Below are 60,948 nucleotides of genomic sequence, written 5' to 3'. Positions count from 1 at the left end.
GGATTTTCATCCTGGTCACTGGCTCTTCAAAATACTCCACAGCAAAGGTCCTTCTGCTCCAGCCAGACTTTTCTGTTCTCCTCACATGTCCTTCAATCTCTGTACTCTTCTAAGATGTTCATAGATAATACAATATCTAGATGTAGTGCTGTGGTTAACAGCATGGTCTCCGGGGTCAAACAGTCTATGGACTCCTGGATCCACCACTTATCATCTACTAATACCGGGAAAGTCATGAAATTCTAATGCTATATTTTCTCATCTGTAATATAGAGATAACATGTACACTTCTCAGGATTTATTACAAGGAATTAAATAATATATGTAAGGTACATACCAAACTCTTGGCACATATTAAGTGTTCAATAAATAGTTGCTACTACAAATGCATTAAAACTTTATATAGCTCTGGGGGGAAGGGTCTTCCTGGCCCAGGGCAAATCCCCCATGAAACTGGTGAAACTGAAATAAGTCAAGGGAAAGGATAGGTTGGGAGAAACCATTTTTTATTGCTCACAGCTTGCTCGAATTTGCTAGCTAGGCCCAGCCCCATCCATCTCCTCCGGCTGCTGCTCATGCTTTACCACCTTGATGCACTCTCTCCTTTCTCCCTGGTCCCCACTAGCCAAGACTGCTTGGTGCTCTGCATCTGGGCAGCTACCACACGCTCTCACTTCTCTGCCCACCCCTTCCGGGAGGAACCCTGTGGGGTGAGTTCCCAGTGACTGGCAGGTGCCAGACCAATTACACACCAGGAACAGAGGGGAGGAGAGAAGAGCTGTCCTTTCTCCACCCCTTCCCTGGGAGGCTGTGGGAGGTTGCAGCCATAAACACCTGTAGATATGTAAATGGCTAAGGCTAGGTGGCAAATTCTGGGAATTCTGCAATTTACCCCATAATTTACTATTAATATCTGTGAGAGCTTGTCCAGTTACCCCCTCCACCACTACCCCCAAACTCAGGCAGCCTTTGCATTCTAACAACAATCTTATAAGGGAGGATCTCTGGGGAAACCTTCCATTTTTTGTACTGCAACCAAAACAATCTTTTTTTTTAAAGGGACTTTCTCCCCTTTAATTTCAAGAATATATTTGAATGAGATCTTCAACTTCTACCTTCCATATTTTGACAGTGATCCTTTTCACCTTTGCTTAAAAAATATAGAATGTTTTTTAGAGCAGTTTCAGGTTCACAGCAAATTTGAGTGGAAGATACAGAGATTTCCCATCTGTCGCTACACTTGCATGGCCTCCCCCTATTATCCACATCCCTTACCAAAGTGGGCTATTTGTTACAACTGATATACCTACACTGCCACAGAATAATCATCCAGAGTCCATAGTTTCCCTTAGGATTCATTCTTGGTATTAGATATCCTACAGGTTTGGACAAATGTATAATGACATGTATCTACTATTATATTATCATACAGAGGAACTTCCTTGCCCCCAAAATCCTCTGTGCTCTACTTATTCATCCTTCCCTCCCCACTAACTTCTAGCAACCATTGATCTTTTTATTGTCTCTATGGTTTTGCCTTTTCTAGAATATCATGTCATTGGAATTTACAGTATGGATCCTCTGAATTGGCTTTCACTTAGTAACATGCATTTACAAAATATAAATTGGGCCAGTTTCTTGCTCTGCTTAAACTGTTTCCCCCTTGCTTATAGGACAAAACCCTAAGTCCTTAAATGGGCAACAAGTCCTTTCATTCAGTGATTCTTAAGTGACGGTGTTTAGAAATTGATTGTCATAAATACCAAGGGGAGTTTGACATTTAGTGTGCAGGGACCAGAGAGGCTAAACTTCCTGCAACCTTGCATATGCAAACTAACACCCTCCACTCCCATGCCCTTGCCCCAACACCAATGGCACCTCCATGGAGAAATACTTTCATTGAACTCTCCAGCTTATCTCCCACCACTCCCCTATGCTCTGGACCTCAGCCACCCTGGCCTTATTTCTAGTCCTCCACAGCACCTTGGACCTGCTATTCATTATGCTTGGAATACAACTGTTTTTTCTAGTCAGTCACTTAATCCTACTAACCCTTCAACTCTCAGCTTAAGCTGTATTTCTTCCTGAAGGCCTTCATCAACTCCCTGGTATAGTGTGCAGTTCTTAGAACTGTGCTTCTTTCCTCCCAGAATATTTATCTTAGTTTATAATTATATACTCATTTGTGTGATTATTTGATTAATGCCTATCTCAACCATGAGATCAGAAACTCCAAGAAAGCAGGCATCACATCTGTTTTTGCTCACCATTTTATACCCAGTACCTAGCCCAGAGCTTGGCTAGTAGTAGGCACTAACTCTCTGAAATGAATGCTCACATAATTAGCCCCTAGTCTTACTCAAGTCCTAAGGAGAGGGGACAGTTCTCAATATGTTCTGCTTTCAGAGATCTTAGAACAACTGGATCCCTCTGACCTCTTTGAGGTAGAAGGAGGAACTGTAAAGCGTAGAAAGGATCTCTTTAATTATTCTGCTTGCCTTTAAGCTTATTAGAATGGAATCACAATGGTTATGTTTCCAATTTCTTCCTGATTCCAAATTGCTGCATGTAGACATTCTGATTGATTGCCTGCTCCCAAAACTAATTATATTAAAACACACAAAGGAGTGTTTAAAGCATGTTGTCTATTCACTTTCTGATGCTTTTAAGACATGCAGGGTACTTGTCCAATGTTTGGAAAATTTGAAAAAACCACCTGTCAAGAATCTAACAGTCTTACAACATGGTCCTGCAAGTGGTGGAGCTACTTACACCTCAACTCGCTAGTGAGCTCTGCACTGAAAATGCAAACAACAAGCTGCTTCTGCTCTAAGTGGTTTGGAGTGGGGTTGTCCTTTTCATGCGATAGTCTAGGCAATCAGAAAGAAAGAGAAAATCGAAGAGCAGGTGCAGTGTGGGGAAGGAGCTGCTGAGAAGAGCAGAAACACATTTCATAGGCACTGGACCCAGGGGACAGCAGTGCCAGTTAGTGGAGAAAGTGGTGACACAGGGCACAGAGGTCTGAAGCTGACTGTCTGGGTGCAGGGAGGCTGCATTGCATTATGGTGTCACTGTTGGGATGTCTGCTATTTGGGGATATTTCCCAGACCTGCAGGAAGTAGCATTCAGCTGAGGTCAGGGTTAAAAAATTTGGTTCCCAATTGCTTTCCCCTCCTCACCCCAAGCCTGAGCTGACTGCCTTGCTCTTCCTTCCCAGTCCTTACATCACAGCTGGGGCTAGAACCAGAGGCAGGACACCATGACCTGAATCGTTCGCTCAGGCAGCTTAGCACTGTTGCCCACTGCTATCCAGTGTGTGCAAAACTGCAAGAATTGCTGCTGCTCAGAGAGTTCTGGTGGATGTGTGCTTTGTAAAAGTAGCTTTCCCCCCTCAAAACCAAAAAGGTCATTGTGACTCATCTGATTATATGAATCTAACAAAGGTGGGAAAACTACAGAGTTTTCATAATTTTGAAATCTCCTCCATCTAGAGCATAAATTCACATCCCCAAGCAAAGATCTGTAAATCAAACATTCTATTAGAAGCTGCACGTTCAGAAATTTAAATAATCCAAAGCTTCAATAACATTAATAGTTTTAAGGATTTTTATTTTCCTACACACTTGTCCACTCAAAAGTTTCGTAAAGTTCGAATGTTATTTTTTAAATAGAAGGAATTGCCATCAACTGTTATTTTCCAAGGTTTTACTCCCAAAAGGAAATAAAATCAGAATAGAGAAGCCATTCTTACTTCATGTAAAAACAAAATAATAACACAAAATTATATACAAGTCAGTCTACTTTTCCCCTCCCTTGCTCCCACTCTCCTCCACCAAGAAAATACATTTCCCAGAAGACACTGTTAACAGACTGAATCTTTTGAAAGATGTTATTTTATAAAAACAATAGAACAGACTCTTCAGAGCTGGCCCTCAGTGTTCACTGCCTCGGCTGGCAAGGTTTCAGCCAGGCCCATAGCATGGAGGAGTGATACCACACAGTAAGGCTATTGTCCCTCCACATTTTCATCCCCAAGGGCTTTTGTTAATATTTTCCTCCACGAACCCCAGGTTTTCCTATATTTTGTCTATCAAACTGATTTTATCAAGGAAAAAATGCATTTTTTCCCCACTCTTCAGTCACCAAAGCCAAATACGGCTGGCCCTGGAATAAGGTTATCCTGGAATACAAGCTGTTCCGAGGAGTAAGAAGACACTGATGAGGGACACTACCTTTTTAAGACCAGGTATTCATTCCTTCAACAAATAGTTACTGAAGAGTCAAACCATTCCAGGTACTCTTCTAGGGACTGGGGATACAGCCGTGGACAAAGCCACCACAGTCCCTGCCTCGGTGAAGATGACATTTTTGTGAGGTGAGACAGATAATAAGTAATAAACAAGCAAGAGATATTTCAGGTGGTGACAATTGCTGCAGTGAAAACGGAAGCAGAGCAAGATGGTTAGGAAATGCCAGGAATTGAGGTACTGTTTTATAGGCTGATTAGGAATGGGCTAACAGCAATATTTAAGCAGAGATCCAAAGGAAGTGAGGAAGTGAAATCAGGGCATATTTGGGAAAAGAGCATTCCTGGCAGAAGGAACAGCAAGTACAAAGATCCTGAGACAGAAGTTTGTGTTTGGTTATTTCAAAGAAATGCTACTCTATTCCACTGTGACTGGGTCACCATAGATTCTGGGTAGAAAGCAGGGAGGCAGTTTTTGGGGGGTGAAGGAAAGAAATAGCAAGGCCAGTTAGGATGCTGCTGTGATCATTCATACAAAAGGAGATGGAGACTATTAACCAGATGGTAGCAGAGAAGGTGGTGAAAACTGGTCAGATTTTAGATGTATTTTGAAAATAGAACTGATGGATTGAATATGAGGTATGAAAATGATAAATTAAGGATTCATTCATGTACTTAACAGGTATTTACTGGGCTCCTTCTATGTTATGTACCAGGTGCTGTTCTGTGTGCTTAGGACATGGCAGTGAACAAAGCCCACAAATATCCCCACCTTTGTGGAGCTTACTTGCTAATGCACAGTAACAGCTGATATTAAGCACTTCCTGTGTTCTAAGCTTGTTGCTTTCTTATTTCATTTAATCCTCACCACAACCCAATATGGTAGGTATGTGAACATGGTATTACCTCCATTTTGCTAATGATCACCCTCACAGAGAGGGTGGTTAAATCCTTTGAAGTCTCAGAGCTGGTGAGTAGCAAAACCTTGCTTCAAACTCAGGAAGTTCTTGAGACTGAATTCAAACCTATGTACTGCACAGCGCCTCCACCAGGACAGCATTCTCACACCAAGGGTCAAAGCTGGACCACCTTGGTGTAAGCCGGGAATCCTGTGACTTTTTATTAATCCACCTGTGTCTCAGTTTCCCATCTGAAAAATAGAGAAAATAGAGGTTGTAATGACAGCCCCTAATTCATACTTTCAGGGTTAAATGAGATGATACATGGAAACCACTTAGCACAGCATCTGGCACTAATTAAGCCATAAGAAAATGGCAGCTATGATTTGGCCTGCAAGTGTGATATTAATCTTGTCTTGGGTGAAAGCATACAGAACCACGAGCACATTCCTAAAGCAGTTTATTGATTGCAGTCAATCAGCTGCCTTTATTAGATGCTCACTTGTGGGCAGATGCCCCATAACTGAACTGCTGGGAAGCAAAAGGAGGCACAAGTCAGAGCTCCTGACAGTGAGCTGATGAAATGAATTTAACCACTAGATGGCTCAAAGTCCTTTGGCCTGAAAAACTGCAAGAATGCACTTGCTATTGATTGTGAACATAAATTAGTAGCCTGGTGCTATTGACTGAATTGTTTCTCACACAAATTCATATATTGAAACCCAAACTCACAATGTGATGCTATTTGGAGATGGGGTCTTTGGCAGGTTATGAGGGTGGAGGCCTCATGATGGCGCTAGTGTCCTGATAAGAAAAGGCACCAGAGAGCTTGCTTCCTCTTTCCACCAGGAAAGGACACAGCAAATACGGAGGTTTCTGCAAATTTGGAAAAGGGCCCACACCAGGAATGGAATCAGCTGGCACCCTGATCTTGGACTTCTAGTCTCCATTACTGTGAGGAATAAATTTCTATTGTTTAAGCAACCCTGTCTATGGTATTTTGTTATGGCAGCCGGTACTGACAAACACACCTAGGCACAGAAAGATTTGGGCCAGTGAATACTCTAAAATGTCCTGTATTGTGTAACACAAATGTTGTGTCATAGGCCCATGTAAGTATCAGCTCTAATTATCCACTAGAATGGCTACACGGAATTCAAAAGGGAAGAAGTCACCAGGCCTGCTGAGTACCTGACACACTGCCAGGCAAATCGGGAGGCTTCGGTCAGTGAAACTGCACTAGGATTCTTCTCCCATCAATATGGTAGAAAGAAACGTGTGGGAACAAAAGTGAAAAAGAACTCTTGAGGTTTGGAGATGGGATGACGGAAATTGCTTGCGTTTTTGTTGAATGCTAACTAGATTGTAGGCTCCATGCTAAGTGCTGAAAATGCACTCCCTCATCTAATCTTCATGACAACCCTAGGTAGCTCTAAGTCACCTGTAGCTGTAATCTCTAGGCATTCGCATCTCTATGTATGAAACTGTGGCTCAGAAGGGCTCAGTGACCAGGCTTTCCCAGCTTCTAGTGTGGGGGTGGAACTCAAACCCCCATCTGTTTGACTAAAAACCCTCACTGGCCCCCAGGAGGTTAAACTCTCCCCCTGCACTTCCCAGGGAGCCCCTGCCCAGATTGTCTATGTATTACTTGTATTGCTTCTACTAAACTTAAATCAGAACTGCTTTGCATATTTCTATACATGCTTTGGCACAATCTCATTCAAACATGTGTTCCATCTCTTCCATTCATTTCATCAGCTCACTGTCAGAGGCTCTGATTAGTGCCCCTCTTTACTTCCCAGAAGTTTCAGTTATGGGAAGTGAGTATCTAATAAAGGTAGCTGATTGACTGCAATCAATAAAATGATTTAGGAATCAGCGAGTGAATCTGTATGCTTTCACCCATGACTGGCCTAATATTACACGTGCAGGTCAAATCATAGCTGCCATTTCTTTATGGCTTAATTAGTGCTAGATTCTGTTTTAAGTGGTTTCCATGTATTATCTCATTTAACCCTGAAAGTATAAATTAGGGGCTATCAATACAACCTCTACTTTTTAGATGGGAGACTGAGACTCAGGTTAAAAAAAAACACATCCAAGGTCACTAAGCTAGTAAATGACAAAGCCGCAGGTCTATATAACTCTAAAGCCAGTTTTCTTAATCACTGGGGTTAAGGTGGAAATTATGCCCTACAAGAATTTGTCTCAGTGATGTAATGCAATTTTTAAGAATGTACATCTTTGAATTATTTTTAACAGCTTTATGAGGTCTAATTAAAATACAATATAATCCACATATTTAAAGTGTACAACTTGATTAGTTTTGATGTATGTATGCATATGTGAAACCATTACCACAATCAAGATAATGAACATGTCCATCACCCCCCAAAAAATGTTTCTATGCCTTTTTAAAAGGCCTCATTCCAACCGCTCTCCCCACCTTGCCAACAAGCACAAATTATTTTTTGAATACACAAGGCAGTAACTTGAGCCTCTGCTTGCCCGAGGGTCATATCAGCTCTGTTCCTAATAAACTGGGTTCATTTGATTACCGTCACAGTTTACTGATCTGTGACTTGGGATTCTCAGTGCCAAACTTCAACTTCAGGCTGACATCCTGGCTAACTACAGTAAGAAGAGTAATGATAAATTGCCTCTGACTTAGAAAGCTAATCTAAGAAATCAGCTGTGCTGATTGATTTCTTCTTTTTAGAAACAAAAGATGCAGATTATTTATCAGATAGACTGAAACCCTAGGGGTCCTTGTGGGCATCTGTGTATTAGGAAAAATGGGTTTGATTATTTATAAAGCTTGTAAAAACTCTCTGATTTACAGGAAAGAGTTTCTACAAAAGTAGCAGAGCCAGTCAGAACCTAAACTCATCTTTTTTTAAATTTTTAATTAAGGTATTATTAGTATACATTCTTATGAAGGTTTCACAAGAAAAAACAATGTAGTTACTACACTTACCCACATTACCAGGTCCCCCCCGCCATACTCCAATGCAGTCACTGTCCTTCAGTGAAATAAGATGCCACAGATTCACTGTTGGCCTTCTCTGTACTACACTGTTTTCCCTGTGACCCCACACACCACGTGTACTAAACACAATACCCCTCAATCCCCATCTCCCCCGCTCCTGCCCTACCCTCCCACACCCCTCCCCTTTGGTAACCACTAGTCCCTTGGAGTCTCTGAGTCTGCTGCTATTTTGTTCCTTCAGTTTTGCTTCATTGTTATACTCCACAAATGAAGGGAATCATTTGGCATTGGCATTTCTCTGCCTGGATTATTTCACTGAGCATAATGTCCTCCAGCTCCATCCATGTTGTTGCAAATGGTAGGATTTGTTTCTTTCTTATGGCCAAATAGAATTCCATTGTGTATATGTACCACTTCTTCTTTATCCATTCATCTACTGATGGACATGTAGGTTGTTTCCATATCTTGGCTATTGTAAAAAGTGCTGTGGTAAACATAGGGGTGCATATGTCTTTTTGAATCTGAGAAGTTGTTTTCTTTGGGTAAATTCTAAGGAGTGGGATTCCTGGGTCAAATGGTATTTCTATTTTTAGTTTTTTGAGGAACCTCCATATTGCTTTCCACAATGGTTGAACTAGTTTACATTCCCACAAGCAGTGTAGGAGGGTACTCCTTTCTCCACATCCTTGCCAGCATTTGATGTTTAGTCTTTTTGATACTTGCCATCCTTACTGGTGTGAGATGATATCTCATTGTGGTTTTAATTTGCATTTCCCTGATGATTAGTGATGTGGAGCATCTTCTCATGTGTCTGTTGGCCGTCTGAAATTCTTCTTTGGAGAATTGTCTCTTCATATCGTCAGCCCATATTTTAATTGGGTTATTTGCTTTTGGGTGTTGAGGTGTGTGAGTTCTTTATATATTTTGGATGTTACCCCCTTGTAAGATATGTCATTTACTAATATATTCTCCCATACTGTAGGATGCCTTTCTGTTCTGTTGATGGTGTCCTTTTCTGTACAGAAACTTTTTAGTTTGATGTAGTCCCATGTGTTCATTTTTGCTTTTGTTTCCCTTGCTTGGAGAGATGCATTCAGGAAGAAGTTGTTCATGTTTATATTCAGGAGATTTTTGCCTATGTTGTCTTCTAAGAGTTTTATGGTATCATGACTTACATTTGGGTCTTTCATCCATTTCGAGTTTACTTTTGTGTATGGGGTTAAACAATAACCCAGTTTTATTCTCTTGTGTGTAGCTGTCCAGTTTTGCCAACACTAATTGTTGAAAAAGCTGCCATTTCCCCATTGTACGTCCATGGCTCATTTATTGTATATTAATTGACCATATATGGTTGGGTTTATATCAGGGCTCTCTAGTCTGTTCCATTGGTCTATGGTTCTGTTCTTGTGCCAGTACCAAATTGTCTTGATTACTGTGGCTTTGAAGTAGAGCTTGAAGTTGGGGAGCATAATCACCCCAGCTTTGTTCTTCCTTCTCAGGATTGCTTTGGCTATTTGGGGTCTTTTGTGGTTCCTTATGAATTTTAGAATGATTTGCTCTAGCTCATTGAAGTATGCTGTTCATATTTTGATAGGAATTGCATTGAATCTCTAGATTACTTTAAGCAGGATGGCCATTTTGACAATATTAATTCTTCCTATCCATGAGCACAGGATGTGTTTCCATTTATTGGTATCTTCTTTAATTTCTCTCATGAGTGAGTGTCTTGTAGTTTTCAGAGTATAGGTCTTTTACTTCCTTGGTTAGGTTTATTCCCAGGTATTTTATTCTTTTTGATGCAATTGTGAATGGAATTGTTTTCCTGATTTCTCTTTCTGTTAGTTTGTCATCAGTGTATAGGAAAGGAACAGATTTCTGTGTATTAATTTTGTATCCTGCAACTTTGCTGAATTCAGATATTACATCTAATAGTTTTGGAGTGGATTCTTTAGGGTTTTTTATGCACAATATCATGTCACCTGCAAATAGTGACAGTTTAACTTCTTCCTTGCCAACCTGGATGCCTTTTATTTCTTTGTGTTGTCTGATTGCCATGGCTAGGACCTCCAACACTATGTTGAATACAAGTGGGGAGAGTGGGCATCCTTGTCTTGTTTCTGATCTTAAAGGAAAGGCTTTCAGCTTCTCGCTGTTAAGTATGATGTTGGCTGTGGGTTTGTCATATATGGCCTCTTTTATGTTGAGGTACTTGCCCTCCATACCCATTTTGTTGAGAGTTTTTATCATGAATGGATGTTGAATTTTGTCAAATGCTTTTTCAGCATCTGTAGAGATGATCATGTGGTATTTATCCTTCTTTTTGTTGATGTGGTGGATGATATTGATGGATTTTCGAACGTTGTACCATCCTTGCATCCCTGAGATGAATACCACTTGGTCATGGTGTATGATCCTCTTGATGTATTTTTGAATTCGGTTTGCTAATATTTTGTTGAGTATTTTTGCATCTACGTTCATCAGAGATATTGGTCTGTAGTTTTCTTTTTTGGTGGGTTCTTGCCTGGTTTTGGTATTAGGGTGATGTTAGCCTCATAGAATGAGTTTGGGAGTATGCCCTCCTCTTCTATTTTTTGGAAACCTTTAAGGAGAATGGGTATTATGTCTTCCCTGTATGTCTGATAAAATTCCGTTGTGAATCCATCTGGCCCGGGGGTTTTGTTCTTGGGTAGTTTTTTGATTACCACTTCAATTTCATTGCTGGTAATTGGTCTGTTTAGATTTTCTGTTTCTTTCTGGGTCAGCCTTGGAAGGTTGTATTTTTCTAGAAAGTTGTCTATTTCTTCTAGGTTATCCAGTTTGTTGGCATATAATTTTTCATAGTATTCTCTAATAATTCTTTGTATTTCTGTGGTATCCGTGGTGATTTTTCCTTTCTCATTTCTGATTCTGTTTATGTGTGTAGACTCTCTTTTTTTCTTGATAAGTCTTGCTCAGGGTTTATCTATTTTGTTTATTTTCTCTAAGAACCAGCTCCTGCATTCATTGATTCTTTGTATTGTTTTATTGTTTACAGTTTTATTTATTTCTGCTCTAATCTTTATTATATCCCTCCTTCTACTGACTTTGGGTCTCATTTGTTCTTCTTTTTCTAGTGTTGTTAATTGTGAGTTTAGGCTGTTTGTATGGGTCTGTTCTTCTTTCCTGAGGTAGGCCTGTATTGTAATATACTCACCTCTTAGCATGGCCTTCTCTGCATCACACAGATTTTGTGGTGTTGAATTATTGTCATATGTCTCTATATATTGCTTGATATCTGTTTTTTTTGTGTGCATTGATCCATTGGTTATTTAGGGGCATGTTGTGGAGCCTGCATGTGTTTGTGGGATTTTTCATTTTCTTTACATAATTTATTTCTAGTTGCATACCTTTGTAGTCTGAGAAACTGGTTGGTGCAATTTCAGTCTTTTTAATTTACCAAGGCTCTTTTTGTGGCCTATTATATGATCTATTTTTGAAAATGTTCCTTGTGCGCTTGAGAAGAATGTGTTTTCTGCCACTTTTGGGTGTAGAGTTCTGTAGGTGTCCGTTAGGTCCATCTGTTCTAATGTGTTGTTCAGTGCCTCTGTGTCCTTACTTATTTTCTGTCTGGTTGATCTGTCCTTCAGAGTGAGTGGAGTGTTGAAGACTCCTAGAATGAAGGCATTGCATTCTATTTCCTCTTTTAATTCTGTTAGTATTTGTTTCACATATGTAGGTGCTCCTGTGTCGGGCGCATAGATATTTATAATGGTTATATCTTCTTGTTGGATTGACCCCTTAATCACTATGTAATGTCCTTGTTTGTCTCTTGTGACTTTCTTCGTTTTGAAGTCTATTTTTTCTGATACAAGTACTGCAACTCCTGCTTTTTTCTCCCTATTAGTTGCATGAAATACCTTTTTCCATCCCTTCACTTTTAGTCTGTGTATGTCTTTGGGTTTAAAGTGAGTCTCTTGTAGGCAGCATATAGATGGGTCTTGTTTTTATCCATTCAGTTACTCTATGTCTTTTGATTGGTGCATTCAGTCCATTTACATTAAGGGTGATTATTGATAGGTATGTACTTACTGCCATTTCAGGCTTTAGATTCTTGGTTACCAAAGGTTGAAGGTTAACTTCCTTACAATCTAAGAGTCTAATTGAACTCACTTAATATGCTGTTACAAACAAAATCTAAAGGTTCTTTTTTTCTCCTCCTTTTTCTTCCTCCTCAATTCTTTATACATTAGGTATCATATTCTGTACTCTTTGTCTATCCCTTGATTGACTTTGCGGGTAGTTGATTTGATTTTGCATTTGCTTAGTAATTCCCTGTTCTACTTTATTTACTGTGGTTTTATTACCTCTGATGACAGCTGTTAAACCTTAGGAACACTGCCATCTATAGCAGTCCCTCCAACATACACTGTAGAAATGGTTTGTGGTAGGTAAATTCTCACAGCTTTTGCTTATCTGAAAATTGTTTAATCTCTCCTTCAACTTTAAACAATAATCTTGCTTGATAAAATATTCTTGGTTCGAGGCCCTTCTGCTTCATTGCATTAAATATATCATACCACTCCCTTCTGGCCTGTAAGGTTTCTGCTGAGAAGTCTGATGATAGCCTGATGGGCTTTCCTGTGTATGTGATCTTATTTCTCTCTCTGGCTGCTTTTAATAGTCCTTATCCTTAATCTTTGCCAATTTTATTACTATATATCTTGGTGTTGTCTTCCTTGGGTACCTTGTGTTGGGAGATCTGTGGATCTCCACAGCCTGAGAGACTCTCTCCTTCCCCAGATTGGGGAAGTTTTCAGCAATTACCTCCTCAAAGACACTTTCTATCCCTTTTTCTCTCATCTTCTTCTGGTAGCCCTGCAATGCAAATATTGTTCCATTTGGATTGGTCACACAGTTCTCTCAATATTCTTTCATTCTTAGAGATCCTTTTTTTCTCTGTGCCTCAGCTTCTTTGTACTCCTCTAATTTCTGTTTCATTTTTTCATCTCCTCCACTGTATTTAAACTGCTTTTAATACCCTTCATCATGCTCCTCAATGATTGGATCTCTGACCAGAATTTGTCCCTGAGTTCTTGAATATTTTTCTGTACTCCTTGAGCATGTTAATGATTTTTATTTTAAAATCCCTTTCAGGTCAATTTCATTTGAATCTTTCTCAGATGTTGTATTCATAATTTTACTTTAACCAGGTTTCTTTGGCATTTCATATTTGTATATTGCTCCCTCTAGTGCCCTGAAGCTCTACTCTCTGGAGCTGTCAGCCCCTGAAGCAATGTTGGGGGTTGCAGGGGGGCAGTATTCATGCCTGGGGGGAGGAAAGAGCTGTTTCCTGCTTCTCGGGTGCTATGCCTGCCTTCACCGCCAGAACCAGTGGGCCAAGCACACAGGTAGAAGCCTCTATGCATTGCATTTATAGTTGCTGTAGATGGGGCTTCCCTCTGGCTGGCCTAACACCAGGGTAGGGTTTGCCGGTTTGCGAGCCAAGTGGGGCTGCCCGGGAGAAAGCCTCAGTAGGCTGCGTATCACCGAGGGGGTCCTTCGAGTTGTGTAGCAGCCAGGGAGCTGGAGCACCTGAAGATCGAAAAAGTTCCCAACCCGCTGGGCAGAGTGCACCTGTATATTTTGTCTGCCTGTCCTTTTTCCTGAGCAGTAAGCTCTGTGCAATCCTTGCACCTTTAGCAGCCCTCTTGCTGTTAGGAAGTCTCTCAGACTGCCCAACTTTCTTTTGTTCCAGAGCAGCCGTATATGGATCCCTGCTTTCCACAAGTGGCTGGAATCTCAGTCTCTCCAGGTATTCTGCCTGTCTTAGCTTTCCAAACACCTAATCACGAGAGTAGCATGAAAGCACCATGAAATATAGGTTTGTGCTCCCAGAGCAGATCTCCGGAGTTAGGTATTCAGCTGTCCCAGGCCTCCACTCCCTCACTGCTCTGTTTCTCTTCCTCCTGCTGGTGATCTGGGGTTGGGGAAGGGCTTGGGTCCTGCCAGGCCACAACTTTGGTATGTTACCCTGTTCCGTGAGGTTTATTCTTTTCTCCAGGTGTATCCAGTTTGGTGCAGCCCTCTTTCCTGTTGTTCTTTCAGGATTAGTTTTATTAATTATATTTTATATTATATGTAGTTTTAGGAGGAAGCCTCTGTCTCACCTCTCATGCCGCCATCTTCAATCCTCACTTTTTTTGTTGTTTTTTTTTAGTAAAACCTACACAACCTATTTATTTGATGAAAGGACCTGGAACTGATAGATTGCTATCAAATTCTTAGAAAATGATGTATAGGAGCCCAAAAGGGCTTCTCTTTATCAGTTCAACATCTCTATCAATGTCAATCATTTGCTCATGTGTGTCCCCACTCACACATTAATGTAACATTTTCACTGTAATTGGGGAGTAAAAACTGGGAGTGGAGATAGACTCTGTGAATATCTGGGCCCTAACAGACCACTGCCATTGGCCACAGTCACACATCTATTCAATTCCCAGTCCTGTTTATGAAATGGGATAATGGAGAAAGAAGATTAATATCATTTAAGTGATGAGAGAATTCAAAGCAGTCTAACAAAAAGATTAATCTCTGTGGTACAGCTGATATGCTACAGAGTGTAGGGAAGAGAGGTCACTCTGCACTGAGGTGGTCAGGGAATGCTTTTTGAAGGAGGAGCTGGACATAGACCTAGAGGAGAAGGGGGAAGTATTCAAAATGCACCTAGATCCTAGGATGACTACTGGGTTAGAGATGGGAGTGGGTGTAGCAAATGCCGTGGGTATAGAGGGAAAGAGAGCATCTCCAGTGTTTAGGACTGGGGGTATCTCATAGCCCTGCATCACTGACCCAAAAGAGATAGAGGCAAAGAATATAAAGAAGAAAGAGACAGACAACTTGCAGGGGTGAGAGAGCAGTTGCCAATTAGTTCTCCTGTCTTTTTAGCACAATAAATGACAATCAGATGACTGGGTTTTTTAATTTCAGACAAGCCCTTGTCTACTCATCAAGATGAAGTAGTTCTGCTTAGAGCAGCTTCTATTAGCAGCAGCAGTTAGTAGAAAAGAAAAAGTAAGCAGAGACAGGAAATTCTGCAGGGAAAATAATTTTCTTCAATTTTCCTGTCAAAAGATAGAAGTATTGCATAGTGGGAATTACCCAAGACAATTGGATCTCTCTGGAGTATAGGCCATTTGGCAGAGTTATGCACTTTTGATCCCCAACTCCAGTTTGGAAGGCAGGACATGTTTCATGCAGGAGCCCAGAAATAAAGCAACAAACCATTTAAGGGAGCTGAGTCCATCTTTGCTTGTTTTCATAGACACTCCATGTTGGAACAGATCTCAAAGGTGGTCTGCTCTGATCTCCCAGGAGAAAACTTACCCAAAATGAGCTCCTAGAGGTCATCCTGTTCATCTCCCTGTCTCAGGGCAATTTTAATGTAAACCATTTGTCCCAGAGAAATGTGCAAAGCTCCATCCCAAGTGAATTTTGAGAGACTCTTGCAACCTTCCACTACTGAATTCTTTCTTTGAACTTAGAGCCATAGGCTTTTAGAGCTCAAAAGGTCCTTGGGGCATACCTAGTCTAACCCTCCCCATTTAAAAAGAAGAACATTTTTATTCTAGAAAATTATTTGTAAAATAAAGAAAATTAGAAAATTTTTTATTTTTAATTTAGAACAGAACGTTACAGATAAAGCTGATGGCCTCCTCCCATCTGGGACACCTCCTTGTGCTCTCCCTCTTCCCTCAGAGGTAAGAACTATTATTGGCTTGCTGATTTTTCTTTCAGACCATTTTTGATACTCCTACAAACATGAAAACATGTAACATTATTTTTGTGTCTTTTGTTTAAAAGTTATCACATAGTATGTACCTGGCTTTCTTCATTCAGCATTCTTTTGAGATCTAGATCATTCCTTTTAACTGCAGTTCAATATTCCATTGTGTGAAAGTACCACATTTTCTTTACCCACCTCTCTTTTGATGGACATTTACAAATCTTTACAGTGAGAACTGAGGCTCAAAGAAGGTGTAAGATTGGACCAAGATCGGTTTTAGCACAGCTGGAACTAGAATCCATGTCTTAGATGAGAGGTAGATGCATTCTCAAAATTTGGCTGTTCAGGCTCCATCTTAGTTGGTCCAATATGAGGTTGGAGCATTGGCTTAAAGAGTGTGAAAATTCAAAGCACATATACTTACCAGCACTGGTAAGCCAAAGAGCCCCCTACCCCATGGCCTTGTGTGCTGAAGAGCTTTTGGGCACATCCCTGAGAAAGAAAATATCTGGGACAAAGCTACACTTCTGAACAGTGGAAACTGCTGGAATATTGTAGGTTCCAAGAAGCATTACAGCCCAGCTGAAAATGTATTTTCTGCCTTTGCTCATGGGAGTTGAAAAACCTTCCTTTCAGACTTACAGCTTCTGATCTTGAAGGCTTTCCCACCCATTACAAATTCCCTGGACCCACCCTGAGAGTTAAATTAAGGTAATATTGACTATCAACAGACAGTTGATACCCTGGTTTGCCAGCTCACTTGCTAGAACAAAGTCATTATGGAAAATGGACACAAAACATACATCCAGGTAGGTGGTCAGGATGAGCAAAAGGAAGGCAGAAGGAATAAAATGGACATTTACTGATTGCCTGCTATCTGCCAAGCATTGTGCTAGGTACTTTACATATATATTATTGCAATAGGATTATCAATGCTTTTGAAAGTATTACTAATACTTTCCATATTAGTAAACCAGGGCTCAGGGAGATTAGTTTTCCCAAAGTTCATTTCTTCATTCTTTCACTCAACAAAAGTTTGTTAAGCTACCATTGCTATGTGCCAGGTGCTGTGTTAGGTGAAGAAATATAATTGTTAACATGACAGACCAGGTAGGTGTTGGTTCTCATTCACTTGAATCCATGAGAAGTTATGTACCATGGACAATACAAGATAAATAAGCATTGTCAGGCACGTTGGATTGGGCACTGTGAATATAGACCACAGGCACATCATAAGCACCTTGCAGTCGCATTCATTTCTTCATTCACTGAACACCTATTGAATGCCTTCTATATGCAAGCAGCATGCTAGGCACTTATAGTGAATATAAAGATGAATAATATAGCATACATTATTGAGAATTCTTGGGGTATAGCGGATGTTCACTCTATACTTAAATACCAGCTTAGAACCTTTAAGTTCAAGTCCAAGTAACAACCTCATGTTTCCAAGCTGCTTGTCTTGCCAGGTGCAAGGGAAATTTTGTGTGAAGTCGAGAAGCAAGCGAGGATAAAATAGATAGAAAATGACAGATTATCAGCCACCAGCAACACGAAAGTGTAGTGCTCTATAAAATACTCAACCAATAGAACTACGGACAACAAACTAGTTTTTTCACCAAATGACTGACAGGCAGATGGCACCTGATTGACACAAAGGATCCCCAGGTTCTCATTCTCTGGCTAGAAGCAAAATGGCAAAGAAGTGTGTCTGGATGTGGGATGCTTTTTTTCTAAAATCCATAGCAAAGAGAAGAACCTGTTTTAGAGGCAGAAATCCTGTAGTATATGAAATTTACAACAGTGCATTTCCATTTTTCTGATCCCAGCCTTTGTGCTATTTTTGTCAAAGGTTTACTTGCATATGTTATACATTCCACAATACATTGTTAAAATTATTGCTAAAACAGTCCTTTACATTTAAGGAGACTTAAATAAGAAAAAAAAATACCTTGTATATTTATCCATGCAGTTCCCAATTTTAGTGCTCATAGTTCATTCCTTTGTGTAGATCTGTATTTCCATCTTATATGATTTTTCTTTTGCCTGAAAGTCTTCCTTTAATATTTCTCATGGTGTGGATCTGCTGGTGGTAAATTATTTCAGATTTTGTAGTCTGAAAAACTCTATTTCACCTTTGTTTTTAAAAAGTATTTTCTGCGCATAGGATTTAACTTTTTTTTTGTCTTTCACTACTTTAAAGATGTTTGCCTACTTCACTCTGGCTTGTGTGGTTTCTGAGGGGAAATCTGCTGTCAATTTTATTATTGTTCCCCTGAACTTAAGGTGCTTTTTTTTCCCTCTGAAAGCTTTTAAGATTTTTGCTTAATCAATAATTTTGAGCAATTTGATCAAGATGTGTCTCGGCGTTATTCCCCTTGTGTTTTTTATACTTGAGGTTCTTGGATCCATCGGTGTACACATTTCATCAAATTTGAAAAATACTTCTGCCATTATTTTTCAAATCTCTTTTTTTTTGTCATCTTCTTTCTTTCTTCTCCTGTGGGAACTGCAATTATTTATATGCTGACCCCCATGAAGTCCAACAAACCACTGATAATTCTGTTTTTTTGTCTTTTGTCTCTTTGTGCCTCCTTTTGGATAGCTTTATGACTATGTATTCAAATTAGCTAATGTTTTCTTCATCATAATCTTTTCTCTTTCACCGTTAATCTTATATAGTGTACTACTCACCTCAGATACTGTACTTCTTATCTCTAAGAGTTCAGTTTGGTTCTTTTTTATATCTTCAATATCTCTACTTATCTTGTATCTTAATATAGCTTTATCAAGATATAATTTGTATATGGTATGCAAATAACCCACTTAAAGTATACAACTCACTGGTTTTTACTATATTCACAAATATGTGCAACCATCACTATAGCAAATTTTATGACATTTCCTTCACTTCAAAAAGCAACCACATACCCCTTAGCTGTCATCTGCCAAGTCTTCCACCTCTCTCAGCCATAAGCAACCGCTAATCTATTTTTTGGTGCTATAAATTTGCCTGTTCCAAACATTTCATATGAATGGAATACTATGTTGTGTTCTTTGACTGAGTTCTTTCACTTAGCATAATGTTTCTGAGGTTCATCCATGTTGTTGTTTGTATCAGTACTTCATTTCTTTGAAGGCCAAATATTTCATAGTACTGATACAACCATATTTTGTTTATCCACTAATCAATTGATGGACATGTAGGTGGTTTCCACATTGTAGCTACAATAAGTAATGCTTCTATGAACATTCACATACAAGGTTTGTGTAAGTACGTTTTCATTTTTCTTGGGTATTTTCTAGGGGTGGAATTGCTGGATCATATGGTAACTCTATTTTTAACCATTTTGAGGAAGTGACTGTTTTCCAAAGTGGCTGCTCCATTTTACATTCCCAACAGCAGTGTATGAAGATTCCGATTTTTCCGCCTCCTCACCAACACTTGTTATTGCCTGACTTTTTGATTATAGCCATCATAGTGAGTTTGAAGTGGTATCACATTTTTGTTTTGATTTGCACTTGCCTAATGATTAATAATGTTAAATATTTATTGGCCATTTGTATGTCTTATTTAGAGACATGTCTACTTAAGTCTTTGCCCATTTTTTAATTGGGTTGTCTTTTTATTATTGAGTTGTAAGAGTTCTATATATCCTAGATATAAACTCCTTATCAGATAATATGATTTGCAAATATTTCTCTCATTTTGTGGGTTATCTTTATACTTTCTTCATAGGATCCTTTGAAACATAGCTTTCAACTTTGAAAAAGTCTAATTTATCTGTTTCCTACTTTTGCTTATACAACAATCCTTTGCCAAATCTGAGACTATGTAGATTTACCCTTACTTTTTATTCTAAGAGTTTTATGGTTTTAATTCTTACAATTAGGTCTTTGATCCATTTTCAGTTAATTTTTTAAAATTTTGCATGTGGCTATCTTTTTGTCCTAGCACCATTTATTGAAAAGACTATTTTACCCACCTTGAATGGCATTGACACCCTTGTCAAAACTCAGTATACCTCTGACACATGGTTTTATTTATGGACTCTCAATTCTATTCCACTAATTTAAAAGTCCATTCTTTTTGCCAGTACCATACTGTTTTGATTATTGTTGCCTTGCGGTAAGTTTTGAAATAGAGAAGAGTGAGTCCTTAAATTTCATTCTTTTTCAAGATGTTTTAGGTATTCTGGGTCCCTTGAAATCTCACATGAATTTTAGGATGAGCTTGCCAATTTCTAGAAAGAGCCGATTGATAGGCATTATGTTGAATCAGATCAATTTGAGGAGCACTGGCATCTTAATATGAAGTTTTAGGATCTATGAACATGGGATATAGTTTCTTTTATATAGAGAGAGTTCTTTCATACTCAACATTTTATTCTATTCAGGCCTTCAACAGATTGGGGGTTTCATACTGGGGAGGGCAATCGGCTTTACTTAGTAAAGCAATTAAACATTAATTTCATCCAGAAATACCCTCACAGAGCCATCCAAAAATAATGTTTAACCAAATATCTAGGCGCCTCATTGCCCAGTCAAGCTGACACACAAAATTGACCATCATAGGATACAATTGTTTATAATATTCCTTTATAATCCTTTTTATTTCTGTAAGTTGGTAGTTATGTCACCTCTTACCTTACTGATTTTAGGAATTTGAGTCTCCTCAGTGTTTTTCTTGCTTAATCAAGCTAAAGGTTTGTCAATTTTGTTAATCTTCACAGAAACAAGTTTTGTTTTTGTTCATTTTCTGTATGGTTTTTCTATAGTCTATTTATATCCACTCTAATATTTATTATTCCCTTCCTTCTGTTGCCTTTGTGTTAATTTCCTCTTATTTTCAAGTACCTTAAGGTGGAAGCTTAAGTTATTAATTTAAGATCTTTCTTCTATTATAATATTGTTGCTTATAACTATAAATTTCCTTTGAGTATTACATTAGCTGAATCCCATATATTTCAGTATGTTGTATTTTTATTGTCATTCATCTTGAGTTATTTTATTTCCCTTATGATTTGTTATTTGACCCATAGGTTACTTAGAAATGTATTGTTTAATATCAACATATTTGTGAATTTCCCAGATTTCCTTTTGTATTGATTTCTAATTTAATTCCATTGTGCTTGGAGGACATGGTTTTTATCATTTCAATCCTTTAAAATCTAGTGAGTCTTGTTTTATGGCCCAGTATATGATCTGTCCTGGAAAATGCCCGATAAGCCCAATGTGCACTTGAGAAGAGTGTGCATTCTCCTTCTGTTGTGTGGGGTATACTATAGATATCTGCTAGGTCTAGTTTGTCTTATTCAAATGTTCTATTTCCCTCTTGATCTTCTTTCTCCTTTTTCTGTCCACTACTGAAAGTGGGGTATAATATAATAATTTTTTATTCCTGAATTTTCTTTCTCATTTCATTTCTCTCAGTTGTTGCTTAAAGTATTGTGATGCTTCATTATTAGGTACATGATATGTTTATAATTGCTATATTTTCATGAGCCTTTCATTATAAAGTGTTCCTTCTCTCTAGCAAAATCTACTGTTAAGTTCCTCTAGTAGATTTTTCATTTCAGTTATTGTACTTGTCAGCTCCAAAATTTGTTTTTTAATAATTCATTGTTTAATAAGACAGTGTTATACTTTTAATTCTTTAGACATAGTTTCCTTCTGTTCAGTTAACATTTATGATAGCTGACAAAGTATTTGTCTTGAAGTCCAATTCTGTGGTTTCCTTTGGGACATTTCCTATTGACTATTTTTTTATCCTGTATATGGGCCATGCTATCCTGTTCTTTTGTCTGGAAGTTTTATTGAAAACTGGACATTTCAAATAATATGTGTTGCTATTGTTGCTGCTGCTGTTTATTTAATGAATTTCCTGGATTAATTCTGTAAAGTCTGTATTCTGTGTTTTTGTGACCACTAAAGTCTTTGTGATCAATGATAGAACAGAGATTTCTTTAAATGCCTTGACCTACAAATTCTCCCAGCTTTTGCCAAAGGGCTCTACATGTGTTGGGGCAAAGCTTCAATGCCCTGGCACGCAGTTAACAATTATGCCTTGACCTTCATTTCCCAATCGTGCAAAGCCTCAAGGTTAGCTTTACATGAAAGATCAGGCCCTTCTCAGGTCTTTTCTCGACACACAGCACTGCGTATGTGCATCACCTTTTAGATTCCAAGGAAAATTTTAGAGCTCTTCAAAGACCTCTCTGGACATCTCATTTCCCAATATTTTCCTTTTAAGATTTTGTCCAGCCCCTTGTTTTGCCCCAACTGCCTCAGGAAACTATATAGTGTTAAAGAATTGCAGCTGATTTCTTTTGACAGCCTGGGGATAGGGTTTTCCTCACTGAGAAAGCTCTGAAGTAAGGTCAAAAAAGACAGACCCTGAGAATGGAGCTTTTCCAGAGATTTTCCAAACAGGTCAAATAGTAACAATTCCTTGGGGGTGGGCCTTTGGAAAGCCCCAACCCCACTGTGTCATTTTCAGTGGCTCCTAGGCGGCTGATTTTTTTGGTTAATGTGTTTCTGAGCTTGTAGGCTTTCAGGGCTACCACGGGACTAGAGAAAACAAAATGTTCTCTGTTCCTATCAAGATTTAGCTGTTTTTCTAGAATAACTGTTTCTCAAAGTGCTGTAAGCCTTTGATTAATTTCCAGAGCTCTGAAAATGTCCCTTTTAACAATTCTGTTTTGCCAGTGTTCTCACTGATTTTTATGGAGGATCATATTTTCAGAGGTCCTTATACCACCATTGCAGAAGTGCTTCTTCTGTGCTGAGTATTTTCATATTCCTATAAATAGTCTTCAGCTTTGTTAGGGACACAGATAGGTCACATGGACAGTGACCCTTTCTACTTTGGCTTTTAAATTTATTAAATGGGACCAGAGAACTGTTTAGTCTAGGGCTAATTATTTCTCATTACCAAGCAAAACTTTTTCCCCAGTGCCCCAAAATGTATAAAGGTTTCCAGTCTGGCTAGTAGCAATAGGATCTCTTCCCCTTTCTGTATGAATACCAGGTCATGTTCCCTCTAACCCTTCTGATGGTTCGTTATTGCCTTGGATTGTCCTCTCATCCACATGCACTGAAAAGTGTTCTTAATACCTATGGGAGACCCTATGTGGATACCTGAAGTTACCTCTCTGTGGAAATCTCTCTTGTCCAATATTCTATCCTGTGTGTCTAGCTGCCTTGGTTTCCCTGGACTCTCAGGACTCTCTACTCATCACACCAACCCCTGTCTCAGTGCCCTTTCCCTGTACCAGGGCCTGGAAACTCTTTCAAGGCACTAATCTGGGGCAATCACAGGATTCTCCTCACTTGTTCCCCATCTCTCAGAAATAACTGTCATTCGTTGGCTGATGTCCAGTGTGTGGAACACCATTGTGTCCTATAATAGTCTCCTCCTTTGGTTGTTTCAAGCGTGACATCAAATTCAGTCCCTTTTCTTCCATTTTGGTCAGAAGCAGAAGTCCCTATGTGACATACTTTTAAGTTTAGTCTGCATTATTAACATTTTCTCTATCATTTTTTTCAGTTTTTTCAAGTATAATTGCCTTACCCTCATTTCTTTAAGTTTAGACCATGAACAAAACAATAAATCCTGCCCTGATTTATAGCATTTTGCCAATTTGTATGTTGTAAATACTCCCATAATGGCCAATTTCAAGCTACTAATATGTGTAATATTTTCACTAGAGACACGAGAGTTGTAAATAACCTCAAGAGCATAGATTACAGTAAAATGTTGTAAAATAATTAAGAAGTGATGAGTTTTAAGTACTGCTTTGTTTTTAACATGATTTATTTAATTGTAAGTTGATGTAGTTTAAATTTATAATCCTTATGTTTAAAAACCACCTTACAAAATTCCTGGAAATTTAACAATTGGCTCTTGTTTGACAGTATGAGCCATCTACAGCACACTGCTTCCCTGTCTCTGAGACTAGAATCACTTTGGAAGCGTCACTGTAAACCCATGTGCAAGGAGATTTCATCTACCTAGGGACATGTATGCATGCTCCCTGCTCACCCAGGGTGTTAGGCCATCCCAACAAATACACAAAGCAAGCATTTGACCACCTTTTCCTCCTCAGAGTACAAATAGCTATCCTCAAAATTCCACCATTAAAAATTCATTACTATAGATCTTGAAGTTTTTAAAAATCCCCTTTTAAAATGGCAAGGTATTTCCTGTGAGTAGTAATACCTTAAGCCTTTTAATCAGCTAATACCTTTATGGATACTTGGCAGAGTAAAAAGTCCTATGTCACTGGCACATAGGCTCTGTCCTTGGCACAGGAAGCGGGGGTGAATGTGGGAGGGCAATAAAAAAGAAAAAGAAAAATATGCCCCCAAACTTCCCTTTTCATAGTCTTCCATAAGGTTGGCTCCGGGGTGTCCACATGTGGGACTGAGTTTTTAAATACTAAGAGAATAGCTGGTACCTTCTTCTATCTTGGCCTAATAACTCACTAGCAGGGAACACCATATGAGCTGCTGACCATTCTGTCTTGCCCATCCCCTCAAGAACATTCTTATATCAGAGAAAAACTTGGAAAAAGATAAAGATAACAAGATCAACCATAAACTTTAGAGGTTTAATATACCCTTATAAGATAAAGTAAAAATACTCCTGTAACATAACCACACCAAAAACATAAGAAAATGAGGAATGTTCAGCAATTTGTACAAGTAGAGAAAAGGATACTAAAATGAGAAACCAGAGAAGCTGAGGAAGAATCTGCTATAGGAAACTGGCTTTGTCATGAAATTGCCATTTTTTTGCCTGAGCTCAAAATAATATTTTTGCTCAGAATAAAAAAACAAAATTATAAATGGGTGATATATATAAAGCCCATCAATAAATATGTAGACTGTGTGCAACCTTTTTAACACCTTTAAGGAAGAAGTGTGAGAAGAGCCATATCAGTCCCATCTAACCATAAATCAGAAATTCCTGTACAAGTCTGTTAGGCCCATCCACCAAGGAGGCAGGACAAATTCCCAGTTGGCTGCACTGAGTTTCCGGGAGCAGAGCACTACTGAATATCACCCCCAAGTCACCGAGTAAAGCCCCTCACCTCCTCCTAATCCCAGATCCAGGGCAACCTCTCAGTACCTACCATGAGTGGAATCTATTAATTTAGATTTATCACTCCAGAAAGAAATAGGTGACATCAACCTGTCCCCATCAGCACAGCTATGGGAATGTGAATGATCCCTCTTTCAGATTTTCATATTTTTTTAAGGTAAGAAATCTAAAGTGGATATCTTAGTCAGCTTGAGCTGCCAGAACAGACCACCACAGACTGGGTGACTTAAGCAACAGAAATTTAGTTCTCACACTTCTGGAGATGGGGAAGTCCAAGATCAAGGTGCTGGCTGATTTGGTTTCTGGCAAGAGCTCTCTTGTCGGACTGAAGGTAACACCTTTCCACTGGGTCCTGACATGGTGGAGAGAGCAAATGAGCTCCCTGGTGTGTTTTATTTGAGTTCTAATCCTATCAGGGCCCCACACTCATGACTTCATTTAGCCTTAATTACCCCCTTACTCCAAATATAGTCACACCACAGGTTAGGGCTTCAACATACGAATTTGGGGGACATAATTCACTCCATAGTACTCAGGAAGGTTTCTGCCACTTAAAAGGATTGTAAGCATGATCCAACTTGGTAAATGGCCAAGGAAAGAATCCTCTCTGGAGCTCAACTGAAACATGGTGGTGCTGCCCTCAAATACAAGGTGAGGTACAGCCTGGGATGGCTGCACAGGTAATTCACACAAAGACTTTTGCTTCAGTCAATGTATTTCCTAGAGTATTCTTTCAGCTCTCTACACTGAATGGGCCAACAAGTGGGAAAGCCCAGAACATGGAGTCAGAAGATTTGGGTTATAATCCTTATATGGCCATTTATAAGTCCTTAGGTCTTAGAGTAAATTATTAATTATTAAAAAATTATTAATTTCTTTGATTCTGAAAATATTAATCTATTTGAAAAAGTAAATGATAATCACTCTGTGAGGTAGGCAAGAGTAAGTGAAATAACTGAATGAGATGATGTATGTAAAAGAAATTGGTAATCATAAAGCTCCAGATAAATACCAGGGACCATTAAACTAAAGAGAGAACTTAAAAGCCTCCTGACTTCTGACTCCAGAGACACATTTCATCTGGAAGAGACAATGGCAAAGGGGGCCTTTTTAATTAGAACACTAGTATCCTAAGATACCAGTATTTGAGGATAGCTAAAAGTCTTACACGGCACAGTAAATTATAAACATAACTGACAGAACTGCTTACTATAAGTACTAGTACAAGATGACTAATGATATAAATAACATTAAAAAATGTCCTGATCAACTGGTATTCATCAAATTATGTCCACAAATCACTAGTGTTCCTCAGGTTGCACCGAGGTGGTCTGCCACCAAAATCAATCTGTGGCAGTCATTTCTTGATCTGCAGAAACAATTTTAGTTCATGGGGAGAACTTTCTCCATTTCAGGTTTTTCAGTCACAAATTCCTCTTAAATCCCTTAGTTACTGTTGGCAGACAGCAGAACAAGTGAACCCGCAGCAAAAGAACACCTCAGAAAAGCATATCAGGTGTCACTGGTGGCTTGCTTTTATTCATCCGTGGTCACATACTCGTGTCTGTACTTTAAACTGCTATTAAAAATTCCCTGTAGTCATATAATAATATGAAACATACTGTCTCAATCCCACCTGTAAGAGCCATTTGCCCACAAGGGAAACTGCTGGGAGAAAGGACAGACAATGCAAGTCAAGTCAATTGTAACCTGAAGCAATCTTGGAGGTAGAAAATTCTGGAAGACAGCCAAAGTTTACAGCAAAGAAAACCACAATTCACATCAGCATTTAATCCAGAGATGAGGTCATAGACAGGATGGGTAGCTTGGAGAACAGGCAGCATGAAGAGATGGGGCTTGAGTTGAGTCAGGAGATGAAAGATTTGCTGAGCAGAGATTTTATGTGTTAGTATGCCCCTCTGTTTACATGGTGCTCAGTGCATATTGAGGTAATGATGCAATGTTTAAAGAAGTTGGATGAAATTTATAGCAATATTTTATAGGGTCCACAGAGTAGCCTGACTTCCAGGTGATCTGCTGTGCAGATTTCAGAAGCACTGAGTTTAAGCTGTGGATGACAGTCATAGGAGATCATTAGTAGGCAATCAAGATACTCTGGCAATAGTCACAATTCTTGGAAGGGGCACAATAGATGAAAACCCTCTCTTCGAACAAAATACTCTTCGGAGTCTCTATTGAAGGAAAGATCTTGGGCTGGTTCACCTTATGATGGAAATCACAATGATTCATTAGGATGGCTCTGAGCAGTATGACTGCTATTTCTGGAAATTAGCACTCAAGAGGCTATAGGTACAGAGCTCAGAAAATCAGAGCAACCCCATTTTGGGGTCCTGTTCTCTTCTACCTTAGGAGTACAGGCATTTGATACTGAACTGACTCTAAGGTCAAACTGAAAGTTGATTCAATCTGTATTATCTAGTTTATTTCAGCTGTAAAAACAGCCCAAACCAGTAATTAAGTCTCAAACTTCATTTCCTTTAGCTTGAGTCATCCTGTTTGCCTATCTTTAGGGAGTAAACACATGACTGATTAGTGTGTCCCTACTTGGTGCTGTATCTAACCAAGTGGTGTTTAAGTATCATAAATGTTGCTAATACTATGCACAGTGCATTATTTATGTAACTAGTTGATTTTAGGGCTGGCATTGTTCTTAGCTTTCTCCTTCTTATCTCCCTCATTCCACAGACAAGGAAACACAGAGAAGAGGTAATGTGACTTGTTCAAGTTCGTATTTCAAATCAGTGAAAGAGCTGAGACTAGAATCCAGGTCTCCTAATTCCCAGGACACTATTCTTTAAACCCCACTATTTTACACATAGAAGTATGTACCATTATTTCCAGGTAAATGCCCTGATACATTTTCATCTTTTGTTTTGAAACTGTACTATTGTAACATTTCAAGTCCTAACCTTGTATGTTGGGGCAGACAGGGTGGTGGAGAACCAACCAGCTTTGTAGGAAATATATCCTCATGCAAAAGTAAAACCCCTCCGTAACAACAAGGGTGACCTGGTTTTAGAGATCCCAATATACAAGACAAGAAAGTTACAAAGCAGTCACACTGAAGCAGATTATACTATAAGGGAATACTCAGCAGAATTTCTTGAATGCATTTAAAGCATTTAAAATCATCACTTGGCAGAACCCTCTGGGACAGAGAAACAGAGTTAAAATGTTAAAGCCACTGCCAGATGATGACCAAGAAGAAGGCAAAATAAGCATCTTTGCAGTAAAATGGAACTCATGAAGAAATAGAAATCTGTCTGGCAGAAACTCAGTTTTAGCCCAAAAATATCGAAGCCCTGCTAACCAGCCTAGTGAAGAGCCTTCTCAGTTACACAGAGAGCAGCAGTCCCACTCTTCTATCACTCAGACTTCAACTTGGATATCATATTGAGGTTCTCTATACTTCACCCACTATAGTTTAACCATTACCAAGTCCTGTTTTTCCTTCCTTCAAAATAACTAAAATTCTTCTCTTCTCCATTCTGACTGCTAGCATTCTAGATGGGACTCCATTATCTTATGGAAAAAGTCCCATTCTCCCCTACTCTAATTTACCATTTACACAGCCATAGGAGTCACCTTATGATATGCAGCTCTCTTGATCACATTCTGTTTAAACCTAGAATGACTTCCCAATGCCTGTAAGCTCAAGGCCTAGCTTCTCAGCCAGATGTTCAATATCCACCAAGAAACAGGCCCAGATTCCCTACTCCTCCATACTTCCTTCTCTTCTCAAACACTGTGATATCCAAGACAGTGCCGATCGCCAATCCTACATTGGCCTTCATGCTCAGCCATTATGATCCAACTCAAGTTTCTCTCTTCCACATGCCTTTCTTAACCACCTCCTGATAACTGCAGCTAATATTGATCTTTACCATTTTAATGAGTGCCAGCTTTACTCAAGACACTGATTTCCTCACTTGTTTAGAAATGGAAGAAACTAACAGGTAAAACTTAAGACCTCTTTGATTTAGTCTTGCTTTGAAACAGACAGATGGACAAATGTTCAGACAGCTTCGATGTCTGTTAGTATGGCAAGTCCCAGGTCATCACTTAAAGGGTTCCCCAACCTTTCTTCCTCTCAAGATGAAATGTACTTCATTTACTACACAATACCCATTTGTTAGAGAATCTTACGGTATGTGAGAAGGAAGGGACTTTAGATCATTGATTATACACTATACATGAGAAAACAGAGGTACATGTCTGTTTCCTGGGCTTTCTGATTTCTTTCCCTTTAGAAAGCAATGGCTGGTAAATTAATAAAACAATTTTAGAAAGAAGTTCAGCAGTATGTATCTTGAAAAATGCTCATGTTTTTTCACCCAGTAATTTGACTTCTGGGAAGCTATACTGAATGAATATCCCTGAATATATATAAAAATCTTTATGTACAAAAATACTGATCACAGCTTTATTTATAAAAGTGGAGCTAAATAGAGGAAACCCTAAATATCCCCAAACTGGATACTAGTTAAGTACATTATTGTATATGCCATCTGACCCACTGAAATATTCTGTAGACCTTTCATATGGTATCTTAACATATGATGGTAAGAAACATACTGTCTCAATCTCACCTAGCACAGCCACGTCCTCACATGGCAAATTGGTGGCAGGAGGGGCAGGAGATTCCAAGTGTTATTACACATAATAATGTGTGGGAAATTCTTAGCAAATATTAAGTGAAGAAAACTGGATAGAAAAGTATATATACAAGATAAATTCATTTGAAAATGCAGGGTAGGGGAGAGACTGCAAATATTTCTTTAAGTTAACTCACATTGTTTAGATCTTTTAATGAAAATTCATGATTTGCTAGTTTAAGTAAATTTTTTGTAATTTTTATTTTAAAATAATTTCAGACACATAGAAAAGTTGTAAGAACAGTACAAGGAACTCCTATGTACAATTCACCCAGATTCCCCAATTGTTAACTTAAAAAACCTTTTAAAGATGTCCATCTGCCCTGAGGACCGGAACAGACACTTCTCCAAAGAAGAAATTCCGATGGCCAACAAACACCTGAAAGGATGCCCCACATTGCTAATCATCAAGGAAATGCAAACCAAAACCACAATGAATACCACCTCACACCAGTTAGGATGACCACTCTCCAAATGACAGGAAACAGCAAATGCTGTTGAGGATGAGGAGAAAGGGGAACCCTCCTACACTGTTGGTGGGAATGTAAATTAGTTCAACCATTGTGGAAAGCAATATGGAGGTTCCTCAAAAAACGAAATATAGAAATACCATTAGACCCAGGAATTCCACTCCTAAGAATTTACCTGAAGAAATCAAGATCCCTGATTCAAAAAGACATATACAATCCTTTGTTTATCACTGCACTATTTATAATAGCCAAGATATGGAAGCAACCTAAGTGTCCATCAACAGATGAATGGATAAAGAAAAAGTGGTATGTATATATAAGGGAATATTATTCAGCCATAAAAAGAAAGGGAATCCTGCCATTTGTAACAACATGGATGGATCTAGAGGGTATTATGCTCAGTGAAATAGCCAGACAAAGAGAGACAAATACCAAGTGATTTCACTCATTTGTGAAGTATAAAAACAAAGCAAAGCAGAAGGAATAGAAGAGCAGTGGACTCATAGACACCGAGAAGGGACTAGTGGTTACCAAAGGAAAGGGGTTAAGGAGGGTGGGTGGGGAAGGAGAAGGGAATTAAGGGGTGCTATAATTTGCAATCACAATATAGGTAGGTCATGGGGATGGTATTACATGACAGAGAAGACAATTAATGACTCTATAAGATCTTACTACCACAAAAGACCCCGAATAGCCAAAGCAATCCTGAGAAGGAAGAATAAAGCTGGGGTGATTATGCTCCCCAACTTCAAGCTCTACTACAAAGCCACAGTAATCAAGGCAATTTGGTACTGGCACAAGAACAGAACCATAGACCAATGGAACAGACTAGACAGCCCAGATATAAACTCAACCATATATGGTCAATTAATATACGATAAAGGAGCCGTGGACATACAATGGGTAAATGACAGCCTCTTCAACAACTGGTGTTGGCAAAACTGGACAGCTACATGCAAGACAATGAAACTGGATTATTGTTAAACCCCATATGCAAAAGTAAACTCGAAATAGATCAAAGACCTGAATATAAGTCATGAAACCATAAAACTCTTAGAAGACAACATAGGCAAAAATCTCCTGAATATAAACATGAGCAACTTCTTCCTGAACGCATCTCCTCAAGCAAGGGAAACAAAAGCAAAAATGAACACATGGGACTACATCAAACTAAAAAGCTTCTGTATGCAAAGTACACCATCAACAGAACAAAAAGGCATCCTACAATATGGGGGAATACATTTGTAAATGACATATCCATCAATAGGGTAACATCCAAACTATATAAAGAACTCACATGCCTCAACACCCAAAAGTCAAATAATCCAATTAAAAAATGGGAGGAGGATATGAACAGCTAATGCTCCAAAGAAGAAATTCAGATGGCAAACAGACAGATGAAAAGATGCTCCACATCACTAATCATCAGGGAAATGCAAATTAGAACCACAATGAGATATCACCTCACACTAGTGAGGATGGCCAGCATCGAAAAGACTAAGAACAACAAATGCTGGCGAAGATGTGGAGAACGGGGAACCCTCCTACACTGCTGGTGAGAATGTAAGCTAGTTCAACCATTGTGGAAAGCAATATGGAGGATCCTCAAAAATCTAAAAATAGAAGTACCATTTGACCTGGGAATCCCACTCCTTGGAATTTACCCAAAGAATACAAGTTCTCAGATTCAAAAAGACATATGCACCCCTGTGTTTATTGCAGCATTATTTACAATAGCCAAGATATGGAAGCAACCTAAGTGTCCATCAGTAGATGAATGGATAAAGAAGAGGTGTTCCATATACACAATGGAATACTATTCAGCCATAAGAAAGAAACAAATCCTACCATTTGCAAGAGCATGGACGGAGCTGGAGGATATTATGCTCATTGAAATAAGCCAGGCGGAGAAAGACAAGTGCCAAATGTTTTTCCTCCTTTGTGGAGTACAACAATGAAGCAAAACTGAAGAAACAAAACAGCAGCAGACTCACAGACTCCATGAAGGGACTAGTGGTTACCAAATGGGAGGGGTGTGTGAGGGTGGGTCGGGAGGGAGGGAGATGGGGCTTGAGGGGTATTATGTTTAGTACACATGGTATGGGGGTTCACGGGGAAGACAGTGTAGACAGAGAAGGCAAATAGAATCTGTGTCATCTTACTACACTGATGGACAGTGACTGCAATGGGGTATGGGTGAGGACTTGATAATATGGGTAAATGTAGTAACCACATTGTTTTTTCATGTGAAACCTTCATGAGAGTGTATATCAATAATACCTTAATAAAAAAGATCTTACTATGTGATAAACAGTAACCCCACTGGAGGGGGGTGAGGACTTGATAATATGGGTGAATGTTGAACCACTGTGTTGTGTATTTGGAAACATCACAAGATTGTACATCAATGATACTTTAATTAAAAAATTACTTATCAAAAAAAGTCCCTCTGCAAGGAGGATTTGGCCAAAAAGCTCCTATGTGAACTTTAGATTCCAAAATGAAGGGGTAACAGAAAGGAGAAATTCATTTCTCATACCCTGTGGGATCTGAGATAAAAGCTAGCCCCAAGACTAATAATCAGATGCAAGACTTTTAACCAATTACACTGCCTATTATTTGCCAAGATTACTGTCATCCCATTCTATCTTTCCTTTGACTAGTTCAAGGAACATCATGCAGACAAAGTGACAATGAGTGTTGAGCAACAGATTTAAACTCCCCCATGCAGCTGAGGTACTTGAGGGAGACAAATACATATTTTTCACTCATGTCTTCACTCTAGTGAAAATGAAAAGCATTGATTCAATCCAGCTGCCAACAGTTCTACATAAATCTCATGGTCATCAAAGACAAGTGAATAGAGAGTTGAAGACCTTACAAAAATAAAAACATCAGATGTCTATAGCCATGAAAATGCATTATGCAAATTGAGCACTCACATTTTAACATAGATACTATATATTTCTACTCTGAATGTGAAAGAGACCTCTGTATTATAGACATTTTAGAGGTAAAAGAGACATTGAAATCATCTAGCACTGTCCAATAGAACTTTCTGTAATGATGAAAATGCTGTATATCTGTTCTGTCCAATGTGGTATCCATGAGTCACCTGTGGTTATTAAGTGCTTGAAATGTGAACTGGTGCACCTGTAGAATTGAATTTTCTATTTTATTCCATTTTAATTCACTTAAATTTAAATGACCACACATGGCTAGCAGCTACTATACTGGACAGTGGAGCTCTAGACCCTTTACCACTCTAAGTAGAAATTTCCTCTCCAGTTCCCCTGATCTTTTTGCTCTCTTTCTGATTATCACATCCACTCCTCTCAGCTCCAGTTACTGCCTATAGTAATGGTACTCAATCTTGGGTGCATGTTGTACTCACTCACTATGCACTCTCATAGTACAAGTAGGTGAAATATCTCTTCAGAAATTGGCTGTTAATTTTATTGAGGATCCCTTGTCTGTGACAAGTCATTTTTCTTGCTGCTTTCAAGATTCACTTTTTGTCTTTTGAGAGTCTGATTATAATGTGTCTCAATGTGAAATCTCTTTGAATTTGGTCTTCTTGGAGTCTGTTGACCTTCTTCGATATATATTCACATATTTAATCAAATTTTGGAAATTTTTGGCCATTATTTCTTCAAATATACTCTCTGCCACTTTCTTTCTCCTCTCCTTCTGGGACTTCCATTATGCATCTGGTGGTACACTTAATACTGTTTCACATACCTCTAAGGTGCTATTCATTTTTCATCATTCTTTTTTACTTTCTGCTCTCCAGATGGGATAATTTCAACTGATACAGCTTCAGGTTGATTGATTCTTTCTTCTACCTGCTCAAATCTGCTGCTCAGCATTTTGGCAAACACTGTTGGGGAGGCTACTACAATTGACAAAATTCCCAGGGGAAGTAAAACAAAAGCAATCCTCTGAGCCGATTCCTCTTTTTCATGCAGCAGTTCAACACATGTCTAGTGACCTGTCAAAATACACAATCACAATTCTTTGAGAACAGAGTCCATATTGCCCCCCTTGGCACCAGCAAGCCACATTAAGAGTGTGAGCTACTGTCCCCCTGGCTATCTCCAAGCTAAAGTGCCAAGGCTGGTAAGCAGTTCAGTAAAAATGCCACAAAACTCTTATTTAGTAGCTTCTTTCTTCATTAAGCACTACTCTGATTTATTGTAAGTTCTTTTTTGATTCCAGAGATCAGAAAAAGTTGATTTTGATGATCTTTTCTAGGTTAATCATTGCATTAGTGGAGAGATGGGTTTTTGGAGTTCCTTATGCTAACACATTTTATAACATCCTTTTTTCCTTAACCGAATTTTTTGTGGAAAGTTTTCCACATTTATATTTTCATTTAAACTGTATTTTTTGTCCAGCTCCACATAAAACCTAAATAAAGATACTTCTTGTAATTTATATCTTAACTTGGGAAGAAATTATATTGTTATTAAGTTGAGTCTTTCTATTCAGCAACATAGTGTGCTTTGCTGTTTATTCTCTTTGGTCTTGTTTCATCCCCTTCAATATCTTCTTTTACAGAGATCCTGTTCCTTACTCCTGAATAGCTTAAGATATTGTCACTGTTGTGCTTTGTATTTGTTCCAGTTCAGTTTCTGAGTGGTGATGATTTCTGTATTAAACTTTTTAAAGCTATCGATAGTTGTATATTTTCTTGCATTCTGTCACCTTACTAAAGTCTCCTGTTAGTTCTAACAGATGTTTGTAAAGTTTCTCATATGCTTTATGATATAATAAAAGGTATATAAAATGCATGTAGTTAATTTTGTCTCACCTGTTAAATTTGTAATCTTGTCACTTACTCTTATTAATCAGAACCTTAAAATTGAATAGTAGTGTGGATAGTGGAATCTCTATTTTGTTCTTGATTTTAATGGAATTGGGTCCAGTATTTCACAATTTATTGTGATATTTATTATTGATTTGAAGTAGTCTTTCATGTATAGGTAGTTTACTTCTGTTCTAATTTCATTTAGAGTTTTTTTTAATAAAAAGGTGCTGAATTAAAGCAAATTATTTTCTCATCTATTTATATAGTCATATTTTCTTTAAGTTGTTGACTTATTGCTGAATTGTATTGAAATTTTCCTTATATTGAAGCATGCTTGTATTTATTGGATAAATCCCACTTGGCCATAATGTAATATTCTTCAAATTAACTACTCTTTTTAACTTGCTAATATTTTATTTAGATTTTGGGAGATTATTTTTATGGTTGAAATTGGTCTAGGATTTTCATTTTTGTGTATCTTTATCAGGTTTTGATATTAAGATTATGCTAGCTCTGTAGAATTAATTGAGGAGTGTTCTTTTTCTATACTCTGAAATATTTGTAATACCAAGGTAATCATCTGTATTTCTTAAAAGTTCTATATACAGCTGTGACACTACCTGAGCTGAATGACTTAATTGGTAGATATTTCAAACTATCTTAATGTCCTCTATAATTAGTAATCAGGTCAGGTCTTCTACTTATTTGTGGTTAAATTTTGGAAATTTTCCAGAAAACGTTGTCACTTAGGAAGTCTTTGGCTTGTAACAGAATAACATGCCTAAAACTGGGTTAACAAAAAGTGAGTTTTAATCTCACATGACCAGAAATTTAGAGGTTCAGCAGCTTCCAGATTGGTTAATTCAGTGGTTCAAAGATATCATAAAGGACCCAATTTATGCCATCCTCAGAATGTAGGCTATATCTTTACGGTTGATTCTCCTCATAGTCCAAGATTGCTGCCAAAGTTTCTAGTGTCACATGCAAATGATAACATTCAGAGGCAAAAAAGGGAAATATTTCTTTTTTTACATCTTTTAAGGAAAAAACTTTCTCAGAAGCCCTCCAGCACATCTCATTGGCCAGAATTGCATCAGATGCTCAAATCTGGGTCAATCACTGGCCAAAGAAATGGAATTACCAATATAGAGTTAGTCTTAGACTTACTAAAACTCTTTCCTTGAGATGAAGGAGGGACTCCTTGCCTGAGCACATGGCTGCATGGAGAGAAGGTTAAACATACGAACAATAGCAGAGCTCAATGACAAAGCATTGCCCCATTTCTAGACCATCACTATTTCATGTAGTTATTCAATACATATCTATTGAGAGCCTACTGTGTGCCACGCTCTGGGTATAAAGTAGTAAATATGACAGATAAGGTTCTTATTATTATGTAGTTTACATTTAATGAAAGAGCTAAATGTTAAAATAATCAACAATGGTCATTTCAAATAGTGATATGTTCTTAAAGAAAATCATGTCAGCATAATGACATAGCAGGTGACATGTGAGGGGATTGCTACATTAGAAAATGTGGTCTTTGAAGGCTTACTGAGGAGGTGTCATTTGATCTGAAACCTACATGATAAAAAGGAAACTGAAGATTTAGTGGAAGAGGTTTTTAGGAATGAACCACATGTGCAAAGGCCCTAAGATGGCAGATTCTTGAGAGGTTTGAAGAATAGAGAGTCTATGTGCTCTCAAACAAACCATAGTGTTCTATATACCTACACCTGAATACATACTGTGTCCATCGAATGACCATCCCTACATTGCTCTCTAGCAAACTCTTACCAACCTTTGGAGACATTGCCCAAATATTTCCTCTTCAATTACCTCCCCAGGTAGAATTGAACACTTCCTCCTTTGTGTCCCTCTTATATAGTAGAACCTTTATCACATTGTAGTACATTAACTGATTTTCATTTTTGTCTCTCCCTCTGGACTTGAAGGCAAGGACTATGTCACTGATACATGTATATTTGTATTTTCCACTACCAAGTGCTCTGTGTCTGACAAATAATAAGTGCCTAACAAGTGTTTATTAGATTGAAACACTGAATATCTACTAATCCTAGCACTATTACAGGCATTATATATAACACATACAAAAGAATCTACCTTCATTGAAGGAGTTGAGAATGTAGACTCTGGAGTCAGAAGCTTGGCTCTAATCCCATTTCCACCACTTACTAGCTATGTGGGAAAAAAAGCCCTGAGCTGGGGAGTGATCTGGGATGGGATTTGGCAATACCACTTTGTGCCCTGGCTTTCTGCCCAGCCCATTGATTAAGCTCTTTAAATCACATCATTTAAGCCCACAAATGCCACAGATCCCATTAGACAATCTCCTCTAGCTAACAGCACAGAAAAGAAAGAACATGATAAGCCCCCTGAGGCAGCCTGTTAGACCATTCCCAGTCTTTCATGCTTGGGGAACTACATTGGGAATGAGGTTCACTCATAGAGTGCTGGCTGGTTTCATGTTGTTTGGTTAAGAATACACCTCAAGGCCAGTACATAATGCTGGGAAAGCTAACCTCATCTCTTGGCTTAGTTTAATGGCAGATAAGTGCAGTCTGCCAAGTATAAAGGTAAAGGGTGATGAGAAGGGATCTTTCCAATAATACATCCTCAAGAGATGTCAGAAACTCCATCGTTAGTTACTTATTCCGGAATAATGGCAGAGTAGGACCAACAACCAGCATAAAAAGAAAGGATTGGTCTCAGAGCCTGGAGTGAGGCTGAGGCTAAAGCTGTGAGGGTCAAGTGGGATCAGTGGTGACTGGAAGAGTGCAAGGCATTAGGAAAGTTATTAGGCATCTGGGTAAGCCTATATGTAGAGAGACAATGCAGGGAACCCATTTTACTCTAAATACATAGTGTAAAGGTGGGCATGGATACATAAAAGAGATTTCCAAAGTTAGACACCAGGCCTCTCCTTTCCCTTCCATCACATCTTTCCTGTCCTAGAGACACATCTCTTTACTCCCAAGGCCATAGCAACTTTCTCAAGCAAAGAATCCACATTAAGGTGTTACTAGCTATTAGTTATGTGACTGATTATTCCTTCCAGGGGTAATTTTAGAAATGCAATGCCTTAAAGCAAAGGAGTGATTCCCTAATTGTACACTCTCAGGCAAACCTCTGGAGGAGATAGTTTTCTCTACAGGAGAATACTATAAGGCTTCTCATAACATAGCCCACTAGAAATGCAATAGATCCGATTAGTTTCAAATGCAAGAGATAAAACTAGACTCTGAGTCAACTATATATTATCCAATTATACTTACTTCAAATCTCAAATTACTGTGATTTTACTGTCCTCTCTCTTCACTACTATAACCCATGCATCTGGCACATAGTGCCATTTCAATGAATGGTACTGCTTATTGCCTCCATTTTTATTACTATAAGAAGCAGTGGTAGTAATAGTGTTGCCCCAGTACCTGGCAAAGTGCCTGGGACATATTAAGTATTCAAAACTATTATAATTATTTTATTGTACCATCTCTTGGCATAGAGCCTGGCACATAATAGAGTATGAAGTGAGGGAGTTCCTTTCATTCTCACTTTTCCCTGGGATGCATTTCCCCCCCAGTTTCAGTTTCCTTCAGTTTCCCCCACAGCTGTGCCTTACTAAAGTAGGCAGAGATCTTCCTGTAGCAATAATGATTAGTCCAGCACCACCAGTGACACCATCTGAAAAGACATACTCTTTTTGTCCATGGTAGCCTCTTAAGTGACAAATGGGCAGCAAGTGTTTAAGATCATTTTTAAGATGGAGAAACTGAGGTTATGAGATACTACCTCGGAATTTTAGTTCACCTCTAATCCCTATATCGATAGTCTGGAAAATATGCCTTGCACCACTGTCTCACCACCTTTGTTCTTGAGCTCTGAAGTAAGAAGATGTCAGGGCTCTTGCCCTGGACAATGCTCATATTTAATTCATCCACCAAGGACTTGTGTAAGAGCTACGTCCTCCGTGAAACCTCTGAGATTTCCAGCCCTCGCTGAGCTCTTTCTGAAATCCCAAAGCATCAAATCAGTACCACATAATACAGTATTTCATTCCATGACCATGCCAATCCTCCGTAGTTAGGTTGTATTTGCTCATTAAACATCCATGTTGTTGAATACCTGACATGTTCCAGACCTTGTGTGAGTGTTGAGAAGGCAAGAATCAAGCCACCCCACCTGCTGGCAGGAACACAGTCATGCAGTTGGGTGACACTGAAGAAATATGATCCAAGTTCCAGCAGAGAACTCAGGGATATTGGCTAGCTTTCTGAGCTGAGACTATTAGGGGAAGACTTCACAGAGAAGGAGACCTATGAGCAAGGTGCTGACGCTGAGAAGTTTATTAAGTGGAGAGAGTGGAATGAAGCCATGTGCAAAGATCATAAAAGGGAAATTCAGAGAGTATCACTCAGTATGGCTAGAACTGAGGTTGGGATGAAGAGAGATGAAAGAGTATTATGGAAGGTTTATTCATTCATTCATCAAATATATATCAAGCACCCAGGTGTGCCATGAACTTAGCCAGGTGCAGGTGCTAGGAAAAAAGGACAGATGGAATCCGTGCACTTGAGCTTTAAAGCTAATTGGACAGAATAGATGATTACCCAGTAAGACAAAGAATATGTAACTACAAATCGTGAAAACAAAAGAGTACAATAGAGAAAAGAATATGAAGGAATTGCTTTAGGGAGGGTGGTTAGTGAGGGCTGCTCTGAGGAGGTGACATTTTGTGTTTCATGGAATAAATTGGGGGTGGCATAGCAGACAAACTGAAGGGGCAGAGAATGGAGTCAGGGTGATGAGTTATAAGGCTTTGGCATGGTCTAGGCAAGAGATGATAAAGGTAAGAGCCTGTTCTTTCACATCTTCCAAACGTGAGTAGCGTAGTGCCAGGCACACTGAAGCCTTCCACTGTGTTTGCATTAACTAAAGAAATATAAATTGAATTGAGTGTTGAATCTCTCTTCAGGAGATTACATTGTCTCCTCTTCCTCCTGCCTGTTTGTTTATAATGGAGATGGGGAGGCAGGGAAGCAGACTACAATTAGTATTATTAAAGGCATTTGCTGTTTAATGAATGACAAATGCTTACTCTAAGTGCCACTTTCCCTTAGCCACTGCTGAGTGACTTGAAAATAGCACAGGAAAATATCAGTGCTTCTTGAGATGGCTAAACAGCACCCTGCCCTCAGAGATTTAGAAGAGAGAAAATTGTCATTTGGGCCTATTCGGATCAAGAGGCAACACTCACCTTCAAATACTAAGTTCCCAGAAGATCAAAAGCACATGAACTGCAAATGCCACTTGGTATAATAGGTACTGCTCCCTCTGCCAAAGTGGGGATGTAATTACCTGGAAGAGTCAGGCAAATGTTTATAGAAGCTTCATGTCTTCATCTTCTCTTACATGCAAGAGATGAGACAAGAGGCCCTTTATCACATTTCCATTTTCTTTTGCTGGCAAAACAGTTCAGTGATGAAAGACACTTAAATGGGTCCGTCCAGACTCAGTCTCCAAAGGGTCCTGGAGGTCCCAGGGATGGGAAGAAAATGGGAGCTAATCACCTAACTGGTCTAAGCCTCATCTCTCCCCTTGGGAAGATAACTACTCCTACCTCACAGGGTTAGTACAAGGAGTCAGCGAGGAATGTGCATGAATTTGATCTGTGAAGTACAAGGCAAGACCTCTATACTGTGGTTCATTCTATATAATTAATTATATATATAAATTGCATAGATTATATATGTAAATTATAAATATAGATTATATATTTAGTTAATTATAAAGAAATATATTATGTATTTTATTAATTATATATAAATATATAATATAATAAAGGCAAATACTTTTTTCTTGGTCTCCCAGAGAAAGTTAGACACATTGTAGGAACTCAATAATAGGTTTTACCTTAAAATCAACTCTATTAAAATCTGGTTTCCGATGCGGCATATAAAAAACAGACCATTCACTTCTCAGAATTGAATCAAACAGATTTGCAGACCTGTCAGCTCCTTGGTTTGGAATGGCAGAAGAAAAATGCGTGAGTGGCCAGAGTAGGAGCATGGCTTGGCCTATTGGAGCTAATATGCCTTTCCCAGTGAGCAGGAGACAAGAAGCAAGGGTTCAGTTACCACTAAAACAGATTTCAATCCAGGATCTGCATCTGGGGCAGCTGCAAATGTAATCCTGAAAATTAATTAGTGCAGGCCTTCAGGCCTAGGGCCCAAAGGAAATTGACCAAAGATAAGCTCCAACTTTGAGTCACCAATCAGAAGCATTATTACAGGTATTTTCAGACAGCAGAAGGGAAGGAAGGAGTGAACTTGTTCCACGTCTCAGGAGGTTTGACCTGTGCAAGTTGCTTTGATAATGTATTATCTCATTTAACTCTCATAATAGATTCGGGAAGTGAGAACTATTCTGTAACACAGGGTCCAATACATGGTAAGGAGTCACTAAGTGATAACTGCTATTAATGTTGGTATTTATAACCTTAATAATAACTGAAGCACAGTGGGTTTGAATAACGTATCCAAGTCACAGAGCTGGTAAAGCTAGGATTTGGACCCAGGTCTTTCTGACCAAACAGCCTGGGCTCTTTCTACTATATTTCTTTGTGAGAGGAGAAAGATTGCAGCATTAAAACAGTTTAGGATTTTCAACCCCTTAGCAAGGCTGCTTCCATTACTTGCCACTTGAAACCTTCAGGCATCTAAGAATATTTGGTCTTCCTCCCTCTCCTCATTCAGGTTTCTAAATTGCTGTGAACCATGGCCCAGTTGTACTACAAAAAGGTCAACTACTCACCGTACAGAGACCGCATCCCCCTGCAAATTGTGAGGGCTGAGACAGAGCTCTCTGTGGAGGAGAAAGCCTTCCTCAATGCCGTGGAAAAGGGGGACTACGCCACTGTGAAGCAGGCCCTACAAGAAGCCGAGATCTACTACAATGTCAACATCAACTGCATGGATCCACTGGGCCGGAGTGCCCTGCTCATTGCCATTGAGAATGAGAACTTGGAGATCATGGAACTACTGCTAAACCACAGTGTGTATGTAGGCGATGCTTTGCTCTACGCCATCCGCAAGGAAGTGGTGGGTGCCGTGGAGCTTCTGCTCAGCTACAGGAGGCCCAGTGGAGAGAAGCAGGTAAGACAAGTCTCTACAGGCTGGGAGATAGCTGGGGGACTTACAGGGTGCCAGGGTCAGAAGCCTTGACATTAGGGAAGGTTAGGTAGGCTGGAGGTGAGAAGCCCTATCATGGCATGAGAGCCCTCTGCCCTCAGAAATAGCATCAGTGATCTGAGGTGGTATTCTAGAGTTCCCCTGCATGACTCACACTGAATTTTACTCATTTGTCTCTTCCTTATTAGTATTTGCCTATATTCATTCCACGCTTCACAACCCAAAGTGTGCTCTACATTTCCAGAATATTCAAGCTCCTACCCACCCTACCCTCTGCTATCTTCATTTATATCCTCTACTCAAAGGTTACATTCTAGAAAAGGAGAGATAAAACACATCTCTGAGTTTTCTCCTTCTCATCAGCCTCTCTTTTAAAGGAGGACAGGAGGCCTTTAACTTGAGTGCCACGGTGCAAATGGATATAGGGATTCATGTATTTTTCCAGTACCAGTCATGTGACTGCATTCCACCTGGAGATGTCAGGGTTTTTGCCTCTGTGTTTCTCCTATTCTCCGAGGCACCTCGGAGTTTGATACTCTGGAGTCGTCTTTGAGTCCTTCCTTTCCCTTGTCTCCATGTCTAATCCCTAAACCCTGTGGTTTCTTCCTTCCCCATCTAAGAATACTTAGATCTTTTACCTACTTTCTGTCCTCCTTGGCTGAGATCCCACCACTCTGCTGCTGGTTCTCATAATCTCTCTCCTAGATGAGTGATTCTCAAAGCACAGTTTCTGGGCCAACAATGCTTGCATCAGCAGGGGAACTTGTTAGAAGTGCAGATGCAAATTCTCAGGCCCCACCACAGATTGAACAGAAGCTCTGGGGAAGAGGCCCAGCAAACTGTGTCTTACCAAGCTATCCATATGCTTCTGATGCACTCTCAGTTTGAGATCCACTGTCCTAGACTAACATGAAAATCTTCTAACTGGACTCCCTGCCATTAGCCTCTTTCTTTCACTCAAGCCATCCTGAACAATGATGCTGGCTTATTCTTCCTGAAATAGCATAACAATCCTGTCATTCCTGTGCATCCTTTCAGTGACTACATATCTAATCATAAGAGAAACCAACTCATGAAGCTCAGCACTCAACACCCTTCATCAATGGTCTTCTCCAGACCTGTTTCCCCCTAGTCTCTTCTAAACCCTCCAAGTCATACAAGTCCCCTCGCTCTCTTCATTTGGAGCATATCAGGGACATATAGTAGGGACAAAGAAAATGCAGAGTCATCACCCATGGCATACTACATTAAAAAGTAGAACTAATACAAGTCAAAGCCAAAATTGCAAAGCGCTTCGAAGGTATTGATAATGAAAACACTCAACATTAAATCTTGCAGGATATGGCCAAAGCTGGGTTTGAAGGAAGTTCATAGCTTTAATACTTGCCTGGTTCAATAAAAAGGAATGAAAATAAGCTAAGTGATAACTCAGACTAAGAATTAGAATAGATAGAGCAGAAAGCAAGATGCTAGATTAAACATTCCTTGAGTAAAGGGCCTGAATCCCCCTTTCCCCATTAGCATTTAACACAGTGCCAAGAGAGAGGGACCTTGTCTCTCTTCTTCACTGCTGCATCCCAGCATTAGGAAAGTGCCTGCAATATCACAGGCATTCAATAAATATTTATTATATGATTGAACAGTATGCAACTGGCAGTGTGCTAAGCATCTTACACAACTTACCTCATTTAATCCTCCCAGCAAGTCTGTTAGGTAAACACTATTATTATTGTCCCCATTCTACCAATGAGAAAAATGGACTCACAGGATGGCTTAGTCAATTATCCAAAATCACAGTAAATGTCAGAGCCAGGATTCAAACCCAAGCAGCCAACTCCTAAACCCACTCTCTTAACTACTAGGCTAGACTGCTTCACCAGCAGTTTGAGGACATCTTAGAATTACCAGCACAGTTCTGAGACAGGGCAGATCAGTGGAGGATGAATGAGCTCTCTGGAAAGGACAGGCCTACAGGATTTGGATGACTAGCAAAGCAGAGAGGTAGGACCATGTTCCCTGGTCAATCAATGTCACCAGCCACATCAAAACTGATTTGTTCTGTGTCCCATTTCCCCAGAGCCCTGCTAAGAGCTTGAGTGATGTAATATGTTAATCTGAACTAAAGGTTACCTGGTTCCTTAGCTCCATAATGATCTTGCCCACCTCTGAGATTATGTAGCCTTTGGCTCTACCCTTCATCTCATACTACTACATACTGTTGGCCAGCCTTACTTGGGCAAATGTCTGGTCTCTGTAACTAGATTGTCTCTTAAATGTGAGGTATAATCTAATGCCCAACTGTTTCCATGCTTCCCCCAGTAGTACCTAACCCAGTGCCTAGTGTATAATGGATGGTATATAAATATTTGCTGATGAACATAAAGGAGTTAAGTGTATCTCCCAGAAAAGGACATGGCCAGCTGATTGAACAAGACACCCTGGAATTTCATATTTAATCCCATTTAGTTTCATAACTGCTTTGAAAAGAAAGGCAATCACAGCGGAGGTTCCAAAGATGGGACTAGCCATGCCAGCCCTATCTAACTTTTGAAAGTAGGCCAATCCTTACTTGATGGCCCCCATTTCCCCCATCTCTCCCCAGTGCTCTGGCAAACACTGAGGAAGAAAGGCACCAGGTAAACTAATTCTAAAGTACAGTGGAAGGCACAACCTCTCCTGAAGAAAGGCAGTACTTAACGCACCGTAATGGTCCATTAATGGTGGAATATCAGGCATATGGAACCAGGATGAAGCTATCCGAGACAGGCTGTCTTCTACCAAGATCCTTTCAGACACATGGCTAGTATAAGACCTCCTCTGTCCATATTTGAATATCGCACCACATGTACAAACCCACAAAGCCATCAGCTCCACCCCTAAGTCCCTTCAGCAGCCTTCTCTTCCCTTTCTCCTCTCCCAACCCCTCTCCACACCAGCCTCTGCTAAATTTCATTTTCTTCCATTGCTGAGAATCTCTGTGATAAGTTGTATGTCAGTAACTGTAACAACAGGCTGCCACAGTGCTGGAGGTTTGGCTATCTGGGAAACAGAAGATTTGTTTGCCTGGGAGCTGTCAGCAATGTGAGCAAACGCAGGACCCCTGAGAGGCCTTGGGTCCAGTGGGGTAGGCTACTTTCAGGAAGCTGCTCCTCCCACCCACAGGATCCAAACACCTGTCCTTTTCCACGGAGGCCCTCTCCGAGCTTGCCACAGGATTGGGCACAGCTGACCTCCATCAATCATGGGTAGATAAACTAGTGCCCTCTTTGGTTTTACTTGGCAAAGGGTCTGGCCTCAGGCTGGCAGCAAGACCAACTCTGCTCCATCCTTACAACAGTCCATTGTGCTCTTTTCCCCCTTCTAGTCTAGCAAAACTGCTCCCAGATAAAGATCAGAAGCCAGGCATAAATGACTGACACTGGCTTCAAGTATCAACACTAACGTGGAGACTTGCATTTTTAATAGGGACCAAGCCTTAACTCTTGAAGTAAAAATGGCTAAGCTCTATCAGATAGAATTTCCTACATCAGAAGAGTAGGAGACTGAGTGTGTGTGTGTGTGTGTGTGTGTGTGTGTGTGTGTGTGTGTGTGTGTGTCTGTGTGTGTGTGTGTGGTGCTACTCTGTTGTCTTATTGTGTGTGTGATATTCTGTGGTTTTCTTGCTGCTCCAGAAATCTGACCCTTTTGGCAGTGTCCACTCCCTATCTACTATGGTCTATTTCCATAGGGGTAGACTTTGGACACCTGGGTGATTTGTGATTCTTTGGGGTAAACACTTCTAAATAATTCTCAGACTTCAAAATGTTTGGATTACAGAAAGTTTAATACCAGCCTATTTCCCATCTACCAAGCCTCCTCCCTTTGGCCCACTGAGTCTAGGAACCACTCGAGGAGCATCATCAGCAGGGAGCCAATCCAGCTACAAGCCAGAGAGGAGTCCTGTATCTGTGTATGGTCAAAACCAGCTCAAAGATCAGTCATTATACATACAGAGAACTTGTCAAAATGCAAATACCTGAGCCCTGTTGCCTACCTACAGAATCTGAATCTTGGGGTTTAGGCCAGGAATCAGCATTTTAAGAAAGCCACTTCCACCCCTCTCTAAGAGACCTCTGTACCTTTCTGTATTTGTTTCCAAGGTTGCTATAACAAATAACCACAAACTGGGTGGCTGAAAATAAATGTATGCTCTCACACTTCAGGAGCGCAGAAGTATGAAATGAAGGTGCTGGCAGGACTCGTTCCTTCTGGAGGCTCTAGCACAGAATCGGTTCTATGCCTTGGCCTGTAGGTGTATTCGTCTAATCTCCACCTCCATCATCACATAGAGTTATCTGTGTCTTTCCTCCATGTCGCTGGGTCCAAATCTTCCTCTTGTTGCTTTTATAAGGACACAAATCATTTGATGTAAGGACCCACCCTAACCCAGGATGACCTTAATTTAACCTGATTATATCTGCAAAGCCCCTTTTTCCAAACAAGGTCACATTCACAGGTTCTAGGGGTTAAGACTTGAATATATCTTTTGAGGGGATACAATTCAACCCAGTATACTCTCTCTGAGAAATATTCATCTAGACAAGTGGTTTTTCAAACATTTCAGTAGCAGAGCCTTTCATTAAATGAAATCCTGTCCAGATGTAAAAACAGACAAACAGATCAAAGCAGACCTGCCCTAGTTTAAATGCAGGTCAGGGACCCAAGCCCCACTTGCTCACACACACACTCCCATACCTCTTTAGCCCCTGAGAAGCAAGTATAGCCGGAAAACCACTGGTCTATAAGGTAGAATGGCAGACTCTAATTCTGAGTTTGAGGTGCTAGTCAGCTTGCCACTAACAGGGTGGCCTTGGGCAAGCCATAAAGTCTTTTATACATACCCAGTTATAGAATCAGCCTACAGATCAATTTCCTCATACATAAAATGAAACTAATAGTACCTGCCCCTACCTAATCTTAGGGGCCTGTTATAAGGAATAAATTAGGGAAAAATAGGTTAAAATCTTCTGAAAAAAATATGTTAATGCTAGACAGAGGTCAATGACCATTAGTTTTAGCTTCACTTCCTCAGTGTTACTTAGCCTGTCATATTGTGTGGAGAGACCAGCTGGCAAGTGGCACTCATCACAAGTCACCACCAGTACTACTAGAGGGAGAGGCTTGTCACAAGCTCGCCCAGTTCACAGATTGCCTCCTTCTGCCTGTCTTTGATGGCAATGGTCTCCCTTCTGTTGCCACGCAAGCTGCATGACCTCAAAAGTCATCCCTCTTCATGCACTAGAATCTAAGGATTTGAGCAAAAGGGAGGTAGAGCTGCTGGCCTCTACATCAACAGCCCACCCAAGTTAATTTTCATTCTTAGTCACTTGCATCAATGCGGTCAGGCAGAAAGAAGCTAAGTCAACCTTCTCCCTAAGGCCTGCCCCTCTGGGCTCTGCCATAATTACTCATTTGTTTATGGCAGATGGCCCCAAATTAAAATTGGTCTCACAGATGAGCTAGTGAGATTAAGTCTCAACAACACTGGTAAGTGTGTTGAGATTATAGAAAATCAAAAACAAGGCATTCCACTTACTCCTTCTCCTATCTGACCCTTGGTCTCAGGGAGAGATGGTACATGCAGAGGGGGACACTGAGGGCCCAGGCCAAGATGACTGGAGCCCAGAGAAGGGACTTAAAAAGACTAGCCTATAAATTTATATGACTCAATATGAGAGCAGAAAGTAAAGAAGAGAACTGTGAAAGTCACCCAGCTATGCATAGTCAGCCTGAAGAGGTAGAAGAGCATAGGCTTGGCGTCAGCCAGACACTTATTACACGTTTCCTTGAACAAGTTAGTTAATCTCTCCAAACTTCAGTTTCTTCATTCTGTAAATGGGAGCAATAATGGTGTCTACTCCATAGAGTTACATTGAGAATTAAATGATATAACCCATGCCTATTACTTAGAACAGTGCCTGACACATAATGAATACTCAGTAAATGGTAGCTCGTACTACTCCTACTCCTACTAGTTGAAGCTGTGCTTATATCATATAATGTTGACTAATCTCACTTATTCATTTTTAAAAATGTATTAAGCACCCACTAGCATATAGTAACTATTAGTTCAGTCTGTGTGACCTTGAGAAAGTTGTTTACCCTGATTGAGCATCAGTTTCCAGATCTGTATATGGAGGTTAATGATATTACCTATCTCATAGTTTATTGTGAGATTTAAATGAGAATTATTTTTTAATATTTGGCATAATTTGTGGCACACAGCATTCACTACATGGTACATTATTAACATTAGTATAAAACAGTATTTGCATTATTAACTCTTTGTTACCTGAATTGCCCAATATAATAATAGTAGGTATTTATCTCTACAATAATCTGCATAACAGCTTTAATTCTATGATTCTCATTCCAAAGTCAAAGTTCTAGGCCAAAAACATGGGTTGTATCAACCAAGTCAAGAAAATAAATCAGCCATTTCATTGGAAGAACAGGTCAGAATGACTGCATGGCATCATATTGGCCAAACTGACTAAATGAGTTATCTCCTCTCATTATCTGTGCTTTCAGTAGACATAGCCTACTTACTCACAGAGTAGAGTTGCAAAGAATTTAGAAATCTAGTCTGAAGTAATATGTTCAAGGTCACTCACCTGAACTGGCACAATTGCTTCCTATTTCCCAGGACACTCTTTCTACTACCCCACTCTGCCTCTGAGGAATTATCAGAAGTGGTAGCATTTACAAGAAAGATGAAAATAAACAAAGCAGCTATGGCATCTATCTACAACAACTTACTGATGACAGAGCTTCAGCAAGTGATTCTCTTCAGTTCTATTCAATTTGCTGAGTGTTTTTGACTACTAAACATATGCCTCACAATAAATTTGGGACATACAGCTAGTGCCCTCAAGAAACGTGTAGTCTTGTGAGTAGAACAAGCATGCACGTGCTGTCCAACCAGTCAGTCCATGCCTCGTACTGGGCATGGCCTTCTGTGTTCCAAGGGACACAAAAGACTTAAGACAGTGATACTCACCTCTCAGAAAGAAAAAAAAACCATAATTATTTAAACCTGGTCTCCAGTAGACCAAGGGTGCTGACCATATAATACCTCACAAGGAAGAAACCATGAAGTAATCTCAAAAGCAAGTCACTAGAGAAAAACACATGTGTTGGTTTTTTTTAGCCATGACCCCACTCCTCACCCCTTTAGGATCACCATTAACTCAGGATTTCCTTTCTGTAGCCTCATGCTCATGGTTGTAGACAGCCCTAACCCACATACACATGTCCAGTGGAGAAGTTTCCTATTCACCTCCATCCCAGGGCAGATGAATCTCATCTATGTGTGGCATCATCCCTCCTCCTTTACCTCACATGTACTGTTGTTTAGAGGGAAGCCATTTTCTGTCCCCTATTCGCCCAGGCTCCTCATTGTTATTGGTTTTTCTAGCTATGGTTCCTGTCACAAATTCAGTTCAAGTATGAAATGTCAGTGCAAGTCTCAGAGCTCTTTTTCTGTCTCTCCTCCTGGCTGCCCTATCGCCCCAAATACACCCTGTACTGACTGGTTTTCATACGCCAACAACAAACATGGATCAGAAATAGAACAGCGCAAGGAAAAGAATGCTCCATAATCCAAAATGTGTAATGTGGACAATATAGGAAGCCACACTGGATACAAGTAGACAGAAAAATTTCAAGAGAAGAACATTATAGAGAAAAATAGGATCTGAGCTGAAAAGGAAGAGCGAAGAGTATGGCACACTTGTCAGAAGGAAGTGAATGAGCAATAATGTGGGTAGTGGGAATAACGGTGATCTGTCCACAGTGGGTGCTGGGGTGAAGGGTTGGTGATGAAAGCAATGCTTGGGGTTCTTGCTACCTTCACGAGATTAGCCTCATGATGGAAGGCTCCAGATACCTCACTCAGAGTCAGGACACTGGGCCATGTGGGTGCTGAGTCTTATCACAAACAGTAGTTGTTAGATTCCTGTGCTCATCTGCCCTCTCTCTCTTTTTCTCTGATCCTCATTGGAATAAAGGAAAAGGAGTCTATGGCCACTGGCTGAGCCACTGCTTAGTTGGAACCTTGGTGAATAGTCACCACCATTCCAGTTGGTTGTTATTGGTCCTATACTGGCAGTTAAGGCCTTCTGTGTTTCATACTTCACAAGAGAACTGAAATGGGTTGAGAGAAAGAAGCTAGACCCACTGACCAGCCAGGGGCCTGGCTGGATAGGGCTGACCCTTCGGCAAATTTTTGCGAGCTGGCCATATTGATCTTGGCCTCTCTTCCCTTTCATCTATCTACTTCCTCAAATGACACTCTCTCTTTCCTCCCTTCCAACCGCTCCCTATACACACAAGTACAATATCTGTGTCCTATTTGAATCTCACTGGTTGACCAACTCTCTTGGCTTCCATGATATCATACTTACCTGGTTCCTCCTTCCTCTCTGACCACTGCCTCTTAGTCCCTTCTTTGGAATCCTTATCTTTTTCTCCCTTCAATATCAGTGTGCCCAGAGTTCTGTCACTTCTTTTTTTGTAGCCCAATATCCATCATGAGATCCATAATCTATGATCCAAACTTCAGCTAGATATCCCCACCTAGATGTACCCCCCAACATTTAAAATTCACTGTGTCCAAAAATAAAAATAAACACTAATTTAGCACTTACTAGGTGCCAGGCACCATTCTAAGTACAAAATATACATTAACTCATTCAATACTCACAACCATCCTGTGATGCAGGATAATACTATTATCCATTCTCACATGTGGAGACCTCAAGGCTCAAATTGCTGACACAACCTTCTCACGCTCATACAGCCAGTAAATAGACAAACCAGATTCAAAGCCAGGCAGTCTGGTAGCATAGTTGGTGTTCTTCCTCCCTGTGCTAGCCTCATTTTGCCTTCCAAATCCTCCTCCTCGCCCAGCGTATCCTCTCCCAGCTGGTGATACCTTTGTCCTTTCAGTTACCTAGATTTGAAACTTGCAGTTGTGTTCATCGTCAGCCTCCCCCTCAGCCACCCACATCCAGTTGCTTAGCAAGTCCCTTTGAATAACTTAATAGGAGTGAGGAGGCAAACGTGTATAAACAATTAGTCAAAATGTAAGTGCTATTAGTGATAAGAAAGCTGTGAATGTGGGAGAATAGACGTCTGACCATGTCGCTCCAATAACCATAGTTGTCCTTATTTTCTATAGAATAAAGTTCAAAATACAGGCACAGCATTGATAGTTTGAGGAAAGAGTGCTGGCTAACAGCCCTGCAAATCATGCTGAATTATCAATGACAAATCCGGCCCTAGGCTTGGAAGGATAGTAAAGCCAACAGACAAGACAGGATAAGGGAAGTGGTTTCTTCTATCAGCAGAAAATCTCTGAAGTCAGGAGGGCCCCCTTAGTGAGGGCCATCCTGGATTCAGGGATCCTGATAAACACACACTTTGCTGCCTCTGGCAGGAGCTGGCCAAGTCACCCCAATCCAGCAGTTATTCTTTATTCTAAGAAGTATGTCAGCCCTCTGAAGTCCTCGTGGGAAAGTAATCAGCACGTGATTACCAAGAGCTTGAATGAAAGGAAGCTTCCTGTTTCACCTTGCTATCTGTGGATTGTTACCACCTGTCCATTCCTGAAGGAGGGCTGTGAGCCAGATAAGAAAAAGACACTGAAAGACCCTTACAAAGAAGGTCAAATCAGAGAAGGAAAACGAAATTCGTCCCAATGACGAATCTCCTGTGAGTCTACCACCTTTACCTCTTCCCCCAGAAAAGGGGGTGATGACTCACAACAAACACCTCTGAAGCTGGAAAGTGGAATTTCTACATCCCCCTCCGGTCTCCAAGGGCAACCGTGCAGCGATTTGATGTTTACAATTTGAAGTTTGTAGCCACTATCAGCTCCATTATCCAGAATCATGGATAGAACTTTGGAGCTAAAAATGTCCTCCAGAGGTCTTCGAGTCCCTCCCCTTGTCATCAAATAGGCAGACAGTGTCTCCCTACCTTCCTATGGGCCTGCCCAGGGAAAGCTTCAATCCCCACTGAGGCAGCCGAAGTTGAGAACAATTCAGGTTTTGTGTGTCAAACAGAATGAAGATGTGTGGTATTTACTCAAGCAGTTTCCTCCTTTTCTTCCTCCCTTATTTCTTAACTCTCAAACTGAGGTGTGAAATTTTTCAAGTATCAGAGTCCTAGGTAACCACCACCCTTTTCAACATCCATTTGTTTATTTTGGAGTTTTTGCTACAAAAGTAATACACAGTACATTAACCAGAAGAGTTAAAACAGTATAAAAGCATGTGAAGGAAAACATCCTGTTTCCCACACTCAGAACCAACTCCCTAGGTGTCATCACTATGAACAATACAGGTGTGTCCTCCTACATATTTTCCATGCATATTCAAACAGAAACACACACACACACACACACACACACACACACACACACACATAAGACTTCTTCTCACAAATGTTCTGTATCTTGTTTCTTTTTCCTTAACAATACACTGTGGACATTTCTGCTTGTGAGGATATTGATCTTTACCATATTCTTTTTAATGACAATGTTGCATTATATCATACAAATGTACCATATTTATTTAACCCAGTCCTCTATTAATGAACATTTCAGTTGTTTCAAGGATATGTAGGTTTTTTGCTTTTTACTTTGCTGAACAATGCCCTCATGAATGTCCTTGAACACTTGTATGATTATATCTGGAAGGTAAATTCCTAGTAGTGAGATTATGGAATCACAGGGTGTGTGCATTATTCAATTTTGATATATATTGCTAAACTGCTCTCCTGCCAACAGTGTATTAGAGTGCTTGTTTCTCACATCCTTGCAATCATAGAGGGCAAAAAAAAAATCAAAGATTTTAAAAATCTTTGTCACTCTGACACATAAAAAGTGCCATCTCATTACTGTTTGGCATTTGAATTTCTTGTACATAAGTGGGATTTCATAACTTTTCATATTATAAACAATGTGTTTTATTCTTATGTGAATCAAATGTTCACTTTTTAGCCCATCTTTTTTTCTACTAGAGTCTTCATCTTTTTCTTAACTGGCTTGTCAAAGCTCTTTGTATAATAAGATTATTAGCATTTTATTCATTCTTTAAAAATTTTTCACCTTGATTTATTAGAGAATAGTGATTTACCCAGAGTGTTAGAGCAAGTCTGGAGCAAGAGTACACTTAATTGTATTCTAGATCTTTTAACTTTTCTGCGTTAAAGCATAGGATTGTTTTTAAGTGATACTTAAAATGTCTTAGTGGCTCTCTGGTATAACAGAGCCTGGACGAAAGTAAGCCTGAATGTTTAAGGATTCCTTGATTTTTAAGTTTCCAGTTTAGTGCTTAAGTATATCTGTTCAAAGAAAATAAAACCTGTATGACTGTTATAGCTAGAATCTACCGAGCTGGAGGCACAGAAGAGGACCAGGCAGGCCTACACCTCAAGTGCAAAGGAAGTAGAAAGGAGGCAGAAAAGGAAGAAGGGTTGTTCTTTAGCAGAGGAATGAGTTCTAACATCCAGGCAATGGCAGAAATTCATTTAATCCATTCTTTGCCCTGATTTTGTTGGCAGCCAGAGTTGCCACTTCAGAAAAGATGGCAAGTATCAAATCATGCAGGAAAACATTTTCCATGACTTCCTTAGTTGGGAGGAAACATAAAAGGGAGGAAATGTGACATGACACGTCTATACTATTTCTGGTCTAAACCCTCCAAATTGTCTGCATTGATCAGATAAATAGGATAGTTTGCAAATTTTTACTTTATTTGATGCCATGCTGACATAATCATCTAGATTAAGAATGTGTTTGGGATTGAGAGAGTAGCCCAATACCAGTGTCAAAATAGGATGATCCAGCAGCCCTCACATATGCCAGAAATATTCTTGATAATATTACTGGCTTTTAGTGTCTTTCTTGTCCAGTAGTCAATAAAATGGCACTTAGCCCTAGAATAGAACAAACTAAACAAGCTCAAAGTGGAGAAGCCATCCCTAAACCGATGCTACCAGCCACCTCAATTGTCTGCTACTCAGGTTACTTTTTCCTACTTTGATCTGAGAAAAGCTAGTAAGTTTGGGGATTCACAAAAGGGGTAAATCAAGCTTTCCCATGTTTGAAGTATGTGAAACGCAATTATAGATTCAAGGTCTGGAAGGGGCTCAAAGAATAGAGGAAATCATGTGGTGTCCATGACAAGAGCCTTCTAGCCTTGAATCATTCCAGACCATCCTAGAATCAATCCACTTCTGACCACCCCTGCCTCTTCACCCTAGTCCAAGCCTCATTACCTTTTACCTAGATAATTGTAGTAGCCTCCTAACTGATCTCCTTCCTTTTCCTCTGGGCCCCATATAATCTATTCTTTTCCCAGTGGTCTGAGTCACATCTTTAAAACATAAGTCAGACCATGTCAGCCTGCTCAAAGCCCTCCACAATCCCTTTCCAATGCCACCAGGCCCTGCATGATTCGGCCCCCTGCTCTTTGCTCTTATTGAGGCAGGAGTTAGTGAGATACAAGCAGATTGAGTTCAAGCACCGTGTAAGTTTCAAAGCTTCAGGTAAGTTGCAGTCAGGAGGGACCTACGGTCAAGGCTTCACAGTAAACAAGAAGCCACCACCTGGACATCTGGAAATTTCAGCCTGAAAAATAAGGGAGTTGTTATTTTGAAAACAGCTCTGCCCTAGCAACAAGCCTCCCACCCAAGCCAATCATGTGGGCTTCTTCCTTTCAAAAAGCTCCAATCCAACTCAACTGAAAGTACATTTAGACAGACCTCAGCTCTGATTGGTTATGCCCTATGCAGCGAAGCATTGTACTTTCAGCTCCCTTGGAGCCCCCTTCTGATTAGCAGGAGCCCTTTTCTTTTCACTCATTAAAAGCTTTGTTGGTTGCTCCGTACTCTTGTCTGTTGGCTTCATTCTTTGTTGCCTCTGAGACGGATCCTGGGAAAAACCGGTAATGTCATCTCCTACCATTCTCCCCTTGCTTGTTCTGCTCCAGCCATACTCACCTCTTACAAGAATGGTCTAGCTTCAGGGTCTTTACCTAAAATGTTCTCATTTAATAGCGGCAAGGCTGGCTCCTTCCTTCCATTTGATATCTGTTCCAGTGTTACTTATCAGGCAGGCCTTCCTAATCTCCCTATGTAAAAATAGCACCTCCCTCCATCACTTCCTATCCCTTGCCCTGCTTCAAGATTCTTTATAGCACTTACCACCACCTGACATAACTGTTTGATGCCTGTGGCACCTCTCTAGAGAAGGAATATTATGTGGAATATTTTGTTCACTTTTAAATCCCCAGTGCCTAAAACAGCTTTTGGAACATGGCAGGCACCCCATAAATATTTATTTTTATTTAGGTATGATTGACATACTACACTGTATTTGTTTCAGGTCTAGCACCACAAACTATCTTCCGTGCATCGAACCTAAGTCCTTCAACTCACAGGCTAAATAATTTCCTCTACTTCAGCTCTTGGGGAAGAGAGAAGATATTCTAATGATATACAAACTTCTTTCAATCGAATATTTGTTATTTTAAGGAGCTGATATTATTAGTTCTTAACAAAAGCTAAGGCAAGGTTCCTGATTTCCATGGTGCCCTGTAAGACATCAACCCCATGGAGTAACTAACCCTCTGTCGTCAGATAGCAGAGATCTAGAGACCCATGGTAGGAAGGCCACATGAGTATCTAAGTGACAATATCTTTAACTCCAAGTTGGTGCAGTTTAGGCAGAAGAGCATTAAAATACGTCCTCTAGAAACAAAACATATTTGTGCCTAAAACCCAAACTATTTAGTATGTAACCAATAGCCACTGAAATTGGATCTGAAACATTAATCTGTGATACATATCTGGTCAATAATTCACAGCTTTTACTAATCAAATAGCCTTCCCTTGGATTACAGAGGGGTGTACACAGTGGTGAGCCCTGGCTTGGCTTTGATTTCATCATTTTTCTGTCTTCCCTGTTGAATGACTGATTTTTTTTCTTCCAGTGTTAAAGTCTCCATCATTTTAATCAGAGACTGCCATGATTTCTAAATTGGCTGGTTCTCATTTGTAAACCAGGAAGCAGCACAAGGTGGGCTTTCATATTTTGTTGTCAGTGCTAAGCTTTTTTGGGTAATAGCTTGTCTTATCAGAATGGACAGTGTTCTCTGGATCCTGGAACTTACTTGGGAGAAAATACCATAGATCTCACTTGGGGGAAGCAACTCGAATGAGCTAGGCTGTCTTTACCTGAAAATCATTCTTTGGTCATTCCTACTACTTTTTCATAAATTCAACTAAATGATTCAACTGATGGTATCATTTCCATACCTTTTGGTCTTCAGGATTGGAGAATGCAACCCAATAGCCAGACAGAACAGAATGGCCTAATGAGAACACTGAGATGGCACTCTCAATCCTGAACTCCTTCTTTGGAACCAGGCTGAAGTATTTCCTGAAAGATCCTTAAGCCCAGCATCCGCAGGGTGAACTTATGAGTGAGGAGCTACCTTGTACCTAAAGGAAATGAACTACAAGATAAAAAAGCATTTTTTTTGACAGGTCCAAGTGGCTATATTAGAGAAAACCAGTATCACCAATGACTTATGAGTTAGCATTGGCACCCTTCTTCCCACCAATGGTGGGTACAACATTGATGAAGCAAAGTTACTAGTTCTGCCACTTGACACAGCCCATCATCGTCTCCTCCTCCTCCTCCTCCCCCTACCCATCTTTTCCTCCCTTTTGGCCACTCTGGGAGTCTGACTTCTCGCTTTCCAAGCATAGGCCAGATTACCATGGACTTTACCTCCAAACATGTGACCAGTTATTTCTTCCCATTGAAGAGCAAAGAGATAACATTAACTAATCTCAAAAAATGAACAATGTTTTGAAATTATTCTAAAACTACATTATAAACCCACATTAAATAGGTACTATGACACACAATTGAGTTAGTAGAGAGGCAAGACTACAAAGCCCCAGTATATATAAAACCACAAGGGAGTTCACTAATAACTCCACAAGCAGTGATGTCATTGATATATTTCTAGAATAAAACCTCTGGAGTTCTGGTGGATATCTGTTTGTCTGTGGCCCACTTAATCATAGAATCATCAGGATTAAGTGAAATACAATGGCAATCTATTCTTCTGTCACTGTAATCAATCCAGGGTGTATTAACCTCTAACCTCTGAAAGAGTTAAACATCCCAATGTTAATTTGATGGAACAGAAGCTTGGCAGGGTATGAAAGAAGTCCCAAAGCAATTCTGTGCTAGCGTTGGTTGCCCTGAATTCTCAAATGTATGTCTGGGCCTCCAGGGAGTCTCACATATATGAATGAACAGTACTATGAGACCCCAGATGAAGAAGAGTTTGCTGGGAGTTTAGCTTTCTCCCTGTATACCTGACCACTTTTGCTGCTCTTTCCTGACAATAGACGAACAATTCCCTGTATCTATGGAGCCCTTTGAGAGCTGGCTGCAGTTTCCTCCCATTAGAAATTGGGGGAAGAATAATCAGATATCTGGGGGAGTCACTACCTCTTGCAACTTTTGGTTACTCTTAGAGATTCTATTCCCTATTAAGTGAATGTGAAGGAGAAAATTAAGCAGTAGTGAATTTGATATGGAATCCCATACCCCTCTAAGGCCTCCTTTCTATTAGCCTTGGCCTGCATTCCTGAAAAGATGCTGCAGAATGGAAAGCTTTGTTGAAGCTAGTTACATGTGTTTTCCAGAAAGAAGAGAATGTCTTGCAAGTTACTGAAAGGTCATCCTTCCATTTAAAATGTCTTTGCCTTTCTAAGTTGCAGCTTTGAATTATGTTTGACTTCAGGGAAATATAGACGAGGCAGCTGATGGTTTCCTAATTCAGGAATGATCAGCATCTAGCTTACCTTTTTCTAGGAAGACTGCAGCCCCACACCCTTAGCCTGGAGTGTACTGGGAGGAAGACAGGCAGGAGAGAGTAGAAGTGGGGTTAGAAGCCCCAAGTAGCTCTACCTTCTCCCATTTCCAACCACAGGCAGCCACGTTCCTGACCCTTTCCTTTAATACTTGGTCTGTTCTGACAAGAACAACGGGCATTCTGCTCAGAAGGTTCTATTGACGATACAGCTGCCTGTTCAAAGCAATACAGTTGAAAGTATTGTCAGAGAGGAAGTGTCAGAGAGGAATGCTAGGGGTGGCATTTTCCTCAAATATTTCCTCTCAAAATGCAACAGAGGGAAAATATATGAGTCAATGCAGAGCAGTGTATGCATATTAGTAAACCTTTGCTCGTCAAAGACTGCGTTTGGAAAAACCTTGCTGATGATGTTGACATCATCAATATGACAAGCATAGGTTCAATCATTAAATGGCTTAAGCTAATTTTCCTGTCAACCAAAAGTTACATATTTGTTTTAAAATGTGACCCATTTATTATTATGACCCAGTAATTCAATCCTGGCCATTGTGAACTGAAAAATCAACTGCTCATCATGATGTATGCTGTCATGGCTGCAAACAGAGACTTTCGAGTCCTGTTTTTTGCTTATGAAGAAAGAAATATTCTTGAAATGAGTCCTGTTGGAATGTCTGTGCTAGGAGAACTTAAGTGTCTTGGCACTCTCCAGGCTCAAGCTTCTTTTCTCATAGGCTTCCCAGCGCTAACCAAGCCCTGCTAGAGTGAGAGGCTCCCTGATGCCTGGAAGTCTCTGAGAAAAGTCCCTCAGAAATCCCAGGTGGGGAGTTCAAACAGAAAGAACCTAAATAGGAAATTTCCCCAGGGTGCCTCCAGAAGTACCAACCAATAAAACATGTTTCTTGCCATGAATGGCAGTCACTATAGGTCAGTCTCATGTTTACCTAGAACAGCCATAACTCATGGAGTTTCCATTTTGATGATAACTATGGGCCCTACCTGTGGTCCTGCCAGAGAGGTATGTGTGCTGACTCCCTTCTGGTATGGCTGAGGATAATAGAACAGCACCATGCCATGCAAAGGCAAGCTCCATAATGACCTGCCTGGTTTCCTGCCACTATAGCCCTTCAGTACCACCACGTCTGGCTAAAAACACTTCATTCCCATGGAGTGACTCTTCTGGCACAGGCTCTGGGACTAATCCTGTTCCTAGCAATGGGGACTCTTTGAACTTGAGGCCAGCACCTCAGCAGTTCAGCATCCAGTCAGCCAAGCTGCTGGTCTCCTCTGAATCTTACGTTTTGGTAGCAGTGGGTGAGCCCTTGCCTTTTTGCCGTGTAACTAGGCTTCTGCTTTACACTCTACTTTAGGGGTTCTGAACTGCATGCAATTTTGCATCCCCACAGGACATTTGGCAATGTCTAGAGATGTTTTGGGGAGGAAGTGTTGGAGGTATCAAGGGGGTAGAGGCCAGAAATGCTACCCACTGCTGACAATGATCAGGACAGTGCCTACAGCAGAAATTCATCTGGGCCAAAATGTTGAGCTACCCTAGACTAATTCCAGTAACTGAGTCCCTATCTTCTATCCTGCCCAGTCCCCCCATTCATGTTTCCAGACCTCTACAACACCAACTACCTGCTTCCAGGTGCAGTGTTATGCCCACAGATTGGGTAACCTCTCTCTTATGCATTACTAGCATGTCTGGGCTGCTTCTGGTGCCAGATGCCTAGAGATCTTCCTGACCACCTTGAGTCCATATCACATGTTTGCTAATAGCCCAAGCTCTGGTTTCAAACTGCTTGGATGAAAGTCCTGGCTCTTCCCTTTGCTAGCTGTGCAAGCTTAGACAAGTCACTTTACCTTTCTGAGCCTCAATTTTATCTGTACAATACAAATAATGGTAATTACTGCCTCATAAATGAGATAACACATGTCAAGTACTTAGCAAAGTTTCAAGCATATTCTCAAGTATTTGGTGAATGCCAGCTATTAACTATTGTTGAGGCATTTTGAGACTGCTTCAGCAGATTTCTCTTGTCTAGTGATTGTCAACCTTCTACAGCAGCACTGTCCAGTAGAACTTTCTGCCATGAGGGAAATGGTCTCTATCTATGCTGTCCAATAAAGTAGCCATCATGTGGCTATGAAGTAGTTGAAATGTAAACAGTGGGACTGAGGAATTGAATTTTTTGAATTCTATTTAATTTTAATTAACCTAAAGAGCCAAATGTGGCTAGTGGTTATCATAAGGCACAACACACTTCAAGGGTTTTTCAAAATTAATATTCTGCCCAAAATAAAATTCCAATTAACTCTCCTAGGGAAAGGAGAAACAGTCCTACTCCCTCTCCTTCCAGACATGGAGAATCATTGTCCTAGTGAGACACTGAACTGACTGGAGTGTGCGGCAATCCTCAGGTAGGCCAGCGTAGAAAAAGAGTCTCAGAAAGTCATGACTAATTCTAGCTAGTTCTGCCTGTCCGTGCGCCAGTCAGCCCACTGCAGCAAGCCTCAGGTCCTAAGGCAGGGGTTCCCAACTCAGGCCATGCTGCCCCCAGAGGACATTTGGCCATGTCTGGAGATGCTTTTAATTGTCACGAGTCTGGGAGTGTATTACCAGTGTCTTGTGGAGAGAGGCTGGGTAGAGAGATCCCCCCCACACAGGACAGCAACTGACAACAAAGAATTATCTGGCTCCAAATGTCAAGAAACTCTGCCCTGGCAGGATTCTTAAGCAGTCACAGATGGGAAAGCATCTATTCCACTAAAAGCCTCCATAGACAGAGTGCCTCTTACCTCTCTGAAAAATTCAACACAATGTTCACACTAACC

At 40.0% G+C, this 60,948-nt stretch overlaps 1 protein-coding gene across 1 annotated transcript; it reads left to right on the top strand.

Moving 5' to 3' along the window:
* The first annotated feature begins 15,799 nt into the window (after positions 1–15,799).
* LOC118926105 (short transient receptor potential channel 5) lies at positions 15,800–57,617 on the top strand. The gene is made up of 4 exons (XM_057495382.1): positions 15,800–15,873; positions 41,738–42,136; positions 54,709–54,766; positions 57,529–57,617. The coding sequence occupies exons 2-4, from the start codon at positions 41,759–41,761 to the stop codon at positions 57,615–57,617; spliced, it is 525 nt and encodes a 174-aa protein (XP_057351365.1). The 5' UTR covers positions 15,800–15,873; positions 41,738–41,758.
* The last annotated feature ends 3,331 nt before the right edge of the window (positions 57,618–60,948 follow it).

This window comes from Manis pentadactyla, chromosome X, assembly GCF_030020395.1.
Source record: "Manis pentadactyla isolate mManPen7 chromosome X, mManPen7.hap1, whole genome shotgun sequence".
Taxonomy (NCBI): Eukaryota; Metazoa; Chordata; class Mammalia; order Pholidota; family Manidae; genus Manis; species Manis pentadactyla.
Note: the sequence above shows the minus strand (reverse complement) of the source record. Positions and strands in the feature narration are given on the sequence as shown.

Excerpts from the sequence above, each read along its gene's own strand:
- LOC118926105 (XM_057495382.1), top strand. The coding sequence starts at position 41,759 with ATGGCCCAGTTGTACTACAAAAAGGTCAACTACTCACCGTACAGAGAC. Across the intron at positions 42,137-54,708 it reads GGCCCAGTGGAGAGAAGCAG|GAGTTAGTGAGATACAAGCA; the intron begins GTAAGACAAGTC and ends TTATTGAGGCAG. Across the intron at positions 54,767-57,528 it reads TGTAAGTTTCAAAGCTTCAG|GGAGTCTCACATATATGAAT; the intron begins GTAAGTTGCAGT and ends CTGGGCCTCCAG.